The sequence below is a fragment of the Malus sylvestris genome, chromosome 1 (assembly GCF_916048215.2).
Source record: "Malus sylvestris chromosome 1, drMalSylv7.2, whole genome shotgun sequence".
NCBI classification, from domain to species: domain Eukaryota; kingdom Viridiplantae; phylum Streptophyta; class Magnoliopsida; order Rosales; family Rosaceae; genus Malus; species Malus sylvestris.
This window is the reverse complement of record NC_062260.1, coordinates 16,215,890-16,287,978: the sequence shown is the minus strand read 5'-3', so window position 1 is coordinate 16,287,978 and position 72,089 is coordinate 16,215,890. Positions and strand designations below refer to the sequence as shown.

General features: G+C 36.7%; 3 protein-coding genes, 2 long non-coding RNA genes and 1 pseudogene across 5 annotated transcripts; 2 read left to right on the top strand and 4 right to left on the bottom strand.

Moving 5' to 3' along the window:
* Nucleotides 1–23,946: 23,946 nt before the first annotated feature.
* LOC126614319 (probable WRKY transcription factor 46) lies at nt 23,947–26,595 on the top strand. Its single transcript, XM_050281949.1, has 3 exons — nt 23,947–24,649; nt 24,763–24,891; nt 25,742–26,595. The coding sequence occupies exons 1-3, from the start codon at nt 24,324–24,326 to the stop codon at nt 26,346–26,348; spliced, it is 1,062 nt and encodes a 353-aa protein (XP_050137906.1). The 5' UTR covers nt 23,947–24,323; the 3' UTR covers nt 26,349–26,595.
* On the bottom strand, nt 26,585–29,640 carry LOC126614446 (putative anthocyanidin reductase). Its single transcript, XM_050282153.1, has 5 exons — nt 29,357–29,640; nt 29,102–29,277; nt 27,707–27,919; nt 27,081–27,451; nt 26,585–26,876 (listed from the first exon to the last, which is right to left on the bottom strand). Exons 1-5 carry the CDS (start codon nt 29,466–29,468, stop codon nt 26,720–26,722), a joined length of 1,029 nt encoding a protein of 342 aa, XP_050138110.1. The 5' UTR covers nt 29,469–29,640; the 3' UTR covers nt 26,585–26,719.
* Nucleotides 29,641–31,535: 1,895 nt separating this feature from the next.
* On the bottom strand, nt 31,536–36,648 carry LOC126614371 (putative anthocyanidin reductase; annotated as a pseudogene).
* Nucleotides 36,649–36,754: 106 nt separating this feature from the next.
* Nucleotides 36,755–37,946, bottom strand: LOC126614825 (uncharacterized). The gene is made up of 3 exons (XR_007620548.1): nt 37,726–37,946; nt 37,304–37,405; nt 36,755–37,215 (listed from the first exon to the last, which is right to left on the bottom strand). It is a non-coding gene; the product is annotated as an uncharacterized LOC126614825 (long non-coding RNA).
* A 1,270-nt stretch (nt 37,947–39,216) lies between these two features.
* LOC126614772 (uncharacterized) lies at nt 39,217–40,761 on the top strand. The gene is made up of 3 exons (XR_007620525.1): nt 39,217–39,242; nt 40,066–40,242; nt 40,560–40,761. It is a non-coding gene; the product is annotated as an uncharacterized LOC126614772 (long non-coding RNA).
* A 6,618-nt stretch (nt 40,762–47,379) lies between these two features.
* On the bottom strand, nt 47,380–49,864 carry LOC126615577 (putative anthocyanidin reductase). Its single transcript, XM_050283431.1, has 5 exons — nt 49,502–49,864; nt 49,189–49,355; nt 48,373–48,585; nt 47,734–48,113; nt 47,380–47,643 (listed from the first exon to the last, which is right to left on the bottom strand). The coding sequence occupies exons 1-5, from the start codon at nt 49,620–49,622 to the stop codon at nt 47,499–47,501; spliced, it is 1,026 nt and encodes a 341-aa protein (XP_050139388.1). The 5' UTR covers nt 49,623–49,864; the 3' UTR covers nt 47,380–47,498.
* Between the last annotated feature and the right edge of the window lie 22,225 nt (nt 49,865–72,089).

The following is a 72,089-nucleotide window of genomic DNA, read 5'->3' as shown; positions in this document are numbered from 1 at the left end:
GTTTGTTAGTGTTGGTTTGTTTGTTTATGTGTTTTTGTGTGAGTCTATGCTTGAAACATTGAGGACAATGTTTGGTTTAAGTGTGGGGGGGTAACCAAAGTGTTTTGATGCAAATTCGTAGGGTTTTCTCACTCATAATTTCCAATGTTGTTTCTTGCTGTTTTTAGGTGTTTTTAGGCTATTTTGGTGTGTTTTAATGTGTTTTGATTCAAAAATCCGAAAATCCCATAAAAATTTGAAAATTTGTTTTAAAAAACCCAAAAAGAGTCGTTTTTAAGTTGTTTTTGTGTGTTTGTTTGTGTCTTAGGGTACCTTCCAACACAATGATGAGGATTCAGTTTTTAATTGCATGACTATTGAAGAGAGTTATAAACATGGATGGAAGTTTGATTTACTCTTGGTTTATGCTTAGTTGTAGTTATAACTTATGAATTCACATGTAATCAAAAAGGAAAAAATCAGTTTTTGTGACATGCTTGAAGGAAGAAACTCAAACTAAAGCTACAACCCTGAGAGACTTGAGCCTAAAACTTTATTTGGAGAGTTAAAATCTGTGCATTCTTGTTTTCTAAAGTCGTTGCATGATCTCATTATTCTTTGCTTGGTTACTACTTAGAAGGCGTTTCATCATTTAGTTCCAAATGCTAGAACTCATGCCAAATTCATTCAAAACATGTTATTGAATTGCATAACACATATCAAGATAAAGTTGTTTAGTAGTTACCACCATAGCCAAAAAGCCTTCATTCCATACATTTGTTTTTGTAGGTTTAAACCCGTTGAGCCTTGTTTAGCCTATATTGTTTGTTAACCCACATTATCCTTACCTAGCCTAGATTAGGACCATCCATACCCTTGTTCTTGAAGCATAGTAAGCATGACTTAAAATGAATTCCTTTTGATTGAGGGTGTGCAGAAAACAAGTGTGGGGGAAGGATTTTTGATAGGTGGATGTGCCAAAGTCTATTTTGAGGCACGAGAAAAAAAAAAGAAAGAAAATTCGTAGAAAAAAGAAGAAAAAAAAAGAAAAATGTTGAGAAAAGTGTGAAAAAGAGTTGAAAGAGCATGGAAATGAGCTCTAAGGTGTTGGTTGTTGAAGAAGGGGTCCAAAACATTGAATTTGACCCCAAGTGTTGCATGAATTTCCCCTTTGAGTTTAAAAGTTGATTTTTGCATTCAAAAGTGAATTCGAAGAGTCAATTTCATTGCTTTGCTTACTATTGTTTTAAGAACGTTTGTTTACCCTTCACCTTTCTTTGTTAGCCAATACCCCAAGCCCCGTTACAACCCTTAACTTCTATCTTGAGTGTTGTGTATTTCAATTTGTGGAGTTTGGGATTGGTATGAGCATATGGTGTCACTGGTTCTCGCGTCTAAGTAGTAGCATTCCTTTCATGAGATCATATACATGCTTATTAAATTCAGAAAAAGCTTTCCTTGTTATAACATATGTGAGCATTCGTTTTTATATTTACATCACTCTTCTCACATATAACTAGTATAGGGTGTGTAGTCAGAAAATCTGTGTGAACATGGAGTGCATATCTAGTAAGGAATTGAGCAAATTCTCTAAGGCATGTTACTACGTTCAAAATCATGTTTTAATTGGTTAAATGTGAACTAGTACGTGGTGACTATGATTAAGTGTGTGCTTAAGTGTAAAGATGACTAAAATCTGTGGGAATGATGATTTTTAACATGTCATGTGTATTGGAAATCCCTGAGGTAAATGTTGGAAGGTTTACTGTTTTGTTTGTTTTGTTCGTTTTGTTTTTCTTTAATTCTTTATTTTGCTCGAGGACTAGCAAAAGCTAAGTGTGGGGGAATTTGATAGGAGCATATTTATGCGCCTTAGTTAGCTAGTTCTTATGCATTTTAGTTATGTTTTCTTAGTTTAAAGTAGTCTTTTAAGTTAGTTTCATGTGTTTTCAGGTTTTAAGAGCATATTACATAAAATGATGCAATTTGGAGCATTTGAGAGCAAAATTGAGCTGGAATGGAGTGTATGCTTATGGAGCACAAGGAATGGACGAGTTTGAAGGTCAAAGGAGCTTAAGAAATGAAGAAATGAAAGTGAAGAACAAAGAAGTCGGAATTGGCAACCAAAGTTTCTAAAGTTGGAAGTTTCTATTCTTAGAGGTTTCCATTTTCGAGAGTTTCTATTCTTGGTTTTGGGCTTTCTAGAAGCCCTATCTACAAACCTTAACCCTAGCCCACTAATCAGCCGCACCTAGCCTTCTAGAACACCTATTTCCTTGCCTTGCAAGGCATTCTAGAAGGCCCATCTCTAACCCTAGCCGCACCTAAACCCTAGCCCATTGTCTAACCTGATTTCTTTAGGGTTTGTGGTGCCTATATATATGTGTTTTAAGCCTAAATTCATCACCACCCCTTCACACCATTCAAACACACCTTGCCGCAACCCTAATCACCATTCTACATCACAAAACCCCATCCTACATCCATACACATCTCTGCCGCACCTTTTGGAGAAGAAGGAGAGCCTTGTCGTGCATTCCATTGATGAATGAGGGCCTTGTGCGCAAGCCATCTGCATCTTTGGGAGTTTTAAGAGTTTTTTCTTCTCTTGTTTCTGTTTTCATGTTTAATTTAACTTGCTTTTCAATTATGTTAAACATGTGGAACTAATTTCTTTTTAGTTAGAGGCGAATTTGAAGCCATGGACATATGTTGGTTATGATTTGATTTACTCCAGTTATGAATTCATGAACTTTAGATGTGGTTTACTTTTCTGTTTTGATTAAGAACTTGTTTATGTATGTGGGTTGAGGGTCGACACTTAATTTGCATGCCTAAACTTGATGCTAGGATATAAGGGAATTTCACCTAATCGTTATGAACTTATATTCATGAGTAGTAAAGATCGCTAGTCACGATTGTGTTTAAGTAAACCCTAGGTTGGATTAACATGCGTATTCCATAGTTATGAATGCCTAGTCCATGTTTATGATTTCCGTTGAACTTAATGATCTTTGTTGAATGTCTCTATCATGCGTATTCCATAGTTAGGGGCTTTGATGAGGAATAATTTGGTTGTAATGCGTATCCCATTCAATCCAATGAATCTAGGGAAATCTGAAAGTTAATTTAAGCGAACCTAATTAACTTGAAGCATTGTCATTCATTGTTTGTTGAAGTCATAACTGGGAATCAAATTATATGCATATGTTCATGTGTGGATAAAGAACCCTCTAACTAGCTTCTCACCATTCTATTTAATCACAATCTGTTTTGCTTTAAGTTTGTTTTCAAGGTTTAAGTTTTAAAGTTTTAATTTCGTCAAAATCATTCCCCCATTTATTTTAAAGTGTTAGATTAGTTAGAAATCCATTTAGTTGTGTTTTTAAGTGTTTTGAGTCAAGTCATAGTCCAAATTCGTCCAAACTAGTGTTAGGTACTCAAAACTGCCCAGAAAGTGGTTTTAAGGCAGTTTTGAGCCTTTTAGTTGCTGTTTTGAGTTTTTAGTTTGTTTAGGTGTTTTAAACCCTAGTTTTGCATTAATTGAGTCTAGTTTAGTGTTCTACATTATATTTTTATGTTCTTGAGTCAGTTTTACATTGATTAGCATCCCTAGTTAATCCCCGGTTAGAACGATCCCTATTTGCTCATATACTACAATTGTCATCCGTAGGGTTTAATTTGTGTGTCAAGTTAATTTTCACATCAGGAACTCAGTGGACATTGCCCAATTTACAAGTAGCAACAAATAGACAACCAGATAAAGTACAAATATATGAAACTAGTACAGGTCAAGCAACAAGTAAGTTTAGTAATTATAAGCAACTAGAAAAAATAGAAGATGAAAGTGAAATTGAAAATGAGAGTATACATATGACTTTTGATAATTTAGATATTAATTTAGTTGAGCAAAACTTTTATCATATTGTAGATAAGCTTATAGAAGATATTGATCATTTAGATAAAGAACAATATTTGGAAAAATATAAGACATATGATTTAGAATTACAAAGAATTTCAGACAAAGAGATGAAAAAATTAATCTTAGAAATAGAAGTAGAACATATTTTACGATCAAAAGAATATAATAATTTATTAGAATTGAAAGCAGAATGTAATCCAGCAGAAGAAAGTAGTACATTAGGAGTAGAAAATCCAAGACATGCAGGTAGAGCTGATCAACACTTTTTGAGACTATCGAAGGAATAATATAATGAAAAAGCAAAAGTAGATTCTATAGAAGAAAGTATGATAAAACTTAGAAAAAATAGGATTTCATATTTGAGAGGGTTAGAACAAATTAATATAGCTAGTAATATATTAAATTTAGATAATGTAGATCCATAAGATTGGAAAAGAACGATTGAGAGATGGGAAAAAGGCTGCATACATGCAATATTAATGTTAGATTTTAGTAATTCACAAAATATGTTAGATTACTTTGAGCATACTTTGGATGGTTTATTTTTTTATTATTTCCAGTCATGGAAAGTTCAAAATCCAGAACAACATCAGGCAGCTAAAACACATTTTAATATTGATGGTTTTGTTACTTTGATTAAACAAGAGTTTTTAGATCATAATAGGTTAGATGGCAGAAGCGAACAAGAACAAATAAGAGTAATTAGAAATTTAGGACAATTACAAATTTGTGATTTATAGTATATAGCTGAGTATATTACAGATTTCTTTAAATATTTAGGAATAACATGTAGAATTAGTGATATTAATTTATTAGATACTTATATGACAAAAATAAAAGTACGAATAGGTGAAAAGATTTGGAATGAATGGCAAAAGCATCCAAAGAAGAATGATATTGCAATAAGACCTAGAATCCAACATGTATATGATATACTTAGACAAGAGTGTAGTCAAATAAAAGCTAAGAGACAAATTAGGAAACAATTTTACATGAATTGTAAAAATATAGATTTACCACAACATTATGGTTGCCATAAGAAAAGTAACAACAACAAAGCTTTTTCCCACTAAATGGGGTCGGCCATAAGAAAAGTAAGCATAAGAAAATATACAAAAAGAAATATAAGTTATATAAACCCTACAAACAACATAAGAATTTCAGTATAAGACCTTTAAGAACATATAGGAAGAGAAAACATATTCCAAAACAATTTAGAAAAAAAAGTGGCAGACCTTGGATTAGAAAATATAAAGTGCCAAAAGATAATAGTAGTTGTAAATGTTATTCATGTGGAGAAGCTAGACATATTAGACCTAAATGTCCAAAATTAGGTAAATAGTCAAAAGAAAAAGTACATTTGATGGAGTCGTTTAAGTTAGAAGAGGATGAGGATATTAAGTCAATATACAGTTTAAATTATTTAAGTAATAATGAGAGTATTTATAATATAGAGAGTATTAACATGATAGATTCAGACTCGGAAGATTCAAGTAGCACAAATAGTGATCTAGAAGAGTATATGTGTGCATTCATAAAAGAACAATATGAAGAAGAATATAAATACATTAATTTAGGTTGGCCAGAAAAATGTCATAAGTGTAGTAAATTAGTTACAAATAAATATTATAATACATATTCAATATTATGTGAAAAATGTTATAGTAATAGGTTATTAGAAGTTAACTCAGCAGAATCAGCAGGATCACAAGAAAGTACTGAAATATTAGGAAATATTATTCATAGTATAGAAAAACCAAAAAATAGTTCTTTAATTACCATAAATTGTGAAATAGAATTAGCAAAAGAACATAAGATATAAACAACATCTATGATAGATACAGGAAGTACAAAGAGTGTCATAATAGAAGAGTTAGTACCGGAAAAATATAGACAAAAATTAGCAAAACTAATGAGAATAACACAATTTGGTGAGAGACCAGTTTACTTAACACATTGTATAAATAATGAGTTTATTAAAGTAGAAAAACAACAATTTAATCTACCATTAACATTTGTTTCACAAGTAGGATCACATCCATTCATTTTAGGTTTAAACTTTTTGAAAAGTTTACAAGGTTTTTTATTTATGAACCCTAACATAACATTTTTCAAAAGAGGCATTACAATAACTAACTAAAGTAATGCTGTAGAATCATACAAAAGCATAAATATAGAAGAGTTTAGTGGCCAAGATAATTATCATTTAGAAAACTCAAAAGAAAATGATGAGCATAATAACGTAGAAGAGTTTGATGAAGACATATTTGAACATGAATATTCGATTTTAGAAGAAGGAAATAGTATAGAAATATTACAGTTAAGTAAACCAAGGAGTTTAGAAGAATTATTACAATTAGCAGAACAAACTATAATTATAGGAGAAGACCCATAGTTATATTGGAGTAAAAATAAAATACTAGCAAAATTAGATATAATTAACCCAGATTTAACCATTAAGATGGCTGATATGCCTTATAGTTTAATAAATAAACAAGAGTTTGAGTAGCAAATAAAAGAGTTGTTAAATTTAAAGGTAATTAGATCCTCTAAGTCTAGACATATATCAGCAGCATTTATTGTGAGAAAACATTCAGAAGGTATGACAAGTTTGGTCATATAGCCAATGACTGCAATAGCAGGGTGAATCAACTTATTCACCATGCTAAGCACATAGAAGAGGAAGCCTCAATACTCTATGCTTGCCATTTTGCAGAAGTTGTGAATAATAAATCTAGTGTCTAGTATATGTATATTGATAGTGGATGTAATAATTATATGACATCACAAGAATCTATCTTGATCAATGTTGACAAGTTTGTGACATTCAAGGTGAAAATGGGAAATGGTGAATTACTACAAGCGATTGGAAAAGAAACTTTGGCGATTAACACCAACAATGGAACAAGATACGTCAAAGAAGTGTGGCTAGTAGTTGTTCTAGATAAGAATTTGTCGAGTGTTGGACATGTGATGCAGCATGGTTACTTCCTGCTATTTGGTGATAATATGGTTGGAATAGTTTATAATTACAAGAGATTAAATGATAATACATATGAAGATAATTATAAGTTACCAAATAAGGATGAACTTATAAATAAAATTCAAGAGAGTAAATATTTTAGCAAATTTGATTGTAAATCAGGATTTTGGCAAACACAATTAGCAAAAAAATCAATTGAGTGGATAGCTTTTACTTGTCCAGAAGGACATTTTGAGTGGCTTGTTATGCCATTTGGACTTAAAAATGCTCATTCGATCTTTCAAAGAAAGATGGATCAAATTTTCAAGAAATATGATAATTTTTGTAGTGTTTATGTAGATGATATTTTAGTACATAGTAAAAATAGAAATGAACTAGGAAGCACTTAGAGATAGTTTTACAAGAATTTATCAATAATGGAATTGTGATTAGCAAAAATAAAATAGCATTAGAAAAGCAAGATATAGAATTTTTAGGAATGTATATCAAGTCAGGTACAATATATTTACAAGATCATATAGCTAAAAAGGTTTTAGAATTTTCAGATAAATTAGAAGATAAAAAAAAGCTACAAGCATTTTTAGGATTGTTAAATTATGCAAGAAATTTTATCCCTGATTTAGGATGAAAAATAGCAGTATTACATAGTAAAACTAGCAAAACAGGACAAACATATTTTAATGGTGAAGATATTAAATTAGTTCAAAATATAAAAGAAGAAATTACTAAACTTAAGTCATTAACATTACCATTAGATGATAGTTACAAGATAGGTGAAACAGATGCTTCATTATTAGGATGAGCAGGTATACTATACCAGAAAAAGCATAAGGAGTCTCAAAAGTCTGATGAACAAGTTTGTAGATATTCATCAGAAAAATTTAGTGATGTACAATCAAGATTACCATCAACAAATTTAGAAATTTTAGGGATAATTAATTCATTTGAAGAATTTTCTTTATTTTTACATAATAAAGTATTTACGATTAGAACAAATTGTCAAAATATAGTTTTTTATTATAACAAGATACATGCTAATAAACAGGTAGCCCGAAGATGGGTTAATTTTGTTAATTCAATTACAGGAAATGATTTTAAACCAAATTTTGAACATATAAAAGGTAATGACAATACATTAGTCGATATCTTATCAAGATTAATTTGTTGAACATGTATGGAATATCGTGGACCATCATCAGCAAATAACACAAGGCTACAAGGCAGAAGAGCTTCTTGTAGTAGTATAATGATGCACCATCAACCTCCACCATTCAATGGATTCCAAAATAGCATAAGCAGACAAGCATCACCACCAATACCTACTTTCAACTTTAATGGCAATATTGTTGAAGGAATTAGAAATCCAACTCTGAGATATAGGTCAAGGGTACCAAGGCTTTCTGATAGGCAGCAGGTTCTCTTAGATAATTTTTGGAATATCCAAATCAAGCAACCAAACATGAGGTTAGGCCATGAAAAATTAATTAAAGCATTAGAACAAGAGTTTGATAGCTTTAATTTTAATTTCCACCAAAGTCAGCAGTATATTCATTCTCTTGAGTATAACCTTCAAGTCATATTTAGGGACCATGAGTCATTATTTGGTAAGTTTACCAAAATGAACCAAGACCTCCAATATCTTAAAATGCAGCAAAAGGCAAGTGACACATTGAAAAGAGATTTGAAGATAGGTTTAGAAATTGATCAGCATAAGAATAAAGGAAAATAGGTTATTGAACCCATAGGACAAGAGGCTAATGAGCCCAAAGAAGATATTAAGATTGAGCTCTTAGAAAAAGACATTGAAATGGAGTAGCATCAGCATCTGAGTGACAAAGACAAAAAAGAAATATATGAAAGTTTTCTTAGGAATATATCTTTAGACTTAATATCAGATGATATTTTATAAGAAGAAATTTCAAAAACAGAACTAAGAATAATGCCAACAGATATGCAAAATGAGATCCTGAGCAAAGCATCATAGTCCATGAAAGAGTTACAATTACAATTGCAATGAGCCTTGTATCAGTCCATCTTTGATCCAAAACCAAAGATGGATATTATTACAAAAATGTATTCACCATGTCTTTGTGATAGTACAGAGAATTGTATTTGTAAACCAGAGGTTAGCATAATTATGGCCAGGATTAACTTGAGAGATTTTAGACTATGACATTTTAGTTATGAGCATTAGAAAAAGCATAATGTACTAGAAGTTACCACTGTCTTACTATTAGAGTTTGGTTATCTTGATAAAATATTTATTAACTGTATTTCCCAATTAGAATCACTTCCTGAAAAACTTATAAAAGTAGCAAAAAATTATCTGGAAAGGTGGAAAGAAATTTGCATAAGCTTTATTAGTAATCCTCCAGATTGGTATGTACATATGCATAAGGCGAAAGCTAGGCATATAGCCATGATTAATGAAGAGTTCTTTAGACTATCCCCTATCTCCTTACATAGGTGGACTCCTTCATACAAAGATATTTTAAAATTTAGAGGGATCCAAATGTTTGCCTTAGATGAGTTTCAAGATTTTAGGTATGATATGGTATTAGTAGTAGAGGGAGAAGAAATGTATATTTACAGCAAGACAAGGATCAGTAATTAGCTTTATTGGAAGCCTTAAAATTTCAAAGAAGAAACATCAGAAATGTACTACAAGGTGAAAAAAGATACAGAAAGAGATACAAAGCTAGTAGAAGGCGATGAACATTACTGGAATAATTTGACAGAAGAAGAGCTGCATAACATCGACAACATGATGGAAGCATGAAGACCTGACTTTAAATTAGCATAAGTTTAATAACATAATGTAAAATAATGTATTTCCAAACAAAATTGTCAACATCATTGTGGATCCCGCTGTAATGGCATAAGAGTAAATAAAGAAAACAGCCTGATCTATTATGAACTTTTCATGCACAAAATGTCATTTTGATTAAGAATGAATAGTGTCAAGCCTTTTTGGTTAAAACTCCCTTATCAAAAGGGTAAATGGTTCAAAATATGATGATTAAACATGTCAACATGTTCTTAATTGATACTTTTATAAAAAGGGAATATGCATGTTATGCTCTCAAACAAAAGTACAAAACTTCAAGAAAACCAACTATAATTCAAATCTAAATGGAGTGAAAGGTTGTGATTTTCACACTCAATTTGGTCTCTCACATATTTTCAATTGTTTAATAGTTTTTTTTTATATTTTTTTTTTATAGTGTGTGTGAGATAAAATGTGGCGTAAGAGAAAAGATTTCACACACCCTTCTGTTAAACAAAAAGGCATATCTATGGAGCAAAAAATAATCAAAAGGCAACACGTGGATTTTTAGGTAAAAATGACAAAATTACCCTCGAGGCACACCGGGATTTCTACGCGCAAGCAGTGAACAATCATTCCTCAATCAAGTAAAAAATGCCCAAAATAGGTAACAAATTCAAAGTTATTTCATCCATCCTCATCCTATGTTTTCCACAAGGTAATTATTTCATAACCTTCAAAACATTCCATATAAATTGAGTTAATTGGCTAATTAATGGATTTATTCCTAATTAATCCATTAATTATCAATTAAATCACCCATTTCACACAAAAATACCCCAAAGGGCAGGCCACATTTTCTCAAAAGGGGGACCAGCCATGCTCTATATATTGAACTCCATTTTCTCTAAAAACCTAGGTCCACACTCTTGCAAAACTCCAAAGACTCTCTAAACATTTTTCTCTCTAAATTCTAACTTTGGCATCCAAGGTTCTTAGGCCAAAGCCCCCCCATTCATCGTGGGCGCGTGAGGCTTTTGGCCTTAACTAAAGGTGTTAATTGTTTTGTAGGTGCAATTTTGTCCAAGATCAAGAAGGAAGAAATTTGCATCCATAAATTGGAATTTTTTATACTTTCTTGTCCATTTATAGATTTTTCGTATGTTCTTATTATTAGAATTTTTTATTTGCAAGATTCTTTGATAAAATGTAAAAGATAAATACAATGGCTAGAAATTTAGAAAATTCCACAAGTGAAAATTCTAATATTCAAGAAATGGGACCACGGCGATCCACGAGGCTAAATGTGATCATAGGAGCGGCATCATCGTTATGGGGCCCCACCATGGCAACCACCGCGGTGGCCACCACGATCACTATTACCTGCGGCGAGATCCATGACACCGTTACTACGTCCCGAGCCGTGCCATCCAAGCTTGAACGGGCCCAAGCCTAAGCCGTGCCATCCAAGGCCCATGGCACCAAAGGCACGACCCAAGCCTCACACTCGCATGCATCACGCACTAAACAGCCATCTCCCGTGGCCAAGCCTGCTTTCATGATCAAGCCTACTCTCATGTCCTAGCCTGCTCCCGCCGAGCACCCTACGCCCGTGGCCCAGCCTGCTACTGCCGAGTAGCCCACTTTCGTGGCCTAGCCTGCTCTCGCCGAGCAGCCCATTCCCGTGGCTTTCTAAGCAGCCTAAATCGATCCAAGATTAGTTCAACCATCCCAACTTAAAATTTATGGACCAATGATCTAACCGGGAGCATTTTCACCACATTTTTCTTCGGATTTGACATTTCTCAACTCAAATCTCACCCCTGAAGTCTACCACACTTCCACTGCTCAAGGAACCGCATTCCTTCCAAGCTATTCCACCATAAATGAAGAACAACACTTGTCTCGACAAGTCATAGAGTTGTCGAGTGCCCTCGCACAGCAGACGACCTTGGTGAACCAACTCTTGTAGCGCACTGAGATTCAATGTGCCCGAGATGAGGTGTCCCACAGTAAGACAATGGCAGACAAAGAACCTCTGCAGCAGCTTCCCGACAAGCAGCCACGAAACCGAGCATTCGAGCAATGTACACTCCCGATTGGGCCCCCGAGATAACGTATACTCCCGTTTTAGCGTGCGGATGAGCGTGCACTCTCGACTAGGCCCACGGACGAGTTTACATTCATGGTCAACATGAGATATCTTCTAGGAAAATTGTTCATTTACGGCCAAGCCCACAAGGAGCATCATTCACCCTACATCGGAGTATGCAGCACGACGGATAGAGATAAGTAGTCATTTAATTCGGCTCAAGTTCAATCAGCAGTCTACGAAGAACTCGTTCGCCTGTTAGGGACGCACCACACGCACCATATTCACAGCATAGACGAGCCAAACACATGGAAGAGCAACCTAGACCAGTAAGTCGAGGCTGGGGGCAGTCGAGAGCTCCGCTACCCCAACAAAGGTAAATTTATGAAGAAGTAGAGAGATTTTTGACCAAGCGATTGGGCAATTTCAAATGCAACAAGGTCACCGACGAGGCATTACGACGGAACATGACCAACATAAGCAAGTCACCCTTCACGGACGAGATCAAGCAGGCACAACCTCCACGCGAGTTCAGCATGCCATATTTCACATCTTTCAAAATGGATGAAGACCCGGAGATATACTTAAAGTACTACTGAAGCTTAATGGTCCTCTATCGAAACAACGACGATCTCATGTGCAAGATATTCGCCACCACTCTACAAGACGAGGCGCAAGATTGGTTTTACACCCTGCCGCCACAATCTATCCAGAGTTTTGACAAACTTTATTTGGTTTTCACCAAAGAATATTCATCCTATCGCTCGATAAAAAAAAAAGTCCGACCATTTGTTCAACGTCAAGAAGAACCTAAAGGAGTCGCTTCGCGACGATGTGAAGAGGTTCAAAGCAAAGAAGGCAAGGATAGTCAGATGCAACGACTCGATAACTAGAGCAGCCTTCTAAAAAGGACTTCTAGCAGACCACCCGCTATTCAGAAAATTGATCATGAAAGAATATCTAACTCCGGCAGACTATTTCGCTCTGGCAGAGAAACATGCACTTTGGGACGAGGCTCCCCAATGCACATTTAAGGACTTGAAGAAGTACCCAACATCACCTCCCTAATGTCCAAACCGGAAGTAGCAGAGGACTTATTCGTATGTTTGATGGTACCTAAAGCAGCAATAAGGTCTACTATCATGCGAGAAGAGCTGGGGGCCCGACTACCTGTATTCCACAGTTTAAAAGCTCTTATCGATGCTATTATAAATTCAAAAACTAACTTTGGTGATAGTTGTTACAACTCATAAGCTTAAGTTTTACCTTCAAACACATGCAGTCATCCTCATGACACACTATTACGCCTAATCCAAACGTGCTACGATAAAGATGTAGACCCTAGCGGATGTAAAGTTTTTTTACGAACGCAACAACTCGCCCAAAAGACACACCAAGGGCAAACAAACAATGGAAGGACATATTCGGAAGCAAGTTTTATCCTTGTAAAAGATTCTACATAGGAGCAACATGTACCGGCAGTTGAGCACCACCTCTTACTGCATGTCACATGGCCCTAGTCGACCCTTACTCCATAATTTAGCTCTAGAATGGTCCAATAACAACAGTTGAGCATCTCCTGCTATGTGTAACATGGTCCCAACTCCACGACTGGTCCCAGCTTCACGACTCCTTACAACGCATTTATGACACAACAGAGCGGCCCAACGATGCCTCGAAAGTAGCCGAGCACAACCTAGCTGCACCTGCTCCACCCGATAGAGGCTTCTGGCATTTGTATGTCGACAGCGTATCCAATTACAAAGGTAAAGCAGACGTAGTCCTTGTGACCCCAGATGATTTGATACCCTAACAAATGATTATTCTAGGCTTCAAAGCATCCAACAACGAAGCAGAGTACGAGATCCTACTAACAGGCCTCCGAATAACAAAAGACTTGCCATGAAAAAGCTCGCAATTCATTTTAATTCCCAGCTAATCACTAGCCAGACTACTTGAGGCGTTTCAGACTTATACCCTTACTTAAGTTCCACAAACAGACAACGCTCACATGGACACATTAGCTGGCCTAGGCTCTGCCCCCGACCACCAACTCAAACGCTCTATTCCAGTGGAGTATCTAAACGAGCCAACCATAGATGCGGAGCTAGCAGCCGAAGTGTCACAGGTTAATACAACTCCAAACTGGCAAAGTTCTATTATAGACTACTTGGTCAATGGCACATTTCCCACAGGAAAGGTTAGAGTCTTGAAAGCTCCAAATAAAGGCAGCACGCTACTACATGTGGAACGACATTCTCATCCAAAGATCTTACATTAGACCACATCTCCGCTGCCTAGCGCCTCCTGACGACCTAAAGGTTCTAAGCTCAATCCATGAAGGCGTTTGTGGAAATCACTTTGGAGGTCGATCCTTAGCATAGAAGGCTCTTAACACAAGCTACTACTACCATGCACCAAGATGCTAAGGAGTTAGAACAAAAGTGCGACCACTGCCAACGCTACAAACCAGTACCAGCACTGCCTACCAATGAGCTACACCCACAGACGAGTCCTTGGGCGTTCATATAATGGGCAATCAACCTGGTAGGAACCAGCCTGCTACTGGAGGCAGAGGCATGATGATCGTGGCTAACGACTACTTCACCAAATGGATAGAAATAGAGCCTATGACAACCACTCGCAATTTGTGGGTAAAGATTTGGTGAAGTTCTTCCAAAAGTATGGCATCAAGCAGCACATGTCCACGTCGAGATATCCTTAAGGTAATAGGTGGGTTGAAGCATCTAACAAGATGATCCTTGACTGCCTTAAGAAATCCCTCACCAACAAGAAGGGAAAATGGCCAGATGAACTCCCCGAATGTGTATGGGCATATCGTACCACCAAAAGATGAGCAACCGGTGAGATTCATTTCTCTTTGGCATTTGGCTCAGAAGCAATCATTCATCCCAATATCATCAAGCCAAGTATCATCGCTTTACTACCAAGCATTGAGCAGAACAGTAAGGAAATGGCCACAAACTTAGATCTGGCAGAGGAGAAGCACGAGCAGACCATCACCCGTATGACAGCCTACCAGTAGCAGCTCCTCTCCAGCTACAACAAAAACGCTAAGATCCGGCAGTTCCAACCCGAAGACCTAGTCTTAAGAAAAGCCTTCATCATTGCCCGCAAAGAATGTTCCAAAAAGATAAATCCCATCTGGTCTGTACAAGATCAGCAGAGTAGGTGACAAGAGTAATTACACCCTCGCCACCAAGAAATAACAAAAAGATCAAAAAATAGTAGAGCACCTACAATATGAGGAAGTACCATGTGTGACCTCCCGCTACATCAAAGCCTAAAGACTCAAGCAACTCGATGGGCACCACCTCACAAGCCGAAGACTATCCAGTTGTTATACAGTTCCTACCTTACAGCTAAGTTCTCGTTCGTTTCACTTGTTTTTCAATGAGAAATTCTGAAATAATCACAACTTGGCTCGGCTACATGCTTACAACAACTGATCATTCTTGCATTTCAAAAGAAGACCGCACCCTTCTTAGGGACTCATCGCAGGAATTGCAACCCCCGAGGGACCAACCATGCTCTTCAGTGCGAAAGGGTAAACCAATTCCCCGACACCCATATGGGTCAGCTCTTCGAAATGGGAGGATAAACTCTACACTTTGAATATCCAGATGTGGATGAGCCTGGCTGCTCTAGTATAACTAGATGCACAATGGCTTGCGTCCGGATTCCTAAAAGTGGCCATAATGGTTTTTTTCAAGGCTTAGCTAAATGAAGGATTTTGGGTCTCTTGGCCTAATCTTTGGGGAACCGGGCCCTAAAGATGAAGGGGGCACATTACGCAGTACGCCCCACAGACGACTGCCCTGGAACCTTAAAGCTGCTACCGAGTACACTAAAATAGCCTACGATTTCCAAAAGACTGCCTACGGCTTGCTTTTCGATCAGTAAAACCACGCTAGACTTATACAACTGCACATTCTTATGAAAGGTTAAACAAGCTAGCATGCATATACGAAGCTTTATCCATTGCCGACATAATACGTAGTCGATAAGCTTCATCTCTGCCAAGCGTAGAACAACCTACACCAAGTCCTAAAGTGTTGTGATACTTGCTACGCAACCTACAGAATTGGAGAAAGCCAAGGTTAACAACCTAGTGGTTACGGGAATTGTCTACTTCTGTAAGTAAGGCATCTGGCGGCCAACCTTATAGCCAACAACTTTGCAAAGTTCTACACCAACACTTATGGTTGTATAGGCTACGCAGGCCTGTCTACTTATAAAAAAATAGCACGCCTACCACTAGTCTATATAGTCTAAAGGTTAGGGCATGAACAAAAGAAGTGAAGATGAAGATGAAGAAAAGCGAAGGAAACATGTTTATAAACAACTAGCAAAGGCTGAATGAGTTCAAGCAAAACAAGAGCTACAAGGAAAAACAAAGAAAATCCTAAAGGCTATACAGAATACTACACTTCAGCAGCTTGGACATCCCATAACTACTCGGTCGCCACACCTTCAGCAAACACGATGCTCTTAGTAGTGACATCATTCAGCGCTTCACCCCTAGCTGCCCTAGCCTAGGCACTAACTTCTCCAACTACTTCACTAATGGAAGCCTTAAAAGTAAAAGCAAGCAAGAGTTTCGGAGAAATAGAGAGTCTCGAAACCTCGAGCCCATCATTCTCACCCTTCAACTGCTCATCCTCATCGAGCATACCAACACGGACGCGGTGCAACTCATCCATTTCCTTCTTCAGACTTTCGTTGATCTTCAATACACCTTAAAGCTCCAACACTTGGGCTTCAAGCCTATCGACGATTCTCTTGAAATGGATCACTTGATTATAAGAAGCAATCGACTCTTCATCCTTTGCATAAACAACAAAACGAAGCTCAGAAACTACAAACTCAAGATCTTGAATATGAGGTATGTAACATCCAATCTCCTTCTCTGCACTTTCATACTTAACTTGGATCCCGTCAAGCTTAGTCTTCAAGTCAACAATACCTTGGCAAGCGGTCTCAAGTTGCAAAGAAATGGGGGCAAAATATTAGACCATTTCACAGCAATGAGCTCAGAATCTAACCTCTTAATCTCCTCGGTCGAGGAATAAGCTTTAGCTACCATAATCTTCGCCACCTTCTTGGCAACCTTGCTATATCTGCATCATAGCAAGCAGAGCAGTTGTTCTATATTGGGTCGTATGCTTCGCAAAGGAACTTGGGTAAACAAACCTTTCTAAATGCTTTCAACAAACTTGGCACAAGCATCCATGTTTTCAAGCAGATCTGGTTTTAAGAGCACACATATCTCAGCAGCCTCCCTAAAAGCAGGCTTAGTGGATTTCTCACAGCTGCCCACGCGAGCAGTCTCCTCCTCCCTAGCGGGCGAATCAATCTCAGCAGTAGATGGAGTGGGCCTTAGCGCCATTTTAGCATTAGAGTCCACATTATCGCTTTTCATAATAGCAAGCATTTTCGAAAGAAAATCAGACTTTGCTCCCAACGGACGTCTTGGCACAGGCTTTGGCATTGACTTCGGCACTGGGGGCATGACAAGACCTCTATATTGAGCAACTGAGCAATACTATCAACAATCGTACATGCCATTCTCGACATGGCAGGCGCCACATGCTCAGATCTAGCAGCCTCATTTGTCTTCTCATTGGAAGAAGTCATGTCAATCACAAACTTTCGACAATAAGCGGACCCTCACAAGCAGAGGAAGAAATCTTCAGTTTTCTCAACCGGCATCTCTTGAGCAGGCAGGGAAGATTTCTTCTTTCCACCTTCATTCATAATAGGCTCCACGACAACATTCAAATGAGCCAATGCTTTCGCCTTGATCATCTTTACCTTCTCTCTCGTGAGCAGCCCATATTTCTCCTGGCGAAGAGAACTAAGCAGTCAATGCTGTTCACGGTACTCAACAGGGGAGCTCAACCCATACTGGCTTTTCCCTCATTTTTTTCTCTCGGACCAGGAGGCATGAGGCTTGCATGCCCAACATTTTAACAGCCCATGAGGCCTGCGACCTTTTCATTTCTCTCAATCACTGGCCTAGCCCGCGTACAAGAACCATGCAACTTGCTTAGCACTACGCCCCAGCGCCTCAATCTGCAGCCCCAGCAGCGCAAGTTGCCCTTGGCACTAACCAAGCCAAGCGGCCCAATCAGTGGTCCCTGCCACAACACAACCTCTTTGGCCCATGCCGAGCTGACTCCTGGCCTCTGCTAGCCGACGTGCTACACTATCCCGACGGTTGCCCTGTGACAGCATTATCCTAGAAGAAGACAAGGAAAATTAAATTTTTCTTACTTCGGTGCGGGGTGGAGAAGCCAAAGAAAGCAACGAAAGACGATCCTTTGCACGGGCAAGAGGTAGAAGATTGCTAAAGGAGGGGGAACAAATATCCTCTAAGCTCTCTCTCTCTTGTAAGGTAGAATAAATTGCTCTCCAAATAACCCACTTAAGGTGGACTTAAATAGGCTTTGAGAGAAATTTATTTTCTTTTCCTAGAAGGATCTAATTTTCAATTAAAAAAGGAATCAACATCAAAATAGTAAACAATCTTATGTTTCCTCAAGCAAGAAGATCTCTACACCTGCTGCCCTTTCTTGCTAGCAGCCCAACAGGTGTGGGGCCATTTTTGGAGCAAAAAATAATCAAGAGGCGACACGTGGATTTTTTGGTGAAAAGGACAAAATTACCCTTGAGGCACACTGGAATTCCTACACACGAGCAGTGAACAATCATCCCTCAATCAAGTAAAAAATGCCCAAAATAGGTAACAAATTCAAAGTTATTTCATCCATCCTCATCCTATGTTTTCCACAAGATAATTATTTCCTAACCTTCAAAACATTCCATATAAATTGAGTTAATTGGCTAATTAATGAATTTATTCCTAATTAATCCATTAATTACTAATTAAATCACCAATTTCATGCAAAAATACCCCAAAGGGCCGGCCACCTTTTCTCAAAAGGGGGACCAGCCATGCTCTATATATTAAACCTCATTTTCTCTAAAAACCTAGGTCCACACTCTTGCAAAACTCCAAAAACTCTCTAAACATTTTTCTCTCTAAATTCAATTCTAACTTTGACATCGGAGGTTTTTCGGCCAAAGTACCCCCCTCATTTATCATGGGCGTGTGAGGTTTTTGGCCTTAACCAAAGGTGTTAATTGTTTTATAGGTACAATTTTGTCTAAGATTAAGGAGGAAGAAATTTACATTCACAATATGTATTGTTAGCAATGTTACGAAAGTAGGAGGCAAAGCTAAAAATATTTTATCCCTTGAGATAAGATTAAGAGGTTTTAGCATGTAATAATTTAAAGAAAGAATGGTACGTAGCACGATAACAGAGAGAAAATAGTTTAAAAAGTCGAAGCTCATAATATCTAGAAGTTTAGATTTTGGGTTACAAAATGACACTCTTGAACTTGACGATTTGATCTATAAAAAAATATGGTATATGTTTCCGATTCACTTTAATTAATCAATCTTTTTTATGAATCTTTGCCTTATATAATATAAGCTGCGATTGTGATGTGCATTTAATCTTCTAGATGAAAGGGTAGAATTAAAAGAAACTTTTTTGCATACTACACTTTATCCAAAGGGATGTCTGTTTTTTTTTTTTTTTTTTTTTTTTTTTTTGTAGAGACTAGTTGTGGGGCTTACTCTTCTATTTTTCAAGCTGCGCTTCAAAAATCACCATTACAAAATATTTCCAAATCGAAAATGTTTAAGACATCTAATTGAGTTCAAAAAAATTAACGAACGCTATGTTTTAAGAAACATTGAAATTTTATCATGACAGCCAAATGAGTAAATGATTTTGGCTTGAATTGATTTTTTGCAAGCATGATTTATAAATGAAGATTTAAAAAAAGACGGTTTGAATCGTTAAAGTTCAACGTATAATTAGCATAACAAATTCACAACTAGTCACAGTATACCAAAAAAATGGAGATCCCTTTTGAACAAAGGCTCTGTACATGTAATATATGCACGTCCTTGTGTGCTAGGTCATAATAAAATTAATGTTTGAAAATATGGTTGTCGATTTTGTTCAAAAAAAAAAAGAAAATATGGTTGTCGACAAGAATTTCACATCATCATTAGAAAAAGAACACCAGTAATTAGGTGTGAAAACAGATAGATAACTCTAGAAACAAGAACTGGTAGATGGTCATTACAAAGATTCTTGCAGATAGGCTTGCTCTCGTAGCTATTCGAATTATTTTGCCAAATCAATACGCATTTCTTAAGGGCAGGCATATTTTAGATTGTATTTTGTTGGCCTCAAAGTGTGTTAATTTATTGGACAATAAGTGTTTTGGGGGTAATGTCGCTATTAAGTTTGATGTTTGCTAAAGCTTTTGATACTCTCAATTGGGACTTTCTAGATCAGGTGCTTAGAGCTTTTGGTTTCCATGATACTTTTGTTCAATGGGTTCGTGTAATCCTTTCCTCAGCCCGGCTATCTATATTATTCAATGGTTTACATGTTGGATTTTTTGGATGTAGTAGGGGTGTTCGTCAGGGGGATCCTCTATCCCCTTTCCTTTTTTGTTTTGCTGAAGAGGTTTTTAGTCGAGGTCTAGTGGATCTTGTAAACTCTGGAAAGGTTAAACCCATCTCTTCCCCTCGGGGAGTGACTGCTCCTTCTCATATTCTCTATGCGGATGACATAATGGTTTTTTGCAGAGGTGACAAGCGTAGCCTTATGAACCTTATGCATTTTATTGAAGAATATGGTTTGAATTCTGGTCAATGTATTAGTAAAGTTAAATCTCGTATTTATATTGGGAAATCGGCTTCTATGCGTCGTTTGCGTATTTTATCATGGCTCAATGTCTTTGAAGGTGAGTTTCCATTTACTTATTTGGGGGCTCCTATTTTTAAAGACAAACCTAAGAGGGCATATTTTCAAGCATTAGCAGATAGAATACGTTCTCGTCTTTCTCAATGGCAAGGTCACTCTCTCTCAATGGCTGGTTGAGTTACTTTGGTCAAGTCAATTGTGGTAAGCATGTTGTCTCATACTTTCTCAGTTTATTCTTGGCCACCTACGGTATTAAATCAGGTTCGTAGTTGGACTCAAAATTTCATTTGGACAGGATGTGCTAATTCTTGTGGATTTTCTATTGTGGCATGGAAAAAATGTTGTGTTCCTTTAAATGAAGGAGGTCTTGGCATTCGTAATTTTTCAACTTTAAATAAGGCCTTTTTGTTGAAAAAGTTTTGGGATATTTTGATTACCTCATCTATGGCTTCACGGTTTTTTCAATGTCGGTTTTTTAATTGTCTTGGACAGCCGTGTTCTACATACAAGTGTTCCTCCATTTGGCCTGGTTTACGCCCTCTTTATTCAGATATTTTTCATGGATCAAAATGGGTGATAGGTAATAGTCAAACTATTAATTTTTGGCATGCGAGATGGTTAGATTTTCCAATAGTTAATAGGCTTGGTATTCCACTAGATTTATGCAAGGCTTTTCGAGCTAAAGTTTCTGATTTTATTGTGGATGGTTGTTGGATTCCCCCACCTACTTTACATTCATGGTTAGCGCCCATTTGGGATGATATTTCTTCCATTGGGCTTCCTTCAAAGGATGGGATTGATGACAAAATAGTTTGGTTGTTTGCTTCAAATGGTGACCTTTCTTTATCTTTGGCTTATGATTTTAAGCGTAATAAACAACCATTGGTTCAATGGGATCGATGGGTTTGGCAATCTTGCTTTCGCCCTCGTAATTCGGTTATATTGTGGAAGTATTTATATGGTAAGATGTTAACTGACGATCTCTTACAACAAAGAGGTTTTGCTATAGCATCTATATGCTCTCTTTGTTGTGAAGGTATGGAAACTGCTTCACATATTTTCTTTGAGTGCTCTTTTGCACATCAAATTTGGTCTACTGTTTTGGAATTATTCAGAGTTCAATACTTATTTCAAGATATTTTTAGATTTTTCCATTATCCTTTACAACAAGCTTTTGGTACCCAAGTGCAACTGTTTTGGTGGGGTATGATTGGAGTTGGTTTTTATTCTATTTGGCATGCTCACAACACTGTTCGTTTTCATGAGGAGGTTGTTTCTATCAATGACGTTGTAAGGTCTATCAAATGTCAACTCCTTGAAATTGATTCTCTCAATTCCGACTATATGAAGAATTCTGTGGAAGAGCTTTGCATTCTTCATTCTATTGGTGTTCGTGGACGTCTTGCTAAGGCTCCAAAAATTATTGAGGTGTTGTGGCGCCTGCCTCCTCAGTCTTGGATCAAAGTGAATACTGATGGTGCTGCAAGAGGTTCCCCTGGTGTGGCTGCATTTGGTGGTATCTTTCGGGATTTTACGGGTAATTCTCTTGGTTGTTTTGCGGGTTCAATAGGCTTGGCATCTTCTTTGGATGCCGAACTACGCGCTGTTATTCATGTTGTATCTTTAGCTTGGGATAAAGGTTGGCATTCCTTATGGATTGAATGTGACTCCTCACTAGTTGTTCATCTTCTTTCTTCATCCTCACCTTCCTCGACATCTATCCCTTGGAGGCTTTTGGTCAGTTGGCATAACTGTCGAGTTTTACTATCCTCCATGCAGGTTCAGATTTCTCATATTTTTAGAGAGGGTAATCAAGTTACTGATTGGTTGGCCAATTATGGTGTTGATCACCCTGGTGTCCATTGGTGAGATTCATGCCCTCCTTGTGCTGCAGCTGCTTATTCTCACAACATTTTTAAGCTTCCTTGTTATAGGTTTTGCTGAAAGAGGTTTTGAATTGTTGTTATGAATTCTTTATTGGTCTGGGTTTGGCCTCATGTCCCGCCTAACATATTGTATTTTTTTTGTTTATCAATAAATTCTCCACAAAGTCTCTTCCCATGCTAGCAATGCTGGAGTGGGACGAACTTTGCGGCCAATTTTACAAAAAAAAAAAAAAAAAAAATCATATGATATTTATAATATATATTACAATATACATCGTGGAACTAGCTAGTTGAAGGGTTGAAGATGATAAGATATTATATGTGTAATATTCATTTAATATGTAGGAGTATTAGAAAATAAAGCTTCAAGCAAACATGGGTTTTATATTTATCAACACATCAACTAAAGCAAAAGCTTTTCACACTACGTTAGCACTATACGTCATTTTTAGTTTTTTTTTTCTTTCCCCTCAAATGAATGAAAACTATTGGCAAGTCAAGTATTTACAATGTTGAGAGCGTAACTCCAAATAATAAATATATATGTTGAGAGCATTCTACATTGAATGATAGAAGTTGTTTAAGCGCAAATAAAATTCATCTGACCAAGCTAGCTTATTAGCACCTTAGTCACCATTTTGAAATATATATATAGACATATACCTGATGAAAACGCCATAAGTAATTATGCCAATCAATCAACAAACACCAAGGCATTATAATTGGAGACTTTTATAAAAAAACGAAGAACCAAAGTGGATTATATGTTTCTATCCAATGGTGTTTCCAATCACATTAGTTGTTATTAGCACTCTCAAAAAATTGTTATGCATTCTTTGATGAATTTGCTTGTTTGTGCTTTATAATAAAGCAGTGTAGGATGTTTTGGAACGTCAATAACAATATTCAAAAAGTTAAACCGTATTTTCTTAAAAGACAATGGACATTTCTACTTATAGTGACAATTAGTCTTGGGTTAAATGCTCACATTCGTTAAACAGCTTATCCATATGACCCCTTAGCATCTCCAAGAGTTTCTCTAAATTAGCTAGTTAATTTAAATTAACATCTCCAACAACATTCTGTATTTTAATAAATATTTAATATTTTATTAGTTCTTTAAGAGAGAGTTTTAAGAGGAGATAAATAATTGAATAGTTAGAGAGTTTTAAATTTTTAATAATTCTCTAATAGTTTGCAACTGTGAAAATCTATCTTCTTCTCTGTAAGTTTAGAGAGCGACTATTCACAATGTTAGTTTAAAGAGCCATTTATGGATTCTCTTGGAGCAATATTTTGTCTAATATCACCCAATAACAATTGCCCACGTTAGGTGCAAAAAAGGGGCGTGTTGAATTAAACCTTAGAGGATAGGACCAAGAATCTTCAAACCTTCTTGCGCGTTGCTTCTCACTTGTCACGACTATAGTTTTAAGAGAGAGAGAATGTGAGTCTAAAGGAATTTCTTTGGGGTTGAATTGGTCAGGAGGACTTTTCATACACATTTCTTTTCAAAACTCTACTATTTCGCCATCACTACCCCCAACAAATTGATTATAACCAGAAAACTAGTCTTATTTGCTTAAGGCAAAAGAAAATCAAATTAATTTAGTTTTCTTCAGTCAAATCTGTCTCTTTTCCTTCTCTTTTCTCATCCCCTTATATCCACCCCTTCTTCCTCACACTTTCACTAGGAAATTCACACACAACATTTCCCTTCTCTCAATAATATCACATCACAGCTCTCTCTCTCCCTCTCTCCCTCTCTCCCTCTCTATCTACTTAAGCAAACTACCCATCAATCTCATTCGGTAGCCTTGGTGTTTCTAGTGCTTCAAGCATTATTACTTTTGTTTTTTTGGTTTCACATTTTTGCAAATGGAGAAGAGAAAGAGCATGGAGCGGGAGCAGGAGAGTCTAACCAGTGAGCTAACGCAAGGGAAGGAGCTGGCTGAGCAGCTCATGAGCCACCTCCACCATTCTTCCTCAGAAGAAACAAGAGATTTTCTGATTTCAAAGATACTGTTTTCATATGAGAAGGCACTCTCACTGCTCACAGGGAGTGGGGATGGATCTGATGGAGAATCCAAACACATCACAGCTCGTGAAACTATGTTGGAATCACCAACTTCATTTGGCAATAGTAGCCCATTGAGTGAGATCTCTGACCAGGATTGCAAGCGCAAAAATGTCTTCAAGAAGACGTAATTTTTTTATCTGGTTTAATTTCGTTAAAGGGGCAGTTTTTTTTTATCAGTTCAATTCGATTGTTGAAATTAGATATTGATCAAATTGTTGGGATTTTTTTGTGCTGCAGGAAAACAATGCCCAGCTGGACTGAGGAAGTGAAGGTTTCCTCTGGAACAGGGTTAGATGGTGGTCTTGATGATGGCTATAGTTGGAGAAAATATGGCCAAAAGAATATCCTTGGAGCTAATCATCCAAGGTGAGAACTTTTACTTTTTGAAGTGTGAATTACTAGTTCTTTATTTGAGCGATGTTCTAATTTAATCTAATCTATGAGGACTTAAATTTAAACTTAAGTGTAAAAAACACGGTTATACTGCTCTAATTGAAGAAGATAACAAGAATAAAAAAAAAAAACCAAAAGCATGATGTGGCTGGATTTCCTTCAGTCAAGTATCTATTTGTTCAGAGGGAAATACCTTTTGCTTTATGTCATCACTCAGTCATCAGGCTGCTCATGTGTGTCCGGAAACATATGCAGGACATGAAAATTCCTTGACATCAAACACCTTTTCTTTTTCTTCTTTTTCGCTTAAGGAATTATATCCACTAATTATAGAAGATGATAAATTTTTTTTCTTTTGGCATTTTTATTTCTACAATTGCATAAAGGAAGTAAAGGTACTTTGAAGTTAGAACTTATCCAAATGTGAATATATGTGGCTGCTAAAAGCGTCCTTCAAATTTTTTTGCAAGGTGGTATGTATTAAGTACTGGTTCTGTTTTTTGCCTATAAGTTTGAAAATTCTTAAGCATTTAGCAGTATAGCTCCTTTTAGCTTAAATGTGTCTTGGCCTGATCACTGATCCAAGTCCAAAACCCAATCTATGGACGGCCTAAAACTTACCTGCAACAACGTATATATTACCAAAATCATGTACGGACCACAGAACAGCTGTTTGTACTTTGGCCCAAATTTGGATCGTTGATATTTAATCAAGAAAATGCCATCTAACATATCACTTTCAATGAAAATCTACAGTACATGTAACATTTACCGAGAGAATAAATTAATTTATAAAGAGGGTTTTTGTTTTCTTGCATTGCAGAGGCTACTACAGATGCACACATCGTGGAACACAGGGTTGCGTAGCTACCAAGCAAGTTCAGAAATCAGATGCAGATCCAACAACCTTCGTGCTAACCTACAGGGGAGTCCATACTTGTAACAAAGCCTCTCAGTTGGCTAGGGTTAAAGAAGGCTTAAAAGGCAACGAAAATACAACCCTAGAAGTCAAAAAAGCGAAACAATTTTCACCAGAGATGTCATTTAGTTTTGGAAGAGCAGGGCTTAGAGTTAAAACTGAATATTTGGACGCTAGAGAGAAAGATATATTTTCACCATTCTCCTTCCCTTCCACTCCGATTGAATCCGAAATGGTTGGGGAACATATTTTCTGCTCAACGATGATGGAGAACAATTTGGTCGATAGCTATGCTCCAATATTTGAATCTCCACCAGCAACATTTGAGTCGGACTACTTGGCGGTGTCACCGTGCCATATGAGCAGTTTCGGACTAGCGCATGATGTGCAGACTTCAGAATCTGATCTCACTGAGATAATCTCAGCTCCAACTTCAGTCACCAATTCACCAATTGGGGATTTTGATTTCTCAATTGATGATTTTGAATTTCCCCCAGATTGTTTGGTTTAAGATGTTAACTTTTTCCCTCTCCACTTGAGAAAGAAAAATACCCCAGAAAAAATTGCAGAGGGGAAGATGAGGTTTGTGAAGAGAGCTTTCCTCTGCCTAGGTAGAAGTAACGTGTGAGGTAGCATTTCTGTGTGTCTCTTTGCCTTTCTTTTTCTTCTTTCCACTTCTAGTCTCATTGATTTGTAAATTCTTTGGTCCCAAGAGGAATAGTGCTGATTTTGAAAAATAAAATTGCATTCGAGATAAAGATTATATTAAATACATTTAAGTATTGTAACCAAATCTGTAAATATTATCGAACTTCGAACTTCTTAACTGCTGCAATTGACTGATCACTGATCAGAGGCAAGTTATTTATTTGTCATTGGTCATTACTTGGGTACAACAGTATTTTGGCTGAAACCCATCTTTTGGGCCCACTTTAGAGTGTCATCTAATATCACCTTGGCATCAAATTTGTACTCAAATCCAATTTTCTTCAGCTTTGTGGAACCCCAGCCAATGTCTCTCCCCGAATCTTCCACAAACCTGAAACAAGGATAATGTGTATTGTTAGGAACCATTGTAGATTTTAGAAGTTGTTATTAGTGCTCTAAAAGCGATATCATGCGCCTTGGTAAAAATACAAATGAGGAATTACAATTTGAATAGTGCATGATAAATTTTTTAGAATGCTAGAACAACAATACTGTAAAATTTTCTTAATAGCTTGTGTAGCAAGTTAGAACTTACTCTTCAGCTATTCTGAGACCTGGGTAGTTTTTTTCCCAGTGAGATGCTATTTCTGCTGAAGACAAATATGCACTAACACATAGAAATCTGCCATTGATGGAAGGCTTCTCCATGCATAATATGTGTGCCTCACAAACATCTTCAATGTGCACAATTGGAACTTTACCAAGCAATTCCTCCAAAAATCTCAGGGTTCGGTATCTCCTACTATCTTTTGTGATTTGTGAAATGAGCACTCCCATGCTCTCAGGCATAGCAGTGAGAAGTGTGTCCCCTCCCACAAGGCCACAGGCAATGCTGACTACTTCAAGGTCACCACTAGTGTGCTTCAACACTTCTTTCTCTGAAAGGCTCTTTGAGTGTGTATAGTCCTACAAACACATATTAACCACTCTTTCGTTTTTTTTCTTTCCTTTTCTTTTAAAAAAAGCAAAGTACTAACAAATAATAGATGATTCCATTCTTAAGGAAGAAATATGCTAGAGTTAGTCGCACGTGGGCACTTATTTCCCACTCTTACCATCAGTGGTTGATATTTCTTCAAAAGCAACTTGACAATAGAACAACTTTCTTACACAATAATTATAAATTTTGTTTCTTAATTGAAATAAATTTGATATACTTACAATCAATACTTTATTGGCAAAGGCAAATGAAAGATTGAGGGGTGTCCAACAGGACTCATCCATGAACTGTTTGAAGCCATTTCCAGAGTCTTTGATTGGTGAAGCGGCCACCACAGAGGCTGTGTAAATGAGCCGCTTTACGGTGCCTGATTTGATACAAGACCTCACTATGCTCTTAATTCCCGAAACTGCAGCTTCAGAAGTGTCTTTGAACTAGTCCAGTAGTAAACAAGTGTGGCATTAGAGCATCTCCAAGGAGATGTCAAGTCTTAAGTAGAGATGTCATTGGTGCATGTTTGACATAAAAAATCATTCTAACCGAAGTATTATTTGTTGACCAGTTTTGAAACCTTTATGATTAAGAGTCAGATTTGACATCAACGTCCAATTTATTTTTAATTAGTTTTAATGGTGAGTTCCTTATTCTACTAACATTTTAACCAATAAAATTTTTGTTTCTAACAGTTTTTTTAATAAATACAATCATTTAAACCTCTATATTAATAAAAAATATATATATTTGATAATTCGTTTGGGGAAGTACAAAATTTGACATAAGACTTCAGATTATCACATAAGTCATGAATTGCAACTTAACTGTCATAAATTGACATTTTCTTTGGAGGTTGGAAGTGTGCTTAGGAAACTTATTAAACTCTAATGTTTGCAACAGTTGGATTTAATCAAAAAGCCGCTGGTATTTGTTTAGATTGACGTTATTTTCAGTTACTTAGTCCTGATTTGGTACTGAGGTGATTCTAAAAAAAATGGATATAAAAAAAACCTAGGAGTTTTTTGTGTTTGGTAAACATTCAGCTTCAACTTTTTTCACAGTTTTGGATGAAAAAAAACCAAAAACACAAAGTTGCAAAACCCAACTTTGAAAAACCGACTTTTTTCACATCTGTTTTACAAAAAAATACTATAATACTTTTTTTTTTTTCAAAAACACTTTTACAAAAAAGTTTACCATACAGTCTGCTGCTTTATTTCACAGCTGCTTATTCTTACAACACAACAATACCAAACCAGCCCTTAAGAGAGTGTATTTTCTCGCATTATCGAGGGGTTAACATCTTGTTAATATAATTAACAGAAAACATTTAAGCAAAAAAAAAATTAACAGAAAACATTACTGTCACACATATAATAATATTTTCTAGTGAGGAAGGCACAGGACAAAAACTAGAAACTTTTCGCAACACACAAAAAAAAAATTACTTTCTCGATCAGATGAGTAGAAAGAATAAATAATTAACAATTCTTTCAAACCATTTCAGATCTAGATCTCCCCTTTTTCTTTTCTTTTTCTATTCTTGTAATATTTTCAGTCAATAATAAGACAAGACGATGAGGAAGCTAACCTGAGTAGTTTTCCAAAAAAAAAGAACAAACCTGAGTATCCTTGGGCTCGTGCTGCAAAGGGGTGGCCAAGTGAAAAATATAGTTGCACCCTTGAATTGCTGTCTCAAACTCATCAGGATTATATATATCTGCTTCAAACAATTTCAGTCTGCTGTCTGCACCAGGAGTAGGAAGACCCTTGAGAAGTCCCACTTTAAATGGATCACCTGCAAAAATATTTATCCACAATATTAATTAAGCAAGTTTTGTGCGTGTGTGTGTGAGAGAGAGAGAGAGAGAGAGAACCCAGATTTCTTAGGGTTGCATGGACGGTGTATCCTTTCTCTAAGAGCCCTTTGATAAGTGAAGAGCCGAGGTAGCTTGAGCCTCCAGTAACGCAAACCCTAGTGTTCTCCATTTGCGATTTCGATCAGCAATTCTAAGCAAAATCCCAAGTACTATATCCAGCCTTGTGATTTTTATATGAATAATATTAAAGAGATTAAATTTATAGATTAAATTTACAAACTAAATGATATATTATTAATAAAAATAAATACAGTTTACAATGTTTACGTAACAATTTAATCATCAATTTTTATATCATTTAGTTTATAAAATTTAGTTCACAAATTTAATCTTTCAAATATTATTCATTTTATACAGCAATATATAAATCTTGGAAGTAACGTCATCGAACCGGCATTGTGAGGAATCTCAGAAAAACTCCAAATTCTTGAATTGTGGTGCATTTCTGTGCCACGTTGTGCTTGTTCAGCACACATAATATAATAATGCCAAAAGAGCCGTGTTGCATTATACATACACTAAAATCCAACACAAAAACACTGTTCATAGTGAACTGCCTAAAATGCCCCTTATGTTACTCTTTCCCATGTGCTTTTTTTCCATTTTGTACAGTAATATACCGGGTTTGACCTTTCTATCCACCTGTCAATGACCCATATTTTTTAAGAGAGTTTTTACGAAACACTCTCGATGCTGTTTAATTTAACAAAAAATCACATATTTTTAATCTTAAAAGTTAATACTGATCCTATTCACACACAACACATTTTTATCATTTTCGTTAAAACTCAAAGTTTTCAAATCTTTTTTGTTAGTTTTTTTATTTTTTAATCATTTTTCCCTACAACCAATTTCTTTCTAATTTTTTATCATTTTTTTTGCGCCACAAATCATGTGGCCGGGTTTAACTCATACAACTTTAATCAATTCTTTGGTTAAATTACATAAAAACCCTTCAGATTTCGGATTTATTACATCTCCATACAATATCTATAAAACATTTCAATTTCATATCTTATGTACTATTTTATTTCAAAATAACACATTTCATCCAATGATCTGTTAAATACTGACGTGGCTACCACATTTATGCTGATATCGATGCCACATAAAAAATAAAATAAAATTTTTTATACATTAACAATATTATAATATTAACCCTATTAAAAATAAAAAAAATAAAAAAATAAAAACCAAAATACCCGAACCAGGTCCCTTCCTTCCCCCTCATCTATTTGTAACTCCTATTTACAAAATCCCTTCCCCCAAAAGAAGAAACCAAACCCGTCCGTTCCCCCCACCCCCCCCCCCCGGATGACCCACTTGCCTTCCCTCCCCACCCCCCGCGATGACCCACCTGCCTTCCTCTGCCCTTCCCGTCGACGATAAGCTCCCGCGACCCCCCCTCGGCGACGGTTGTGGGTTGTGGTTTTGCAAGTAGTGGGTTGCAGGTATTTGGGTTGCGGGGCTTTGAGGTGGGAGAGGTGGGAGAGGTGGAGGGGGATATGGGTTTTGGGGGAAGGAGACGCGTGGAGGCGGGAGGTGGAGAGTGGCGGGGGAAGAGGCGGGAGAGGGGTGGAATTCGAAGTTAAAACCCTAGAGAGGGAGAGGGAAGGAGGGAATTGAGAAAAGGGTGTCAGGGAGTGTGTTGGGGTTGGTGTGGAGGAAGAAGAAGAGTGGGAGAGATGGGTAAGGGTGGGGACAGACGGACGGGAAGGAAGAGATGGGTAAGGGGGTGGGGGTAGGGGTGGGATGTGCCATATGAGCAGTTTCGGACTAGCGCATGATGTGCAGACTTCAGAATCTGGTCTCACTGAGATAATCTCAGCTCCAACTTCAGTCACCAATTCACCAATTGGGGATTTTGATTTCTCAACTGATGATTTTGAATTTCCCCCAGATTGTTTGGTTTAAGATGTTAACCTTTTCCCTCTCCACTTGAGAAAGAAAAATACCCCAGAAAAAATTGCAGAGGGGAAGATGAGGTTTGTGAAGAGAGCTTTCCTCTGCCTAGGTAGAAGTAACGTGTGAGGTAGCATTTCTGTGTGTCTCTTTGCCTTTCTTTTTCTTCTTTCCACTTCTAGTCTCATTGATTTGTAAATTCTTCGGTTCCAAGAGGAATAGTGCTGATTTTGAAAAATAAAATTGCATTCGAGATAAAATTATATTAAATACATTTAAGTATTGTAACCAAATCTGTAAATATTATCGAACTTCGAACTTCTTAACTGCTGCAATTGACTGATCACCGATCAGAGGCAAGTTATTTATTTCTCATTGGTCATTACTTTGGTACAACAGTATTTTGGCTGGAAGCAAACTCACCCATCTTTTGGGCCCACTTTAGAGTGTCATCTAATATCACCTTGGCATCAAATTTGTACTCAAATCCAATTTTCTTAAGCTTTGTGGAACCCCAGCCAATGTCTCTCCCTGAATCTTCCACAAACCTGAAACAAGGATAATGTGTATTGTTAGGAACCATTGTAGATTTTAGAAGTTGTTATTAGTGCTCTAAAAGCGATATCATGTGGTCCACCTTTGCAAAAATATAAAGGAGGAATTGCAATTTGAAGAGTGCATAATAATTTTTTTGAAATGCCAGAACAACAGTACTGTAAAATTTTCTTAATAGCTTGTGTAGCAAGTTAGTAACTTACTCTTCAGCTATTTTGAGACTTGGGTAATTTTTTTCCCAGTGAGATGCTATCTCTGCTGAAGACAAATATGCACTAACACATAGAAATCTGCCATTGATGGAAGGCTTCTCCATGCATAATATGTGTGCCTCACAAACATCTTCAATGTGCACGATTGGAACTTTACCAAGCAATTCCTCCAAAAATCTCAGGGTTTGGTATCTCCTACTATCTTTTGTGATTTGTGAAATGAGCACTCCCATGCTCTCAGGCATAGTAGTGAGAAGTGTGTCCCCTCCCACTAGGCCACAAGCAATGCTGACTACTTCAAGGTCACCACTAGTGTGCTTCAACACTTCTTTCTCTGAAAGGCTCTTTGAGTGTGTATAGTCCTACAAACACATATTAACCACTCTTTCGTTTTTTTTTTTACCTTTTTTTTTTTTTTTTAAAAGAGCAAAATACTAACAAATAATAAAGGATTCCATTTTTAAGGAAGAAATATGCTAGAGTCAGTCGCATGTGGGCATGTGAAGAAATCCGGTCCACTGGCTTATTTCCCATTCTTACCATCAATGGTTGAGATTTCTTCATAAGCGAATAGAACAACTTTCTTACACAATAATTATAAATTTTGTTTATTAATTGAAATAAATTTGATATACTTACAATCAATACTTTATTGGCAAAGGCAAATGAAAGATTGAGGGGAGTCCAACATGACTCATCCATAAACTGTTTGAAGCCATTTCCAGAGTCTTTGATTGGTGATGCGGCCTGCGGCCTCCACAGAGGCTGTGTAAATGAGCCGCTTTATGGTGCCTGATTTGATACAAGACCTCACTATGCTCTTAGTTCCCGAAACTGCAGCTTCAGAAGTGTCTTTGAACTAGTCCAGTAGTAAACAAGCGTGGCATTAGAGCATCTCCAAGGAGATGTCAAGTCTTAAGTGAATTTGTCATTGTGCATATTTGACATAAAAATTCATTCTAACCGAAATATTATTTGCTAACCAGATTTGAAACCTTTATGATTAGACAATCTCCAACCCTTGGACTAAAAGCTAAATTTTTTAGCCTGAAAAATTTGGCTTTTAGCCCAGAAACATCTTTTCTGCTCCAACCCTTCTGCCCTAAAATTTTAGCCCGGAATTATTAAAGAATGAACTTAGGCTAATTTTTTTCTTAAATCAATTTAAAAAAAAATAAATAAATATTATTGTAAATTAATTTTATGAACATTTTAATCTAAAAAATTTTAAATTCCGATAAACATTTGGGATTTAGCCCGGGGGGAAAGCTGGGAGGTATTTGGCCCAGAAATAACATTTGGCATTTAGCCTAAAATTTTAACATGGGTTGGAGAGTGTTTGGGGGGGTAATTTGGGGGGTAATTTGGCTTTTAGCCCAGGTTTGAAGATGGTCTTAGGAGTCAGATTTGACATAAACGTCAAGTTTATTTTTAATTAGTTTTAGGGCTGGTTTGGTATTGTTGTGCTTTGAAAAAAAGCTGCTGTGAGAATAAGCCGCTGTGAAATAAATCAGCAAAGTGTTTGGTAAACTTTTTTGTAAAAGTGCTTTTGGAAAAAAAAAAAGCAGTCTGATAATGGATCTTTTCATTAAAGGAGCACTGTAACACCGTGTGCTTTGAAAAAAAAACTAGTTTTCCAAAGCTACAAATGGTAGCTTTAGCTTTTTCCTATGATTTCAGCTTATTCTCACAACAGTTAGGGGTGGGTTGGAAAAACAGAAAACCGAAAAAAATCGGACTGAAAACCAAACCGAGGCCGAAAAAACCAAATCGAAAAAAAAAACCAAACCGAATCTGTTGAACCGAACCGAACCGAATCTGGTTGGTTTAGTTTTGGTTTCTGAGGTTCGGAAACCGAACCGAACCGAAGTGAATTTATTAATTAATAATCCTAATTCTAAAACGGCACCGTTTTCACCCCGAAATGTAACCTAAACCTAGGTCCCTAACCCTCATCTCTCGGTCTCGCCTGTTTTCCCACTTCCCAGTTCGCGCAGCAGCCCACAAACTCCACTTCTCCCCCAAATTCGCCCACTCCCACTCCAACCTCTTTAGCATCGTCATCTCCGCCCTCCCCTCCTCCATCCGCATCTGCGTCTTCCACTTCCTCGACGACACCGCCCCCTCCAGATCCTTTTCTTTTCTGGCTCTAAGCTCGACGCCTTCGGCTCCAACGTCTCTGAGAAGCTTCTCGAGTCGTGCTGGAAGGTGCTCAGGTCGTCCGGCTTTTGGTTCAAGGATGAGTGGGCCCCAGCCCCCGAGATTCCCTGAAATTCAATCGATTGTTGCTTCTGCACTTTTGATCGCAAACCCCAAACCCCAAATCCCTGATCCCTAATCCAAATCAGAAGCAAAATCAATTGGAGGACTCAACCGACGACAATTCATATTCATCGCCTTCCTCAGCTCCGAGGAATCCGAGTGCTCTTCGAAAAGGCACCATTACAGAAAAGATGACGGTGGTTCGAGAAGAGAGAAAGAATGTAGAGAGAAACGGAGAAGCAAGAGAGAGACGAAGAGAAGGAAATCAAAGAAGAAGAGGGCTTATGGTGTTGATGACGGCGATGAGTCCGGTTCTGGGAGGAGTGCTGACAATTCAAAGCCAGGCCGGAGTCGGCTCGATCCGCAACCCGTTTTACAAGAATTGTTCATCGAATCTCCCAATGTTGGGAATGATTTGAAAAAGGTACATTTACACCACCAAGTAATTTTGTTCAGAATCAGAATTGTTGGATTAGAATTCATGTATCAAATGAAACTCTCAAGATTTGATTAATTAGAGACGACTCCAATCTTTTCCCGCCATGAAACTGATGATAATTTCATTTACTTTTTGTTGTTGTTTAGCTATGGAATTAAGTTTGAATATTAACTAGAAAATTTCCAATCTTTTCCAGCCGACATTCTTCTGATTGTCAGTTATTTTTTGGGTTAAAATTGAACTAAAAATTGGTGCAAATAGCAGGTGAGGAACAAGGTGTTTATGCCCAGCGACGAACCCAGACTCTCGTTTAATTTTCTATTATACTTATACAGTTTTAGAGGTTTGGTTTGAATGTTTGCTCTCTGTGGTTGTTTGAATGTCTGCTCTCTGTGATTGTTTGGTCCATTGTTGCACTGCTCTCTGCAGCAAGGCTCAATTGAAAGAAAAATCAAAATTCCCAAAAAAAAATATAAAAAAAAAGGAGAAAAACTGAACCGGGCCAAAACCGAACCAAGAAAAACCGAACCAAATACAAACCGAACTGAACACAAACCGATAGAAAACCGAACCGAACCAAACCGAATAGTAATTTCAGTTCAGTTTCCGGTTTTGGCCAAAAACCGAACCGAACGGAACCAAACCCACCCCTAACAGTAGCTTCCAAAATAAGCCATTTTTTTTTTCAGTTTACCAAACACCTAAAACCCTCACAACTTTTTTTCATGGATGTTTTTTTTTTAAGCACCTCACTCCCAAACTACCCCTTAATAGTGTGTTCCTTATTCCACTAACATTTTAACCAACAAAAATTTTGGTTTCAACATAGTTTTTTAATAAATACAATCATTTAAAGCTCTATATTAATTAAAAAAAATTGATTATCAAAATTTGATATAAGACATAAGATTATCACATAAGTCATTAATTGCAATTTAACTCTCAAGGTTGCAGCAGTTGGGTTTAATCAAAAAGCCGCTGGTATTGGTATATAGATTGAACATCTTGTTACATATAATTAACACAAAACATTACTGTCACACATATAATAATATTTTCTAGTGAGGAAGGCACAGGACAAAAACTAGTAACTTTTCGCAACACACAAAAAAAAATTTACTTTCTTGATCAGATAAGTAGAAATAATAATTAACAATTCTTTCAAATCTTTTCAGATTTAGATCTTGGAAAAGTTTTAGTTGTGACAGGAACATGGATGGTACAGCAATTGTTTTTATGCAAATGATGAAAAATTTTAATTTTTAAGTCATTAACCTTTTAACACACATAACCCACCATTTATATAGGGACACGTGATGTACCACTTCGTGTGACGGGAACACTGAAAAATCTCTCCTAGATCTTCCCTTTTTCTTTTCTTTTTCTATTCTTGTAATATTTTCAGTCAATAATAAGACAAGACGATGAGGAAGCTAACCTGAGTAGTTTTCCAAAAAAAAAGAACAAACCTGAGTATCCTTGGGCTCGTGCTGCAAAGGGGTGGCCAAGTGAAAAATATAATTGCACCCTTGAATTGCTGTCTCAAACTCATCAGGATTATATATATCTGCTTCAAACAATTTCAGTCTGTTGTCTGCACCAAGAGTAGGAAGACCCTTGAGAAGTCCCACTTTAAATGGATCACCTGCAAAAATATTTATCCACAATATTAATTGAGCAAGTTTTGTGTGTGTGTGTGTGAGAGAGAGAGAGAGAGAGAGAGAGAGAGACCAGATTTCTTAGGGTTGCATGGACGGTGTATCCTTTCTCTAAGAGCCTTTTGATAAGTGAAGAGCCGAGATAGCTTGAGCCCCCAGTAACGCAAACCCTAGTGTTCTCCATTTGCGAATTCGATCAGCAATTCTAAGCCAAATTCCAAGTACTATATCTAGGCTTGTGATTTTTATACTAGTGAAGAGTAAATTTATAGATTAAATTTGCAAGCTACATGATATATCACCAGTGGCGAAGCCAGGAATTGACGGGGGGAGGGGCGAAGTTAAAAGAGTGCAAGGTTCAAAAGAATAGCAACAACCAAATCATTTTATATAGTAATGTTTTCCATAATTTATCAACATAAACAAATTACAATTGTTGCCGACGACGTTTCATACCATGAAAACGTCGCATAATAGGCTCATTATCAATAAAAGTAAATACATCTCTCTCTATGTAAACAAGCATGCTATCACTCAACCATTGATCTCCCATTTTGTTACGCAATGGTGTTTTCACAATCTTCATAGCAGAAAAAACTCTTTCCACCGAAGCGGTTGCAACCGGTAACACCAAAGCGAATGTAAGAAGCTTATACACTAATATGTAGCTTGCACACCTCCCAGTCTTCACCAACTCCTTTGCAAGATCACCAATTCCTCTCAATGATGAAAACTCACTATGCATCTTCATATCGTGAATGTAATTGTCAAGTTGAATTGGAAGATTCATGAGGTCCATATGATCAAAATCTTGAGGATAAAGTTGAGCTAGACGAACAATTTTTGCTTTGTCAAAAGATGCAAAATTATTCACAGGACTCAAACATGCCATACAAAGAAGCAACTTGGTGTTTACCTCATTGAAGCGATCATTCAATTCCTTTATTGTGTATCAAGGACTTGAAAATAGAGGTCCACACGATAGTAATGAAAGTTTGTGAGTCTTGGAGCTTTACGCCTTGATTTTCCAGATACAAAATGCAAATCCTTCATGTTAGGAACGACAATATCATGCTCTTGACAAAACTATTAAATAAATAAAAAATTCATTCAACTAATCATATGAATACAACTAATCAAAAATTCAAATTTTAATTTTCACCCTAAAAAATAATTTCATAATTTCATATCAATCAATAATCATAGAATCATATCAATAATCAATAATCAATAACCATATTAGTGCATTACCATATGATTCTATACTAATTAAACAAAATTCGTATTAAATAATTAATTAGGGTTAGGGATTATAAATTTAGGAATTAAAAAATTTACCTTTGAAATTGAAGGCTAGAAGTCGGCTTAGCGGCTGGAGTGGCTAGTGTTAGCAGCAAAAAGCCAACAGAAATCAGCCAATGGGGATTTATTTTCCGTTCTGTTGGGGTTGGGCGTTGGCTGCAGGCTCAGGCTGCTGAGATTTTGGGAGAAGCTTTGCACTCTCTCTCTTTGATTGGGAAGGGAGAAATTTGGAATGGTAAAGCATGCGGGCTGACTAAGTGAAGGAATGAGGGACATGCGGTCCCCCCAATACATTATACATATATATATTTTTTGGTTTTTTTCAAACATTGAAAGTTTCACGTGGAGGGGCACTAATTTGAAAGACATGGAGGGGCTAACTTTGGGACATGTGGGCCAGATTTTAATTTTTTTATTAATTTAAAAGGAAAAAAAAGAACCAGTGCTGCTGCACACAGCAGCAAAACCAGTTCACCGGTGCCAAAACAGAGATGGAGGGGCTGGGTTTTCCGGTGAGGGAAGGGGCGAAACCTCGGCTTCAGCTGTGTTTTCCGGCGAGGGGAGGGGCAGTCGCCACTCCTCGTCCTCACGTGGCTTCGCCACTGTATATCACCAATAAAAAATTAACATGATTTATAATGTTTAAGTAATAATTTACCCTTTACAGCATTATTTTTTGGGGTGTGATATTCACACACCTCTTGTTACTTCTTCCACATTTTTTTAGTTAATCAGATGAATTGAAAAACATCAACAGACATAAATTAACAAGGGATGTGTGAGAAGTAAAAATGAATGTGTGGATAGCACACCCTTACTTTTTTTATACAGCAATATTTTAAATCTTGGAAGTAATGTCATGGAACTGGCATGGTGAGGAATTTCCGAAAACTCCAAATTCTTGAATAATGTGCATTGCGCGGCAGTGCCACGTTGTGGTTATTCACCACTCATAACATATAATGTCAAAAGAGCCGTGTCACATTATACTCTTCCAAACCCGTTGGAAAAGTATTGTTTATTAACAGTGCTTCACCGGTTTTGCCCCTCTTGATGTGTAATTTTTAGGTTTTTTTTTGGATTATGTAGTGAGTTGACGATTTTGCCCCTTTCTTATTTCTGGTGTCATGTGTTGCTCATCTTGGAATGGTGCTATGTGTTAGGAATAGACATGTGTCACAATTGTATTGGAAACTCTTGGAGTTAGTTATAGGTGTATGGTATTTATAAGTCAAGTGTGTCATATTTGGAAGGCAATGAAAAACTAAAATTTTCCCTCCTCTCTGTCTGTCTGTCTGTTCTGTCTCTTCGATATTTTTCCTTCCATTGTTTTTGTGCATTACATACAATTACATCGTTGACATTGTATCATCGTCGACAATGGCTGACGCCGTTGCTTAACGATCCCGGTGCTTCCGCTTTTCTTCACTCTTACGGCAGTGTTCTCTTGGTTGCTCGACGTCGGTTGTTTTTTGGTCGCAGTCGGTTGGCTACTCAAACCCTAGAATTTGGTGTTTCTTGGGTACTGTTGCAATTTGTCGCTTTGGTTGAAGGTATCTGTTGCATTTCTTGATTTCTTGCTTCTATTTGTGAATCTTGGTGTGGATTGTTGTGTTGATCGTTCGCTTTGATTAGATGATTGTTGATTTGTCGAGGGTTGTTGGTGTAGTTGTTGATTTCTTGAGGATTGTTGGTTTGCTTCTTGAAGTTTTCTGCTACTTTTTGCTCAATTTGTTGTGCATCTTTTGTACGAACCAGTCCGTTCTTATCTGCGAGTCTTGATTTCTTACGGTTCATGCAACGATTGTTCATTGGTGATTAAACATGGTGACTTATGCACAATTAGCCTTTACTCAATCGCCTATTTCCTCCCTCTTACCAAGTGTTGGCAATACTGTTATGGTCAAGTTAGATGATTCTAACTATGTTACCTGGAACTTTCAAATTGAATTACTATTGGAGGGCAATGGCATTATGGGATTTCTTGGTGATTCTATTCCCTGTCCTGCACAACATACTGCAATTGAAACTAGTACTAGTACTGTGATTGATAACTCCTCTGTAACTGATGCTTACAAAGTTTGAAAAATTCATGATAAAGCCTTGATGACTCTCATTACTGCAATTTTGTCCTCTGCTGCATTATCATGTGTTATCGGATGTCAAAGTTCCAAGGAAATGTGGATTAACTTGAAAAAGCAATTCTCTAGCATGACCAGAATGAATATTGTACAGATGAAGATTGATTTTCAAAACATTAAGAAATGGGCAGATCCATTGATTTTTATCTTCAAATGATCAAAGATAGCAGAGATCAGTTGGCTGTAATTGGTGTAAACATGTCTGATGAAGACATTGTTATTGTTGCTCTTAAAGGTTTACCACCCGAGTACAATACTATAGAGGCTGTTATTAGAGGGAGAAAAAACCTTGTCTCTTTGAAGGAACTTAGGTCTCAGTTAAAAGCTGAAGAAGCAACATTTGAAGAGGGTTTTAAACAGCCACTGATGACTGCAATGTATGCCAATAGCTCAGGCTCTATGTATGAGTTAGGTGAGACATCTGGCATAAAACCTTCCTCTTGAGAATGCAGGCGATAATTGTATGGGTGTTAACTTGGTTTTTAGATTGAGTGTTTAGTTATAACATAAAATCTCAATATTTACATTTACAATACTAGAATGCACTGATCTAAATAAGAGACTATTAAATCACTGAAAAAAGTCCACTCTAACTGGTATAAAACCATATTCTTTTCCACTAATAAAAACTAGGTAACCATACTTTATCCTTATTTTTTTTTAGTATAAACATGTTGATGCATAAATTAATTGCATGTATTTTAATATTTCATATTTTTCCTTGCCTAGGTTGCTTTCTTGACAGTCAAGAGTAATGGAGGGAAACTTTAGGTGCTTCCTTGAATGACTGATTTTTTTCTATGTAGAGACAACAATTCTATGATTGTTTGTATGTGGACTGTATCGATTAAATCTTTTGTTTGTTAAAATCTTCTAACATTTTTAATGTAAGTAATATTAATCGTCTATGACATAATTTTTCTTACAATTTCTAATCCTGCAGCAATGGGCGGGGTACCAATTTCTAGTTTTCTCCTATTTCCCCGTACAACTAATTAGATGATGAATAAATAATGTTGAATTTAAGTGACCACACTAATTCAAAGAATCCGGATCCTCGCCGGACCCTCTTTGTGAGAATCTCGAAGATTCGTGAATCATATTTGTTGATTGTATATTGTGCGGCTAGAAATCATTTTAAATATTTTTATTTAAAATTAAATACAAACAGTATCTAATAAAAACTGACCACACGATGTACGATGAATATACATGATTTGCGGATCTTTAGGATCCTCTCCAAAAGGATATGGAGAAGACCTAGGGGTGGGCACGGGCCGGGCCCAATTTTAAAGGGATCGGACCGGACCTGGGTTTAAAAGAAAAGGGCCAGGCCAGGTACAACCAAATTTATTATGGGAACCGGACCTTACCCGGTTCGTTTGAAACGGGTTGGTTCGAGCCGGGTCCATGGGTCCTTTGTTTTTTTTTTTCCACAAAAAAAAATCTGCAGTTTTACAGCTGCACAAATTCAGGAAAACAGAAAACAGGATAAGCATGACAGATTTGGTCTGCACAGTTTATGCATTGAAGCTCAAAACTCTGGATTAGTATGCTCAAATGCAGAGGAATTAACTCGTGATACATAAGGAATGATAGATGCTAGCACCATGATAGAAAAAGTACTTTAGGTAAGGTAACTGAACAATTAAATGAAAACGGAAATACATACTTAAAAGAAATTCATCATAGGTAATCAAATTCGGTGAAAGGATGAAAAGATACAGATTCGCAAGGCAGTAACCATAGTGATCTAGCTTCTTTCCCTATCTTGTAGTAGTAATTACAACACTATTTTGGTATTTTGGTACAACACTATACATATTGTCAAAAGTGCAATAATCCTAATTGGGACATGGATAGTCACATATGAAGGTAATAGCTGGCCTGCAGCTTACTTAACAATTATATATCTCCATCTTACTTAACGAAATCCTCTGTATCAACCTACAGGAAAAGGCCGACAATTATATATCTCCATCTTACTTAACAAAAAAAATCAATAAGAAGAACATATAACAGGGATGTTGAAACTAAAGAATATGGCAAATTGAGAAGACTAGTCCATCTATAATACGACACTAAAAAAATCCGATGATAATTAATTCAACCATTACACAACAACTGATCCTAAGTGAGAACCACTGCATATATATAATTGGTACTGTTTATACCATACTTAGGGCATCCGTATTTAGATCTTGTACAAATACTCGGGGGACTTAAATGTAATTATGTAATAAAGAAATGGGCAAATATGTAATAAGTGAGGAGCCCTTATTTTATAAAATGACTCCTCACCCTCACAATTGGAGAAGGCCAATTCTTAGGCCCTCTCACCCCCTCTCAAAGCTCTGACACTCATAAGCTCTTTCCATCTCTCTCCCTCACAAACAGAGAAATACAATAATTAGTGTGGACGTAGCCCAAACCTTGGGGTGAACCACGATACATCTTGTGTTATTTACATTACTTACAGATTCACAGTCGGATTTACGTTGTTCCAAGACCTCCGGTTTTGTGCATCAACATTTGGCGCCGTCTGTGGGAAACGACACAAAAAGCTATGTCGGTTCTCTTTCAATTTTTCATCTCACCACCGTGAAAATCTCAACACACTCCACGGTGAATCTGCAAAATTCACACAAAAACCCAGAAACCCAAAAAGTCTCTCTCTCTCTGAGGAAATAAAGAAAAGCATTTTCTCTCTCTAAGGGTCGGTTCCAGTATCGCTTTCTTATCCTGTTGTCGGTTCGAGGGATGGAGGGATTAAGAGATTGAAGGGAAACAATACTTTATCGAAAAATGAGCAGCGGGGATGGTGATTCGATGGAGGTGGAGTACATATGGAGACACCACAGGCACGAGCCCAGAAAAAACCAGGGTACATCGGCTCTAGTCAGGCACATTAAAGCCCCTGTGCATCTCGTAAGCCTCTCTCTCCTTATCTCAGTGGAGATGGTGACTTGATAAACGACGCCAGAGCGGCCCCATCCGATGACGTTGCAAGGAACTTCGCACGAGGTCGACAATTGACAGGTCGAGCTTCTTCTTCGCCTTAGCTCTCGTCCTCTCCGTCGCCGCCATGCCACACGTCTCTGATTTTCAAATCTACATTAATGGTCAGCAAACATTCTTCATCAGCGAGGAGATTTTATCAACATATTCGGCAAGGTTGAAGAAGATCATCAAGCAAGAAAGGAGAGGAACCCAGATCAAGAATTCCGGTGCCAAAATCGATGACTTTCCCGGAGGCCCTGACCAGGCTCAGACCAGCCGCCATTGTCGGAATAGTCGCCGGCGATTAAGCTGGACTTGAAACCCTCGCTCTCGTTTCCCTGTACATATTCAGAGTGAAGAATAAGAAAAGCACCAAAGATACGCTTTCCTCCATTCACGCCGAGCCTCCGTGAGCTCCGTTCAAAGTCTCTCTACGTTTGTTATGAATTTCGATCCAAAACATGGCAGGTGGACTCGCAGCACGTTTCTCGAAGCTTTCGATTCCCCAGCCAATCTTGCATCACTCATATTAACTCTTCCTCTTCCACCACCATCTCTGCCATCTCCTAGCCAATTGGCCACGTCGAAAAAGCAGCACACCCTACTACCACCGCCACCACCGCCGACAACGTGAAATGTTAAGTTTCCATCTTTGATGACGCGGGCAAGCTCTTTGCGTCGGTCTCCACGTTGCGGCTATTGAGGGCGGCGATGAACCTCCACATAGTGGCGGTGGAGCCGATAGTGGATGTTAGGATGTGGGTCAGGCGTTCTAAGCTCATGCAGACTCCGTTGATCAAAGATGTGATCTTGAAGTTGATACGGTTAACGATTTATGACCACTTATGCACCGATGAGGAAGCTGTCGTCCTCATCTCCAGCCCTATATGGGTCCCCCTCGATGCCATCCTCGTCCTCACGGCCAGCTAAACCTAACCTGATTTGAAATCAATCATGACGTTAGGAAAAGAAAAGGGAGACCACCAGTAAAGATATAGGAAAATGAACGATTAATGCATAGCAACCCAAGCTCTTTGTTGATTAAGTAAGCCACCTTGGCACGATGACAGCGCAGAAGATGCCCACACTTTCATCATGCATGTTCCCATTTTCTGAGAAAGCAAAAGCAAAAGAGAAAGCAAAAGCAAGGAATAAACACCTTACCAGAATGATGTGATTTACTTTTCTTATTTTTGAATGATGTAATTTATTTTTCGTATCTTTCGGAGACATCTGTATAAACCCCATCAGAGGGTAATAAAAAAAAATGTCAAGCCCAAAATAATGGGCTGGAATGTTATATGGAGGACAAAGGCCCGTATGCCCAAAAGAGGCAGACTCTCTATTATCACCAACTAGGTGATCTAAAGTACGCCCAGTACTCCAAAATTATTCGGCAACCTGCCGCTATTACCACCAACCAGGTGACCAAAAGTACGCCCAGTACTCCAAAATTATTCGGCAACCTGCCTCTATTACCACCAACCAGGTGATGAAATGTACAACCCGTACTCTAATATCATTTGACAACTAGCCATTCATGCCACCAACCAGGTGATGAAATGTACAACCTGTACTCTCCTTCATGCCACCAACCAGGTGATCAAAAGTACGCCCAGTACTCCAAATTATACATGAGCATTACTCATGTCATTCATACATAAACATTCATGAGCATCACTCATGACAATCATACATAAACATTCATGACCATCATTCATGTCAACATTCATGAGCATCACTCATGTTAACATTCATGAGCATCACTCATGACAACATCTATGAGCATCACTCATGTCAATCAGCTTCAAAAGCTTCATTTACAGAGCTCCAGCTTCAAAGCTTCACTTGCAAAGCTTCACCTACAAAGCTTCAGTGCAGGGTATACAAATATAGCTTCCGAACAACCGCCACTTCGGCCCATACATGGATTCAATTTGAAGTCTCCAGCCAACAGATTTTATTGACCGAAGACTTGGGGGACTACACTATACACCATATATTGGGCCTCATGAAAAATACAAAATACTTGGGAGACTTAGCCCATCACTTATGTATTGAGGAGCGAGCCCTTATTCTATAAAAAGGACTCCCTCACCATCATTAGAGAGCATCAACTCTAGCCCATCATGCATGTATTAAGGAGCGAGCCCTTATTCTATAAAAGGGACTCCCTTACCTTCAACGCCACAAGCCGAGCCAACCAAGGCAACATAAGCCACAAGCCAAACAGCTTCGCAGTATGTGTTACTTCTAGTTGAGCATCATTTCAGATTGAGCACAGCCTCATATTGAGCATCAGTTCAAGACAACATCTAGTTACTTCGGCCCACACATGGACTGAATTTCAAATCTCCAGCCAAAAGACTCTCTTGACTGAAGACTTGGGGGACTACTGTTTATACCATACTTAGGGCCTCCGTATTTAGATCTCGTACACATACTCGGGGGACTTAAATGTAATTATGTAATAAAGGAATGGGCAAATATGTAATAAGTGATGAGCCCTTATTCTATAAAAGGACTCATCACCCTCACAATTGGAGGAGGCCAATTCTTAGGCCCTCTCAAAGCTCTGACACTCAGAAGCTCTCTCCATCTCTCTCCCTCACAAACAAAGAAATACAATAATCAGTGTGGACATAGCCCAAACCTTGGGGTGAACCACGATACATCTTGTGTTATTTACATTACTTACAGATTCACGGTCGGATTTACGTTGTTCCAAGACCTCCGTTTTTGTGCATCAACAGGTACCATACTACCATTAAAGTAGAACATAGTTTCCGCCAATTAATCAGCAATACATGAGTTTAGTACAAATTATGCTTAGCTCAATTAAGTATTAACTCTGAAAACACCTAATAAACAAGCTAAAAAAATCAGAAAATCCACCGAATCAGCAAGAACAAACATGAACATCCCAATAGATTGAGCACATATTACATACATCCTAATAGATCAAAATTCAAACTACAAAGTTACAAACATCAGAGGTTAAAGAACCTATATATAAAAAAAAAAAACAAAAAAAAAAAAAGAGGTTAAAGAATTCACCTGAACTGGCGACTGCGATGGAGTGTTGGTGGTTGCGATGGCGGTGATGTCGTCAGGAAGGAGAGAAGGAGAATCGAGAATATGGGTGGTGCGGGTGCCTAGGTTCTCTAGGTCTGGGGTGGGATGTCGTCGAGGAGAACAATTAAGAAGAAGATCAGCCATGGTGGTCGTCAGGGCCCAGACTCATGACGGTAGTGATGTCGGGGATGGGCGAGGAGATTACTGACGGGGAGTGATGGAGTGTGGGTGATGGAACCGTGGAAGGGAGGGGCTCAAGGGAAGGGACGAGGTCACGAGAGACAGAGAGGTTGAGGGTCGAGAAACTAGATCAGATTCAGAGATACTAGGGTAAAAACCAACGGTCATGATTGGAAGGTATGTTTATTTTCAATCTGGGCCGTCCATTTCAATTACAAACGGGCGGGCCGGTCCGGGGCCCCGTTTTTCTATACATCTGGAACCGACCCGACCCTAAAATGTCATTGCCTCGGCCCTCTCCGTCCAGTTTCCCCTATTAAAAAACAGGCACCGGCCCGTACCCGCCCCGAACCTTGATTACCCGTCTTGACCCGCAGTTCCTGTACCTGTTTGCCTACCCCTAAGAGGATCCTGTTGGTAATTTAAAGATTTTTTTTAACGAACGATTAGCTTATAATAGGTTAGTAATAATGGGGTTTAAATTCGCATAACTAATTTAAAGTTTTAAACTACCTACAAATTTTTTTTTGCCAATTAAAAGTGGATGAAAATATAATTTGATTTTCTATCACAAAATAAAATAAAAAATATTAATGTAACTTTGCACAAACCAAATTTTATTTTATTTTTCTCTTACTCCCAAGTGTTATCATAAGACCGTCTCTAATTTCAAATTTAAAAATATAATAAAGTTTAAGCCTCTTTTATACTCTCTCTCTCTCTCTCTCTCCAGCTCTCTTACATTTCTCTTAAACTTCTCTTTTTCATATAATTTTTTAAATTTAAAATTTTTTATATCATCGTTAGTTTCTCCCGAGGGCGTGGTCCCCCAAGAGAGAATGTATTACACATATAGGGTGTGGGGTTCATCTAATTACGCTTATGTGAAGGCATATTCAACATTTGGAAGATTACAAAAAATGTTGAGACATACCAAAGGAGGCACTGTCTTAGTAATTATTTATAAAGAATATTGTTATTCCTCTTCCTATGCTACTTTGGTTTATTGGAGGAAAGCATCGATGTTAATAATAATTTAAAAAGAAAACTAACGAAAAGTTAAAAAAAAAAACTTCCCTTTTAATGAAAAGTCATTTTAAAAGGCATAATGAATAGTATCAAGAAAATGTATAAATGTGGTTTTTCGTTAAAAATGAACAGTATCGGAAGTGTTTTGTTAAAACTCCCTAACATAAACCCAATTCTCACAACCCCTAAAAAAACCAATTGATCAACAACCAATTTTTACTTCATTTTTTTTTCCAGATATATGTAAAATCAATACGTAAAAACATTCTAATTAAGTGATTTTTCATTCACTAATTTGAAGTTTAAATGTAAATTCAAATTGCTATTCGAAATTCAATTCTGATAGTATACATAAAAAGCTCCTATACAAGCCTGGACCAGTTGTCATTGGAAGTCAGTGCCACCTCTATTCCTTGCACACCTTATGCAATCATCTAATATCATCTTGGTGCAGTACTTGTATTCAAAACCCTTCTCTTCAAGCTTTGTAGAACCCCAGACAATTTCTCTTTTTGGTCCATCCAAATACCTGAAACCGAATTCCAGAATCCCATTAATTTTGAAGTTTAATTTTAAAAACATTTGAAAAAACACCTTTGGAAAAAAGATGGCTACATACTCTGGCTTCACTTGAAATATTGGGTAGTTTTGTTGGTAGTAAGTAGCAATTTCTGCTGATGAAACATATGAACTTGCGCACAAAAATCTACCACTTATTGAAGGTTTTTCCATGCAGAAGATATGGGCATCACACACATCATCGATGTGTACTATAGGAATTTTCCCAACCAATTCCACCAGAAATCTAAGTAATTGGTACTCAGTTGCACTGTTTGTAAGCTGAGAAATAAAAACAGCCACACTCGAGGATGTGAAAGGCAGAAGTGCATCACCCCCAACAAGGCCACAGGCCAGAGTCACAACCTCCAGTCCACCATTTTTTTGGTTCCCATAGCTCAAGATTTCTCTCTCTGCAAGTGTTTTTGAATCCACATAGGCCTGCAATTATAATTGAAAAGATAGCGTAAGGCAGACCATAAAAGTCCGAACAGAAACATTTGGCATAACATTGAATTTAGAGGAGAAATATATGATTAGCTAGGAAATTTGCAAGGGCTCGTAACTTAGGTGCTTAAGAGCATTTACACCGGTACTTGAGGTTCTGTATTCAATTCTTCTCTCCCCAACATCGATTCCGTGAGAATGATAAACTAAAAGTAAGAAAAATCCAAGAGAAAAGGCTATGAAATTTATGTACCTTACGATGACCATTAGTACCAGCAAATGAAAGACTGAGAGGAGTCCAACAGGTTTCATCCACCAAGTTTCCAAATCCACTCCCATCCTCTTTCAGTGGAGATGCAGCCACGACGGATGCTGTGTAGATTAGCCTCTTAACTGTTCCTGATTTAAGACAACATTCTGCAATGCTCTTTGCCCCAGCTATGGCAGCCTCAGTTATGTTCTTGTACTGCTTTGCAATTTGATCACGTTAGATATAAATATCAATTTTTATGTTCTTGTACTGCTTTGCAGTAATTTGATCACATTATATATAAATGTCAAAATTTTAAAATAGGAAAAATAGGAAATCTGGTTTAGATCAACATATGGTTTCATATTTAAACATAAGTCCATGGTCATTTCATTTTCTAGCATACATCAATAAAAACAAAGGAAAATTAATGAAAAATGCTTGAAAACTTTGAATTTTAACTATAAGGACAAAATAAAGGGTAAAGTGAATAGTATCAGGTTGACTTTTTTGTGTAAAAATGTGGTTTTCGTTAAAGTAAACAATATCGGGAGCTTTTCGTTAAAGTTCTCTAAAAACAATTCTTCTCTTCAAGTAAGGTTATCAGAAACATTTTTTCTATCTAGCTAAGGTCAAATACCATTTGCTAGAATTTCCCTTAATTGACCTCGCATTAAAACCACAAAAGGTGGATTGACCCAATCTTAATATTGAAAATATTTTTGTTATCTCGAGCAAATTACCTCTTTTGAAAATAGGTTTTGGATCAAATATGTGTTAAACTATAGGACTGTCTATCAAGATCATGAAGGGGGAAACCTGGGAATTTTCAGTGTGTTGTAAGGGAGTTGCTACATGGAAAACAAACTCACAGCCTTCAATTGCATGCTCAAACTCAATTGGGTTGTAAATGTCAGCTTCAAACAGCACTAGTCTATCATCAGCATCAGGAAGGCTCTTCAGAAGGCTCACTTTGGACACATCATCTGTCAATATTTCATAAAAGCAAAATTCATTTTAGGAGACAGAAAAATAGAAAGCAGGAGAGACGAGAAACATATTATGTTCTATGAGGACTGTAAATTAACGATTCTAATTCATAATTTGACAATTAGAAATGTCACGCACGTACCCAAGTTGCGGAGTGTTGCATGGACAGTGTATCCTTTTTCTAAAAGCTGCTTGACAAGCCAAGAACCAATGTAGCCTGCACCGCCTATAACACATACCTTGTAGCTAGTACTCATGCTCATGGACAATCGGTGAGTTCTATTAAGAAATATCCTTGTAATATATTGTAGAATCCTTGTAATATATCATCATTACTGTAGAATATTTACTTTCTTATATTAGTTTTTTTCTATGACGTAGAAGAAGACATGATTGGATTGTTGTATTTGTATATATTTTGGTTTCTTTGCTGTTGATGAAAACGGAAAACAATTCAACCACTGCCTGCTATTATTCTATCCTTCTATCAGTTTCACTCCTGCAGTTTTTCAAGACTACAATTGTTGTTTTTTCATTCTGAATCAAACACCCCATTATATAACAAATTGAAGGTCCCAGTATCTCACATAATTACGGTGTACACATTTTATTTAATTCTCTTTTATTAATCTCCTTGACGTACGCTGTAAGCACATTTCGTGTTATCAGATCGACGACAAATAGCAGTTTTCCTTTTAGATAATTGAAGGCTATAATACATTTTGGAGTGATCAAAAGGGCCACCCCGGCACAGAAGTCGGGATTTTGCAAGAAAAAATAAAAGATGCAGGATCAATGCAACGTCACAAGCATGGATTCCGTTTGACCAAAAAATTTTAAAATGTGTGATGTTGAATAGCAAACGAAATTCATGCTTGTGGTTTAAATTCTCTTTTAACGAAAATCGAACTTAAGATCTTTTACTTATAAGTTGACATGCCTCAATCCTAATATCCCCACATATCAAGGTAGGCATGTGCTGGCCGACATCCGAGAGTGACGAAACCATTTAAACATGCATACAACTACAAGATATGTAGTTAGAACTATTATACCAAAGTAGAAATGTGTTCAAAGCATACCACTAAACCAGAATAATATGAAAGAATTACTAGGAAAAGATACGAATAAAGGAATGAGACCTGTACTGAGAAAACTCGATGATACCTATGTCGTAGAGTCCTGATGCCGGGATTATGTGCCTCGATACTAACTCTTGAGGGGGCGCAAAGACAGAAAAGGTGAGTAGACCAAAGTTTATAATTATAATATTAATAATAGAAAAACCGTTTTCTTTATGAACATAGTAACCCCCTGTTTTGAAAACATATATATAATACTACATATAGGTTTTATAAAAATCCTAGCATGCCATGCAAAGCCTTCGTAAAACATGTACATGTAAAACCGTGCTCAATCATGCTAAAAACATCACCCAAAGGTAAATCCGTAAGTCTCATTAGTGAAGTACTTCACTAGGGTATCATAGTCGCTTGAAGGCAGTACTTATCCATCACCCGAAGGTGAAGCTGTATAACTTGTCCATCACCTGAAGGTGAAGCTAAATAACCTATCCATCACTCGAAAGTAAAGTTGAATAAAGTAGCACATATCCACACTGACACTAGTCGTGGCTAGTGAAGTTGTCTGACACTGCTTTCGGCAGTGAAGCTGAGGGTATGTAATATATCATATCTCACTTCTCCATCATCTATGTCCTATGGCCATAGACATCTATACTTGTGGCATGCATATGTGTCGTATGATAACCCACTAGGTAAGTACTAAAAACATACCTAAAAATCTCAAGCCAAATCACCAAATCTCAATGGTTCAAAATCTCATTTCATAAATCGTATATAAAAACATATTCTTAAATCCAATGAGTTTCATATATGCAATTCCAATAATTCATAACCGTTATTAAATGTAAATTTGATAAGTTATAAATATTCCGTAAAGCAATTTAAATAAATCATGAATTCTATCTAAACCATAATTATAGAAATCGGAAAAACATAATATAAAACATATTAAATGCACGAAATATGAAATGCATGCTAGGTTAATATTTGGAGTAATTAGGTTTTCATCCTTATTTTTACTACTCTATTGATTAAAACCTTATTACTTTTCAATTTTTGATCAAGGTCCTTTGTATTAATAATATCATTAATTATTTCAATAATAAAATATTTTTTATTTCTAAATATATTCATTTAATATTAAAAATGTTACAATTAGTATATTTATATTTATGGCTAAATTTTTTATCATATATTTTTATTTTTAGTTTGTACCCATTTTTAATTTGCAACCCTTTTTTAATTTGTACCAATTTTCCTTTCAATTTTAATTTGTACCCATATATTAATTTCTTTTTGTGCCCATATTTTTTAAAGTTTTATTTGTATTGTACCCATATTTTTTTATTTATTTGTACCCATTTTTATTTTTGCTAAATGTACCCATTTTGAAGAATGTACCCATGTTTTGATATAATAATTTTTTGGTTATTTTTTATGAATGTACCCATGTTTACACACACACACACAATAGTATATTTATATTTTAATATTTTTAATCCCACAAATTATGTTTTTTATTTAAAATCTCATTACTATAAACAACTATAAATTTTAATTTTTAATTTAAAAAATATAGTAACGTACATAGAAATAAATTATCAATTAATTTTAGGGACTTGGATCAAAAATTGAAAACCAACAAAGTTTCAGTCAAAGATTATTCATAACTAGGGACCGCATCCAAAGTCTCCCGTTAATATTTATTAAAAATAGGTAAGTTAAGAAGGGGTCCACTCAAAGATTTTATTGCCCGAAAACTGCTCAAATTAGCGAGGATGACGTCTCTTCCCGCCAACGCGCCTAAACACAATTAGAGACCCTTTAGTAAAACTATACCTAAATGATAGAATTTAGGAAAATAGATGCCGGATTCGGATTCGGCACGTTGAAAAACCTAAGGAGGGACCTTGGGGTTTTCCTTTGCCGACCGCCCCGACTCGTCAGAAAATCCAACAGCTCCAAAAATTTCCAAATTTTACAGGAATGAAGATCTCAACGAGGGGAACAACTTTTATACCTGTGACTAAAGCCAATTTGGTCTGGAAAAACCCCAATTTTCCTCAAACCCGTCGGAAACCTTAAAAATGGGTGGGTTCGATTCAACTTCTCTGGAGCTCTGCCACCTCCAAGGTTGTTTGGGCTTTATTCCATGTCTCAAGAGGAGTTTAATGATGGTGGTGGTGGTGGTGGTCGGAACTTTCTAATTTGGTGGATCTCACCAGGACACCTTAGGAACCCACGAGTTCTGTTCTTCTCAAACTAGGTCAATCTAGGTGGGTTTTGTGTGGAAATGAACGATGAGAGGTTGGGTAGGTGTTTGGTAGGGGTGGTAGGCCATGAATTGTCGAAAAAATGGACAAAAACCCGTCAAAAATTGTTGTAGGCACGGGTCGGGTCACAAGCAATGGGAACTCAGCCCGTTCCCCTTTTTCTCTCTTCCTTCATTTTCCCCTTTCTTTCCCCTCCTATTGGTTCATTCCTCACCTCTCTCCTTCTCATTGTTCTGGTTCCTCCCTTTTCTCTCCTTTCTTTTCCATCTCCACCGTCCATTTCTCTCATTTCCTTCAATCTTGGCCACACACATGACTTCCCAAATTTTGCACCAACAATCTGGAGCCTTCTAGAAAATGATCAATTGACCATTTTGTCATCGACTTCGTTAATAACTCCTTCGTTAGAACTCCAAATTGTGTTCCGTTTGCGCCCACGCGTTCGTAGCGACGAGTACTATGATGATACGCCAAGAAAACAGATCTTACGTGACACGACAAGGCGATCAACAAAAGTCAACGTATTTGCCTCAAATGGTATTTTCGTAAATTCACGTTTTAAAATTAGAAAAATCGTAATTTTTGGGGATGGGTCGTTACACAAGTAAAAAGGAATATCACTAGATCATGGTACTAAGTGGCGATTAGATTATTACTAAGTATTGATTAACGTGCTTATTTTCTATTGATTGGGAGAAACTTGCTTAGGGCTTTGCTTGCCACTGGATTTGCTGAGTGACACTACAATTCAATCAAATCTCGCCACATGGCAAATCTTAAATATAATTTTATCAATTTTTCATTTAAAACTCTCACAATGTTGCAGTCGTATTAGATTAGGAATGTGATTGTGTAAATTCTAGTGGATCTAGGAATATCTCTTATATTCCTATTAGGAGTTGATTACCTATGAAGAGTTGTAATCCTAAAAGGGTAAATCCTACTGCTACAAAAAAAAAAAAGCACAATGGGGTGGAATACAACACGCCTCAAAATTACACATCTCTCTCTTCTCTCAACTATTGCCGCGCCCCTCTCTCTATGGCCTCGATAATTGTTTAGTAAATTATGCCTACAACAAGTTATCAGCATGCTCTTGAAGTTGCGCTAAAGAGAGTTTGATCTTCAATTAGGGGAATATTACGTTTTAATCATTCTTTTTATGATTAATTTATTATTTTATTAAATTGATCTACATGCTATTGATTTAATTTAATTTTTCTATGTTGAACGTGATACAACGCATTGGAGATGCAAGGCTTTCCGAGAAGGATCTTTTACAGATTCAAGGGCTTTTGTTGTTTTCTACTAATCAAGCACACTTAAAATAAAGGAAGATATTTGAAACGACCATGAAGCATGAAAACGTTCCCCATGATGCATGAACCCCCTACATTTATATTTTTCTTCCGATATATATTGCATATGTTTCATATATTTGTCGATTGAAAGAAAATAGAAGCAATTTTGGTTCTTTTTACAAACCTTAGAATTTGAAAAAAAATAAAAAGAGGAAATTCAAATTTGGGAAATCTACGGCTGAGCCACGGCTTTGAGCTACGCCACCACACCGACCTCACCCTAGGCCGAGCCTACAACTCGAGGCTTAGACATTTTGGAAATGTGAAGCAGCAGCCTTTTTGGGCTTGCTGCATGTGTGTAAGAATTAGGCATATGCATGGGCTCCTTACTGAAGGCTTGCAGCTTTTGGCCCACATACTAGCAATTTTTTTCGTTGGACCTATCACACTCAGGTACGTGCCAAGACCAAGCCAGTGCAACTGGGCTTTTCTTGCACACTCAACCCATACCTAGCTAAGGCTGAGGGTTTTTTCCTTCACAACCCTATTGGGCTTGTTTTCCTTTGCTGCAAGCTTACAACTTGCGTGCTTTTATGGGCTGTTGTGCAGCCATATTATGTAGCCCAAGGCCTGCAGCTTGTTGTATGGCTGTGCTTCACACAACCAACCCACACGTGTTGGGATATGATTTTTTTTCGAACCCAATGTCCTGTTTTTGGCATTTCTACTTCATAACTATACTAAAAAAAATTATGGATGTTTTTTGTTAAAGCCACACAAGGCTATATTTTCTTAATTATTTGGCCCGAAGCTATCTAAAGTGAATATGACCTGAAATCATTATTTTTGCTTCTACAATCGACCCCGAATGGTCCCAATCTATTGAATTAATTAAAAGTGACCTACAGTCCCTTAATCTAACAAGACATCCAAAACTATTGACCTAAAGATCACTTTTGGACATTAACAATTCAATATTTTATTTCTTTTCTTTGAATCGTTAACTCACTTTCGTAGTCCCGAGGCGCTCACACTTGAGTTCCCAAAGCAACTCAAATCCACTACACTTAAATCAACATATTGCATTCTGTGTTTTTGCAGGAACCTCTCTTTTATGAACTAAACGTTCATAAACTAAATTGAACCTGTAGTTTCAAATTTAGTGCCGTTGAAACCCGAAGTTTTCATAAAACAAATACACCCATGAAAACTCGACATTTTTTCATGAAAACTATGTCTTAGAACTCGAATGTTCTAACTTTGATGTTTATGGATAATTCATTCCCATAACACCAATCACAATCTTGTTCCCTCCAATTCAATGGATTGTTGAACCGTCACAAGTTCAATTTCCCTTATTTGATCGTTTCTAATGGAAACCACTTTATATGAGGTATAAGACGTGAATCTCCACTTGGCTATCAAGAAGCTGAGAAATAATTGTAGCCAACAATGGCATGGAAGAGCTGAATAAGCCTCCACCATGATCTTCATCCAAAGACTTATGCCCAGAGCATTATAAACGGAAGTATCTCCCGAACGAGGATTACATGGCTCTTTGGCTCGCTCCTATGGACCGTTTAATCATACAAGACATTGCCTGAAGCACACCATGATTACGTCCATGAATGAGTACGATTCTAAAGTTTATAAATCTGATCGAATTTTGACTAGAGAATACTTTTCTCGTCTTTCCATGTTTCTAACTCACTCCTGAAGCAACAGTGAGAAAGCGGAAGTTTACCAAATTCTTGGATATGATTACTACCACAAACATGAGAGAAAGGTATAAACCCAGTTTGGTTGAAGTCTACCGAACGGTATAGACTCAGTTCAGTTGGAGTCTATCGAATGGCTAAACCCAGTTTGGTCAGAGCTTACCGAATGGTAATGCCCTACTTCCGGATTCACCAAAAGGCATGTTCTTCTTTGGTAGAGGTGCACCAAATGGTACTACTTTAATTCGGCAGAGGCCTACCAAACAGACCCCTCCAACTTCAGCCTACCAAACCCAATTCGGGGTCTGTCTCTCTCATAATCCAATTTTGAGTTTGTTTTTCCAACATATGGTAGAATTGGGGCTTGCCAAGGTATGACATCATGCCAGAAGCATGATCTTTGGCACCTAAGACCTAAAACTTCAAGAATAAGGGATAGTATTCCAAAGCGTTAACCCGGCAGAATCTACTTCCGTTTCGATGGAATAGATCATTGGTTATGCACTTGTTCGTGCCCTTACCAATGTCGTTAAGGAGTACCACTCTCGTAGTCAATACGTGATACTAATTTTGCTCAACCAAACATCCTTGGAAGAGCATAATTTTGACATGAATGGCCTTCTTGGCCGAATCCCCTTATTAAACCATTTACTTTGTGAACATTTTTCCATGTTCTTGGATTCACGTTTGATGTTTATTTGACTTATGGATAATCTTATTGATATTGTCCTCGAAAATGAGTTAATTGAATCATGTTGCTTGTATACATGTGACCGAATTCAATTAAACACATGATTAGGTAGGAATGTGGGAAAGTTAGTTGTTTGGATGAATTCGATACTACACACACTAATTTTACACCTAAATCACATCTCTAACAACGACTTTAAGTCTATCCAACCTAATTAAGAGCATTGGCACGCTCCTCGTTGTATTAATGGTACTGAATTACCACTTAAGGGACCTTAAATTCTCCTTGTTGTTAAGTTTTAAACGATATTTGAGATGATAATGATCATGAATGAAACCACTGAAGAAAATAGAGTGAAATATCTTTGCACTACCTCTAAAAATGAGCCTGAAGCTTTGATTTAGGGCCAATGGGTTGTCTACCAACTGGGAAAACACCATATGTGGCCGGCTTGGAGCCTAGTGATTGAGCAGTATATTTGTTTTGGCATGACCTTTTGGGACACTTAGGTCAAACAATGATACTACAACGCATCTCTTTACTCGAAGTAAGGATCTTGTGCCTCTAAGCACACCTTGCCAAGCCTGCTCATTAGGGAAATTGATTTTCAAAATCATCCCTCGCAAAGATATGAAACGACCCTCTTTTCACAGTGGATTCAAAGGAATATATATAGACTAATCTAACCAAAATGAGGACCATATAAATACTTATGATTTTGGTTGATGAATCTACAAACTAGTCACATATTTGTCCACACACACTGCTGCTAAACCTCCTGGCCAATTAAGGGTTTACCACCCTACTTATCCTATAAAGTCCAGGAGACTGGATAATGTTTGAGAGTTTATATCGACGGTTTTTCGATAAAGTATTGCATGTCTTTTGGGTTTATAATTGAACATCGAATTCTTATGTTCACCCCAAATAGCCTCGCTTAGCGATCATAAAGCGCAATTTCAATGATCGCCAAGATTTTGGTAAACGTACCAAGTTTTCGGTTTCTGCCTAGGGCTATGCAATCGTGTACATAGTTATGTTGGTCCACCTTGAGGCCCATTGCCACCCAACCTATATGACGTTACAATTGGTTACTGGGTATGAACCTGATGCTTTTTGTATTTACACATTTGGATGTGCATTCCATGTGCCAAGTTGCGCCGCCGCTACGCACTAACATGGGTCTTCAAAGAAGGAAGTGAATCTTTATCGATTATGATTCTCTTCACACTAAGTCTCTTAGAGCCCTTGCACGTGATCTCTTTACCGCTTATTTACGGGTTGTCACTTTAATGAGACAGTTTGCCCGCCGTTAAGAGAGATAAGAACATCAACATTCATGTAGAATGACGTGAATTTTCATGGATATTGCCCACTATATCTCATCTCGATCCCTGTACCGCACAAGTGTGATAAGCTCATGCGATGTATTGTAGCTTTCAGAATGTTGCTCCATATGCATTCCTCTGATCTAGCTAAAGTGACGAGATCATTTACCAACTGCTAACATGCCTACAAGGATTGATGTACATAACGAACATAAAGTCAACATCCCTGAAGGGTGTGCCGCCCCTGTTGAACGGTCAGGTACACTGGCGGATAACGAATCAATCTGTCTTGACTTGAAACATGACATATCACTCGATTCATAGGATTCACTTCCCTATAAAAAGAAGGCACGACACATAATGAATTCATATTCGATCATTGTCTCAAATCTTTTCCATCTTATGAGATTAATTCAAATTACTCCCAAGAATTGAAGTTCTTGGTCTAGTATACTAGTTTGGATGAGATAATGGAATTGGAACGAGATTATCATCGATGATGTTTTCACTTATATGGTAGCTACCGACATAAATGAAAAGCGATGATATCGAACCGAGTTCCATTGATTAAAATGACAACGTAGAACTGATTGGACAACCAAAATAACAATCCAAGTTAAATTCCTTACCAAAGTGTGTTTAGACCTATCGTTCATACACTGCCTAAAGTAATCCTATTGTGTTACAAGTGGGAAATGAAGCGTTATAAGAGAATGAAATAGTGCGATATGATGAAAAGTAACCATGTGATTGATTGCAGCATTATGAAATGTGGTTAACATTTCTCCATGGGGATATAGATACGAAGATTTACATGTAAGTTCCCGAAGAATTACATGGACTAATTCAAATAGTTCCAAACCACGGAACACCTTCTTAACTTGTTTGAGGCGTTCACTTATGGATTGAAGCAATCCGACAGATGTGGTATACCCATCGAAGTGATTAATTGATCAATTAGGGATATAAATTATGCCCTTACGTGTTTAACTATGAAATCTTATTCTGAATTGCTAAAGTTACAGTTATGTCAAATGACATGAATCTCACTAAGACTCCAGAAGAGCTTGAGAAAATTGCCAAGATGGAATTTGAGATGAAGGATCTTGGGAAAACTTGTTTATGCCTTGACCTGAAGTTGAAACATTGTTCTAAGGATACTTTGGTCTATCAGTTGAACTACACCCTGAAGGTGTTACTTTTTAGTATACTTGTGTTCGTCCATACGTTATATGCAAATGAGACCCTTGAAGAGGTTATGGAATCTGAAATTCCATATCTAAAGTTCAACTTTGCACTTCATTGTACTTAGCTCATTGTATTAAACAAGACATCTCTTTCGCTGTTGATTTATTGGTAAAGATACAGCACCACGCATACACGCAACCACTGAATTGGTATTAAAGACATACCCTGAAGGTACTACGAGGGCAAATCCCAACACATCTCGAGCGGATCCAATCCCTTGATCCTCGGAATGATGCTTGCTTTGTTTGTTATGCTGACACTAGTTACTTATCAAACCCGCACAAGACAAAATCCCCGAATGGTTATGTCTTTACTGTTAAGGATATTGCAATATCTTGGAGGTCCACGATATGACCTTAGTTGCGAAATCTTCGAATCGTTCCAAGACTCACCTTACTTCATTACGCTAGGGGTGGGTTCGGTTCAAATTGGTTCGGTTTTTTGCCAAAATCGAAACCAAACCGAAATTTCGGTTCAGTTTTTTTTTTTCGGTTTTTTTCGTTTCGGTTTCGGTTTTTTGTTTTTTGTTTTTTTTCAAAAAATGAAAAACATTGAAATTTTAAATTTTAACATCTCCAACACAATCATAGCATAAGCATTCTAACTAGAATCAAAGACAATGAAAATAAACATTTAAAGTTGAACTAAAATCATCAATCAAGTCTTCCAAAGTCCAAACTAACAACCTCACAACACAAAAATCGTACAAATGACTTAGAAAGGTTATATTGTATGATGTTGTTCAAAGATCAGGGTTGTTTACTTTTAACTGCATGTTGACAACTTGATTAGTAAAAGTAATGCGTGGGTGGATTTATTTAGTGTGTGTTGGATTCTTTTCCATCACAAATTACGCAAGTAATCTACCCGAAATAAATGTTTATGGATTATGTTACATGTTATATGAGAGTAGATTTGGAAAAGAAAGCTGGGGCAGAAATAGACAGTGCTATAGAGATGGATGTAAGTACTTCAGGAGGAGGTTTGGTTCCCGAATCTTATATGGGGGAGAAATAATAGGTTAGGGTTTAGACTTTTTATAGGCCTTTTTTTAATATTTTGAGCTTAAAGTTTGGCAACACATTGGGTTTAGCACATTTTAACTTCAAATTGGGTTTAGAAAATAATACCCAAAACAAATAATTAAATAAAAAAAATTAATTTAATTAACTCAGTTTGGTTCGGTTTTTTCGGTTTCGGTTCGGTTTGGTTTTTGGTTTTTTTTTTTTTCAGTTTTCGGTTTTTTAAACTCACCCCTACATTACGCCACAAATGAGACATGGTTAGGAGTTCTTGTTGAGCATATTCGAAGTACTTACTGTGTTTTCACCCATCGTTGAGTCTTAACAATGATCCATGAAAACCAAGTTGCATGTATCAACCCGGCCAAGCCTTGATACATCAACGAAGTCAACGCCAAGACATATTGTGTCTACATCTACATCAGCAAAGCATCAGGAAATTGAAGTCATGCAAGTAGATCCCAGACAACCTTGCCGACCTCTACATGACGTCACTACCGAAGTCAACCTTCCAAAAGCTTGTCCGAGGAATTAGTATGCCTAACTATCATATGCAATGCTTGTAGTTCTCATTTGGAAGTTCTGTCAAACTTAGGGGGATTATCCAGAAGTATACTCACTTGATCTTAATGTATTCTTTTTCCCTACAATCAAGAGCATTTTTTCCACTGGGTTTTTGCTACCTAACTAGGTTTTGATGAGGGCCCATCTTGGGCTGATCATACCCTTGTGAGTTCTTCTACTTTAGTCTAGAAGACGTATAGTTTTGACTTAATGCAACTTCTCACTTTTTTCCTTAGTCTATGAGTTTTTCTCCCACCTTGGGTTTTACCATAGTAAGATTTTGTGAGTTTTACCTTTTTATGCATTCTTCCGTTGATCTGAGACTCGCATTCACTCATTGTACCGACGACTTCATCAATTGTACTTATTTCATCACTGAAGACCTGATGTGTCATTTACTTGAGTATTTACACACTCAAGGGGGAGTGTTGCAATCCTATTAGATTAGAAATGTGATTCTGTAAATCCTAGTGGATCTATGAATATCTCTTATATTCCTATTAGGAGTTGATTACCTATTAAGAGTTGTAATCCTAAAAGGTTAAGTATTTTACCTATCCTACTACTATAAATAAAGGCACAATGGGATGGAATATAACACACCTCACAATTACACATCTCTCTCTTTTCTCTATTATTGTTGCATTCCTCTCTCTATGGCCTCCAAAATTGTTTTGTAAATTATGCTTACAACACATAAATATTTTTTTTTATACTTATTAATATACATCATGAGATTAATCAAGTGCTTACATTTTAGAGGAAATTAGAATGCCCTACATTTTTTCTATAGTTGTTAGGTTAAACATTCATCCCTTTTAAAGATTTGATTAAGGTGCTTTAACCAATTGTCACCTCAATAACTTTCTATTTATTGAATTTCCATGTCATTAATTTAAATGCATTTATATAAAGTTATAAGGTAGCTTAGCAACCAATTGCCTAGAATATAGGTATTTAATTTCGTCAATCCCCTTCTACGCATTAAATGACATTGTTTTTAATAAAATAAAATAAAAATTTAAGTATCTAATTCCTCATTATCAGTATTAAAAAGAAAGTTCTCTTTCTATTAAAAATGTCTCAATAAAAAGTCTTCAATACATATTTTTTTCACGTATAGATATATAAAAAATATACTCAAAACTTATAGTACATTTGAGAACAAAAGTATCGACTTTTAGTACGTTTAGATTTCAAATGTACTGAGAAACCAAATGTACCATAAAACCAAATTTACCCATTGTTATGTAACCTTTTTGGTACTTTTAGATTTCAAATGTATCGAGAAAGCAAATGTACAAAAATTTCAAATGTACCATAAAACCAAATGTGCCCACTGTCATGTAACCATTTTGGTACGTTTAGATTCCAAATGTACCAAAAAAACAAGTGTACAAAAATTGCCAAATGTACCACAAAATCAAATGTCTCTATCAAATAACCTTTTTGGTACATTCACATTCCAAATGTATCGAGAAATACAAAAAATCAAATCCACTATAAAACTAAATATGTCCATATTATAGGTAACTAGACATAGCTATATAATCAAACAAATCTTTATCATGAGCTGGGTCTTTTCAAATAATCAAATATGACAAATTTTGTTTTTATAAATATTCTACTATATTAAAAAAAAATATAACAAACAATAAAAAAATGCATAGAGATGGATAATAAATGCCTAAATATAGGGATAATAGGTAAAAAAAAAAAAGGAAAACGAAATGCCCAGAAGAAGTTGTGAAAAACTAAAATTCTAAAGAAAATTGAACTTATGTGAAAAACTAAAATTAATAACCAAAATTGTAGGAAAAATGTTTGATCAGATTTAAAAAAAAAGAGTGTATGTTTAGCCTAAAAAATTAAAAAAACGAGACGCCAATTGTCCCCTCTCTATTTTTCTTCCCAGATTCTCTATCGTCTTCTTTGCCATCCATGTACTTCCTTTCTTCATAAAAATCTGCAAAAGAAACAATTAACTCATCTTTTCCAACTATCATGAAATGAAAAAAGAAAAATCCAACACATTTTTCACTTTTTACAAAAGCTGCTTGTTTTTTTCAGTTATGAGCAACCTTTTATGGCCCAGCACATCACTTGTATATAATCTCATATAATTAAAAATAAAAAATTTGATGTACAATTTATAGAGATTCTTTGCTGAGTGATTGCGGCATTGAATAGTAACAATAAACCCTAACGACACTGTTAAGCTTTCATTTAGTTTAATATGGATTTTTTTTTTTAATTACAGGAATTGGGGTTTTCTTTAGAGGTGAAAATCCCATAGAGATAAATTTTAATGAAGGTAGTGTCTACATAAGAAAAGTCAAGCAGATATGGCAAAGAAAATCAATTAATACCGCCTATGAAGCCACAAATTGGGACGAAGATGGTAAACAGAGTTTGGAAGAATATTTTAATGGCTTTATTTTTTTTTCTCGTTTATTTTTATTTTATTTTATTTTATTTTATTTTATTTTATTTTATTTTTGTGGAGAACTTTCTCGTATTCTTATGAATAAAGGAAAGATACAGAGAGGGGAAGAAGACCAAAGATAAAATTTGGGAAGAAACAGAAGAGAAAGGAGAAGAGGAAAAATAAAATGAACCAGTCAATTAATCTCGTGTTGTATATTAATTAGGAAGAAAAATAATTATGAGAGTTTAAATATAAAAATGAAAATAAATATGTTCAGGACTTGCCATGTGGCGAGTTTTGATTGATTTGTCGTGCTACTTAGCAAAGTCCAGTGAAAAGCAAAACCCTACACAAGTTTTTCTCCTATTGATGACACATCATTTAGTTTTCAAATTTAATTTAAAATTTTAATCTCTCTAACATTATCCAAATTAAAATAGCAAAAGGCAACCATTATTTTCAACTTTTGACAAAATCCACATTTCCAAAATGCTTCATCATAATGGTTTTTTAGTTGCCTAGCTTTAATTGAATCTAAGGTGATCCGTAGATATCTTCGATCTAGATAAAAACATGATACCAGTCTCGGCTTGAATCATGATTTCTCTCTTTGACGGCTTCTCAATAATGAAGCAACTCAATCTATTTGCTAGGGACAAGGATTGTCTGCCCTTCCACTTCTGGTGTTCTTCTGTATCTTCCTATTTGTGTGGTCACGATTAAACCATGTCAACATTTTATATTACTATTCATTTTTGTCTTATTATCTCTATAAAAATAATATAAAATATTGACATAATTTAACTATGACCACACAAAACAGAAAAACACCGAAAATGAAAGGGCAGACAATCCTTGTCCATTTGCTAGACTGTCAATTTTGATGGGCATCTTGAAATATTGAGAAATCTAAAAGTCTAATAAAGTTGCAATACTGTTGCTACATTTCAATTATTCCATCTTTGACAAACAAACAACAAATTATGATATTAGTCACTCACATGTGTTTACAAATATGTGATCGACAATCACCGAAAATAGTCTTCATATTTTAGAACCTACTAGATTTTTTTTTAGGGAAAGGAAACTTTTATAAAAGGGCACAAAGGCCAGAGCAAGTACATCAGGCCAAAGGGCAAGCTCAATAGGAAAACCTCTGGAAAACCATACCTAGAAAGGGAGGTAGATTGTCTGTCCTTTTGTTTGGATGTCCTTCTCGTCCTTTTGTTTGGATGTCCTTCTCATCATTTCTTATTTTGTGCGGTCACGGTTAAGTTCTGCCCTCCTGTTTGGGTGCCATTCTCATCATCTCCTATTTTGTGTGGTCACAGTTAAGCTACATTAATATTTTATATTAATTTTTTTTATAGATATAATAATACAAAAAACAATAAGGATATAAAATGTTGACGTAACTTAACTGTGATCGTACAAATAAAAGGGAATGAGAAGGGCACTCAACATGAAGTACAATCTGCCTCCCCTGAAAAGGCCCATGGGGAAATCTCTAGATAAACGTATCGATTACGAACATGTACGTGACCGATTGGATTTCATAAAGATCCTACTAAAAGAGTTTGCAAATTGGTACTAACTTCTCATTTACTTGAGGGTTTAGAATTTGAGTGTAAATCTACATAAGCAATTACTACTCCCATCCCTTGTTTCATCGCTCTCCTTATTGCCCTCACCCAAAACAACAACAAAAACAAAAATGTTATAATATTACATTAGGCTGGAAAATGTTAGTGTAATACTAATATATTGAGTTTATATAAGAATCATATTCTTTCAGTCCAGAGTGTGCTGAAAATTTTGAGTATGATATAAACTAGTAGATTTTGAAGTATGACTCTCACAGTTATTGAAATCACACTAATTTAACAGCAATGTTAAAAATATCAAACGAAAACCGTCTGATTCCTATAAATGGTAGAGACAAAATTGATAACGTTGTTGACAATTTCTACTAGAAATAAGTCATTTCATTGTAAGTAAGATTAATAATATGATCAACTTGTGTCCAATTAGCACTTCTCAAAATAGAAATTAAACAAAATCTACTAAAGCGGTCGGCTTTTCAACATTTTGGACCTATCAAAAAATGTTTCAACAATTTGGTATATGAATATTCCGCACATCAATTATTAAGATAAAGCAATCGAAGTTGACCCGAATTAAGTGCAATCGAGTGCAGCTTACATAATTAACAAGTACCAACAGATGGATAGCAAATGACACGCAGCTGACGCGATGGCTTGCTAATAATCTGTATAGCCTCTTTGCAAGAATCTTCCACAATTGTACTTGTATATTATTTGTAATACAAAAAATTATATCTCAAATCATGCAATACATAGGCATCTCTGAGACATAACTAAATATTACATGAATTTGATTCACCTTTGTAGTTTTATTTTTTAATTAAATTATAAGTGTGGATTACCGTAAGTTGATAGGAAAATGAGATATTTATAAAAGGGCAATTTTGAAGATTTAAAATAGTAATAACGTTTGTAATTTAAAAAAAGAATGAAACTACCAAATATAGCAACTGAGTAGCAAAGTTATATTTGCTATGTTGCGCAGGAAAAATGAACCTCTAAGAGTTTGAAAATAAAACTTGGGCCCCATAAGATTAGATAAACTTAAGATACTAATATTTTCAAGTGAAAAATAAAATTTGAAGAGTAGATTGAAGAGTTGGTTGGAGTAATATAAAGTGCCACATGGGTTACACTAGTAGAAAAACCCATTTGCGCGACAAAACTTTATGTGACGAAAGGAATTTCGTTGCTTAAAATAGGTTAGCGTGACTACCACTTTATCGCACCAGGTCGTTGGACAAAATTTAAGGCCCATAAGATTAGATAAACTTAAGATATTAATATTTTCAAGTGAAAAATAAAATTTGAAGAGTAGATTGAAGAGTTGGTTGGAGTAATATAAAGTGCCACATGGGTTATACTAGTAGAAAAACTCATTTGCGCGACAAAACGTTATGCGACGAAAGGAATTTCGTTGCATAAGATAGGTTAGCGCGACGAACATACCACTTTGACGCACCAGGTCATTGGACAAAATCTAATGGGACAAACAATTTGCATGACGCATTGTTTCGTCGTGCAAATGCCTGTATTTTAGCACCAAAATAAGTACAGCGTGTGTTACTTTGCGAGACCAATTATTCATCAATTGTTTAGTCAAAGTGTTGAATGTGGTATTTACTGCATGATTTTGCGCGACGAAAACTCTTTACTTTTACCGAATTATTATTCCAATTTTCGTTTGTTTTTCTGTACGCGATGACAGACTCTGGTGGTCATTCGTCAAAGAGAGTTTAGGGTGAAGGTTCTGGGAAAGGTAATACGTGCTGATTTTTGTTGGTTGTGTAAATTAATTAAATATTTAAGTAGACCATTATAAGTGTTTATTTTGTTAGTAGACAAGAAAAAGAGAGTTGAGACATGCGTTCAAGACACTTCTGCTGATAAAGAGATGCTACCAAATCACTTATGCAGAATTAGTAGGATATGAGAAGTCGGATATGGTAAAAAAGTTTAGGGGTGACGTTGGGGTATTGGTGCGTGACAGATGCGGAGTGAATTGGCAATCTTGGAGAGACGTCTCCGAGGAAATAAACATGGTCATGATCAATGACACACCACGACCCAGAGGATCAAGGCGTGCTGGCCGTCACGTGAGCGTGACGTAACCAAAAGTACGAAACGGAAGCAAGATATAACAGAATATGAAGGAATTCAAACCAATCTCTAGTAGAACCACCTACTAGAATAAAAGGATGAGTTATAAGGTAAACACATAAATTCAGAGCATAGGTTTAAGTGTAGTCAAGTAGGACCAAAATAAAATACATCACCCGCAGGTGAGTCCTACATGCAGAACGTCTGTCAGAATGCCGAAAAAGACCCCGAGAACCACCAACCGCTAACTAGAACCTGGAGGGGCGCAAAACAAAGATGAGTGGGTCAGTAAAATCAAAGATTTTCCAAAACATTTCGTTTAAAACATTTCTAACCCCTCACCGTAAAACCTGTATACTTTCCCAGAAAAATAGTATATAAACATATATATACACATATCATCAAAACTCAGCTCATATCCATCAACATAACATCTCAGAAATAATATGCCACGCCATGCCAAATATAATCAGAAATGCATCAATATCAATCAGGTGAAATAATAAATCAACCGGAGACCCTACAATGGTCCTGTACGGCTAATTCTAAAGCTCAACATCCCACTCAGCCGGAGTCACCACAGTGACTTATATGGCCCTGCCGGAGTCACCAACTGTGACCTGTACGGCACTACACTGCACATCCCTTGGAACTACGTATAGTAGTCTGTACGATGAAAGGTGTATAAATACGCTCAAGTGCTTCTCTCATCAATCATCAGCGCGCATAACTAAGGTCACCCACTAGTCGGAATCACATCTAGTGATCTATACGACTAGCATGTCGGAACCCTCACATGGTCTGTACGACATCCACCTACTTGGATCCAAGACGAGCGTGCGGTGTGGTGAATAATAATATAAGCACTAACACCTAGGGTGCAGGTTATGAGCTTTCAATGCAATTCTCATAAAATAACTCATCTGAATAATATAAAAACTCACATGTGCGTCCACCGCGTCAATTAACATATATATGCATCAATTATCAAACTAAATATCTCAACATTTGCATGCATGGCAATTTAAATCATAATTTTCATATAAACGCATTTTCTGGGAAAAACAGTTGTATATAGGTAATACGAAAACAAAACTGCCCACTCACTGATAAGTCGATGGGTCGTAACCCCTGTGACGTCCCTGGATGCGCTCGTCCTCGGGATAGGTGTCACCTATATGCGAAACAACTATAAAAACGTTAATTTAAACACATAACCAACAATTCGAAATAACTTCTCATACGATGCTCAATTTGGGTATATGAATATACCACATCGACCTACTTGACGTCACGGACGTCGAGAAATTTTTAGATTAATTTTTTGGTGTCACACGCGCCCCCACGCGCCAGGGAACGCACGGACACACGCGCCCCCCACGCGCGTCATCTTCCCCAGCCAGTTGCCGAACTGGTTTTTCCGGTGGCCGGATTCCGGCGAGTTTTAAAACTTCTTGTTCTCCTTCGTTTCTCAACCGTTTTCTTCGTATTTTATATCAAAATGAAGCCCCAAACATGAAGTTTCACGCTATACTACTTTAAGGCTCTAAAAACTTCGAAATCTCACCGGAGAAATCCCACGAAAACCGGCCAACTTTGAACGTGGTGATCCCAACGTCCAAAACTTCCAAACGAACGTCCCCGAGCTTCCTTAGAACCTCCCTAAGCTCACTATAAGCTTGGATTGACCTAAAAAACAACCAACACCAAGTTCATGAACAGTGCCAAAATCGGTACTTATGGTTGCGACGTGAAATCGAAAGATTTCTTACCTGAAATGGGTGTGGTTGAGTTCGTAGAGTCCTCACGAGCATGATGGTGTCTTCAAAATCCTCGATCTATGAAGTTTCAGGGGGTTTTGGTGTTGGTCCGTACGAGAGAGAGAGTGAGAGTCGTGAGGGAGGAGAGAGAGAGACACGGGAAAGAGGGGGAGGAAAAGGGAAATGTCCCGAGGGTGTGTGTGTGGTCTCCAAACAAACCCAACATCAAACCCTAACCACACAAATTTACAAAACCATTAATTTTAATCCATCCCAACTTAAATATATTTTTTCCAAAACTTATATAAAGTTAATCCAAATAACGTCACACACACACATACCTTAATACCCGCTAAGGGTAAATCCGTCATTTCACGTCCTTAATAAGAAAATCCCGGGACGGGCTGTGACAATCAATGCATTAGCAGTACATGTTAATTATTAATTAGTTAAATAATATATAGTTCTTTAGATAAAACATATTAGTGATATGTATAATTTATTTCTTTTTGCATATCAACCTGATTGGGACATTGACAAAAGTGACACAAAATTGCTGAAGTGCATCGACGTCGTGTTCACGTATCGTTTCCGAGAGTTGAGAGTTTAATGTTGAACGTGACGGAGAGTGGTAGCGAGTGGCTGGACCAGCGGATGATTAGAATAGTTTTTTTTTTTATTAGGGTACTTATGGTTTATTAAATAATGATACTCAATTAGTATTTGGAAGAACAAATTTATATGGACTGTATTTATTTTGTTTTGTCTCGAGAACAGATTTTCAAAATATTATAATATTGACATTAGTATTTTGAGAAACTGTTTTTGAGACGGAATAAAATAAATATGTACAATTAGTCGCGTAAATCTTTACACAACAAAAAGATTTCTGCTATAACCGTTGTGGGACGACAGTTCGTCGCGCAAAAACACTGTGAAACGGTCAATCAGCGTTCAAGTCATCGTATTTACTGTGTATTCACCACTTAATTAGGCGACGAAATTTTGGTTGCGCAAAGCGATGGTCGGTGGCGATGAAGTGTCATTTATTGCATATTTATTTCGTACTTTGTGCGACGAAATGTTCATCGCGCACTGAGTTTCTAGTCCTCAATGCACGACGAAGTGGTTCATCGCGTACAATGTTACATGTTCTTTATAAGCACATATTGTTTTTAATTGGGAGGAATTTAATTTGGGTTACTTTTTAATTAGGGTTAATTTGTAATTAGGGGTACTTTTTAATTAGGAGGAATTTAATTAGAGAATGTAATGTGGGGGATTACGGTTAGGGGTAGGCACGGATTAGATTACGGTTAGGGAAATTTTCTAATTTAGGGGAATGATATATAATTAGGATTAATTTTGTAATTAGGGCTTAATTCTAATTAGGATTAATTTGTAATAGGGGTTCTTTTTAATTAGGGGAAATTTTATAAAGAATGTAATTTCGGGGGTTAGAGCATTTTAATTTTAAAATTAATACTTCTGGTTTTAATTATACTTAGACAAATTGTGAAAATTATAAAATTCGGTTTTAATTGTTATTCTTATTAAATTACGGTTTGGGTTGATTTATACTGTCCGGATTAGGTTAGGGTTCTAGGAGAATAGGTTACGGTTCTAGTGGATTAATTTCAATTTGTACAAAATAGTTATATAATATTATTTTGCAATTACACTTTTAGTTTTAAATTTGTTTACCTATACAATTTAATTTTAAATTATTAATTTCAATTTTAATTTTGTAGATGTCTCGCCTTATATCTACCTGGAAGGCTGCGAGCAGTGGGTCCCCAGCACCTCCTCCACCACCTCCTACTGGAAGGAGCACTCCATCGATAGTGGGGCCTCCAGTGGTTGCGTTAGGAGGACCTAACATGGCACAGGCACTAGAATCATCGACGTCTTCAGTGGTGCTTCCGCCTAGTGCATGTCGTACTCACCAAAGTGTCCGGACTCCCAACATGGCATCCACATCTGCATCCAAGGCCATACGCCTAGGTAAAATAAAAAAATTCATTTAATTTAGCTAAATGAAATGAAGTTATTAGCTAAATGAAATGAAGTTATTTGCCACTTTAACAAAAAAAAAAAAATTGGAGAAGAAAAATCTAAACTAGCTAAATGACTAGTTAAATATATTTACAAACTTGATTTTTATCTTAAAAAATATGAATTTTAAGATTATAACATTTTGTAAGATTTAAATCCAATTTTCCTCCCTTATAATATTGTTGACAATGTTGTTTGTCTGTGCTTTATTGTTTATTATTGTTTGCAGGTTTTGGGAATTGGTATAAATGTAGGGGAGGTTCTGCCGAAATTTTGGTAAATTTTTAATTGTATGTTTGACGTTTGTTTTGTTGTTTTGCAGCTAAGAAAAACACTCGAGGACCTTGTCGACAACTGAAGATAGGGCAGGTCACCCAGGTGACAAACGATCATATCACGATAGGATACGACAAAAGGCATCGAGCTACACCTACAGCAGAGCTGCATAGTGCATTGGCCCACGACGTGGGACATGTCGTTAGGACCGAGTGCCCTATGTTGTGGATATTGTGGTGTGAGATCCCGGCGGAGACAAAGACCCTAGTCCTAGGGTGGGTTCAAAAAATTAAACCGAAACATAAACCGAACAGACCAAGGAAACTGAACCGAACCAAAATTGGTTGGTTCAATTTCAGTTTTGTTGGTTTGGAAACCGAACCAATATATGAAAACCATATATAAATACTCAAAACTTGGTGGCGTGAGGATTCGACCCTCTTCCCTCTGGGTTGCAAATATTTGCTTCAAGCCAACTTGACTGTAGGCTTTGTGTTGCTATAATTGTACGAGTAAGTTATTTATAGGTATTCTAATATTTAATGCTTTATAAAATTTCTAAAGTTTACAAACCCTAGCCGTCACTCCCATTTCACCTCTTGGTTTTCTCAAACTCTCTCTCCCTTCATGTGTTTTTTTCCTCTCTGCTTTCTCAGTCTCTTTCTCTCTCTCCTTTCTTCCTCTCTTCCTCCAAATCACTCTCTCCAATCTTCTCATGTCCTCCTCGCATATTCCTTCTTCCAAACCATGATTTTCCCTCGCCCCTTTCGAATCAGAACCCCCTCCAGATTGGAAGATTCTAATCCAAATTTTCCGATCTCTCATAGGTAATTTTCAAATCAAAACGAATGTGATTTATATTGTGGTTTTGCTGAATTAAAATGGGTTTTTCTTTTAATTATTATGTTGGGGTTTTGCATATTGTTCATATTTTAGGGTTTTCCATATTTCTCATTTGCCATTTTTTTTTTTTTTATCTGAAGTATATATTAAACAAAAGATTGGGATCAAATATCATATTAACTTGATTCAGGTTGAAATTTCTTTCAACTTGTTTTGATTATATTTACTTTGTGTTGCATGCCATTGGAGGTCTGACTTTAATTTGGTTTTATGTAGATTTGACTTGCAGTTTGTTTTGTGCATGATTTCTAAATGAACGGACAAAAGATTAAAATAATAATAAAATAAAATAAAACCGAAATCGAACTGAAACCAAACTGAACAAAAATAAAAAAAAGTTGAACCGAACTGAATCAAACCAAAAATTCGGTTTG

Bases quoted from the DNA above. Each gene is read 5' to 3' on its own strand.
- LOC126614319 (XM_050281949.1), top strand. From the start codon at position 24,324: ATGGAGAAGAGAAAGAGCATGGAGCGGGAGCAGGAGAGTCTAACCAGT. The intron at 24,650-24,762 runs GTAATTTTTTTA...TTTGTGCTGCAG, and splicing joins AAAAATGTCTTCAAGAAGAC to GAAAACAATGCCCAGCTGGA. The intron at 24,892-25,741 runs GTGAGAACTTTT...CTTGCATTGCAG, and splicing joins CTTGGAGCTAATCATCCAAG to AGGCTACTACAGATGCACAC.
- LOC126614446 (XM_050282153.1), bottom strand. From the start codon at position 29,468: ATGGAGAACACTAGGGTTTGCGTTACTGGAGGCTCAAGCTACCTCGGC. The intron at 29,278-29,356 runs GTTCTCTCTCTC...ATATTTTTGCAG, and splicing joins TGCAACCCTAAGAAATCTGG to GTGATCCATTTAAAGTGGGA. The intron at 26,877-27,080 runs GTAAGTTCTAAC...TCCTTGTTTCAG, and splicing joins GGTCTCAGAATAGCTGAAGA to GTTTGTGGAAGATTCGGGGA.
- LOC126615577 (XM_050283431.1), bottom strand. From the start codon at position 49,622: ATGAGCATGAGTACTAGCTACAAGGTATGTGTTATAGGCGGTGCAGGC. The intron at 48,114-48,372 runs GTACATAAATTT...TTATAATTGCAG, and splicing joins GTACTAATGGTCATCGTAAG to GCCTATGTGGATTCAAAAAC. The intron at 47,644-47,733 runs GTATGTAGCCAT...ATTCGGTTTCAG, and splicing joins ATATTTCAAGTGAAGCCAGA to GTATTTGGATGGACCAAAAA.